This window comes from Penaeus vannamei, chromosome 6 (assembly GCF_042767895.1).
Source record: "Penaeus vannamei isolate JL-2024 chromosome 6, ASM4276789v1, whole genome shotgun sequence".
Taxonomy (NCBI): Eukaryota; Metazoa; Arthropoda; class Malacostraca; order Decapoda; family Penaeidae; genus Penaeus; species Penaeus vannamei.
The window spans coordinates 8,704,576-8,776,664 of record NC_091554.1 but is presented as its reverse complement, the minus strand read 5'-3'; the positions used below and the strand labels follow the sequence as shown (position 1 = coordinate 8,776,664).

The 72,089-nt window shown below is 38.4% G+C and overlaps 9 non-coding genes across 9 annotated transcripts; 2 read left to right on the top strand and 7 right to left on the bottom strand.

Moving 5' to 3' along the window:
* Positions 1 to 9,414: 9,414 nt before the first annotated feature.
* TRNAE-CUC (transfer RNA glutamic acid (anticodon CUC)) lies at positions 9,415 to 9,486 on the bottom strand. The gene has a single exon. It is a non-coding gene; the product is annotated as a tRNA-Glu (tRNA).
* Positions 9,487 to 20,238: 10,752 nt separating this feature from the next.
* TRNAE-CUC (transfer RNA glutamic acid (anticodon CUC)) lies at positions 20,239 to 20,310 on the top strand. The gene has a single exon. It is a non-coding gene; the product is annotated as a tRNA-Glu (tRNA).
* A 13,805-nt stretch (positions 20,311 to 34,115) lies between these two features.
* Positions 34,116 to 34,187, bottom strand: TRNAE-CUC (transfer RNA glutamic acid (anticodon CUC)). Its single transcript has one exon. It is a non-coding gene; the product is annotated as a tRNA-Glu (tRNA).
* Positions 34,188 to 35,820: 1,633 nt separating this feature from the next.
* TRNAE-CUC (transfer RNA glutamic acid (anticodon CUC)) lies at positions 35,821 to 35,892 on the bottom strand. The gene has a single exon. It is a non-coding gene; the product is annotated as a tRNA-Glu (tRNA).
* A 2,023-nt stretch (positions 35,893 to 37,915) lies between these two features.
* TRNAE-CUC (transfer RNA glutamic acid (anticodon CUC)) lies at positions 37,916 to 37,987 on the bottom strand. Its single transcript has one exon. It is a non-coding gene; the product is annotated as a tRNA-Glu (tRNA).
* A 9,989-nt stretch (positions 37,988 to 47,976) lies between these two features.
* TRNAE-CUC (transfer RNA glutamic acid (anticodon CUC)) lies at positions 47,977 to 48,049 on the bottom strand. Its single transcript has one exon. It is a non-coding gene; the product is annotated as a tRNA-Glu (tRNA).
* A 1,805-nt stretch (positions 48,050 to 49,854) lies between these two features.
* Positions 49,855 to 49,926, top strand: TRNAE-CUC (transfer RNA glutamic acid (anticodon CUC)). Its single transcript has one exon. It is a non-coding gene; the product is annotated as a tRNA-Glu (tRNA).
* Positions 49,927 to 60,868: 10,942 nt separating this feature from the next.
* TRNAE-CUC (transfer RNA glutamic acid (anticodon CUC)) lies at positions 60,869 to 60,940 on the bottom strand. Its single transcript has one exon. It is a non-coding gene; the product is annotated as a tRNA-Glu (tRNA).
* Positions 60,941 to 68,980: 8,040 nt separating this feature from the next.
* Positions 68,981 to 69,052, bottom strand: TRNAE-CUC (transfer RNA glutamic acid (anticodon CUC)). Its single transcript has one exon. It is a non-coding gene; the product is annotated as a tRNA-Glu (tRNA).
* Positions 69,053 to 72,089: the final 3,037 nt, after the last annotated feature.

The window sequence follows — 72,089 nt, the reverse complement described above, 5'->3', positions numbered from 1 at the left end:
CTGAGTAGTCGTCTGTCAAATTGTTTATAAGGGTAATGATGCTTTTTGTGTTAATGGCGGACTGCAGACCTCGAATGTCCCAACTAGAGACGTAATTTCTTTCTCTTTTTTCTTGAAAAGGGAAAATATATGCCAACGGAAGGAGCACTTGGAAGCGCAGTTTGCTGTCTCAAAATACCTTTGAAGGATGTAGCATATCTAATTTGACGATAAAATGGGCAAACGAAGGAAGAAATTCCCTGATAAGGATCAATGGTGGAGAGATTTTTGCACCTCCCCCCCTCCCACCTCCCATGCAATACGTCGCGGTATCTCATACCTTTTCTGATCACAGGTTAAAACTTATTATAAGCACAACCTCACCTAACATGAATCCAGTGTGGTCTAGTGGTTAGGATACGTGGCTTTCAGCCGAGTCCCGGGTTCGATTCCCGGCACAGGAAACATGTTAAACATTTTACAATATCTTATACCTAACCTTGATTGGGTTTCTTTTTCCAAGTTTCTTATTCATGTAGATCATTCTAATTCAAAGGATAAAACATAAAGAATTCAAAACAAAACACTGAAAGCCGTGGTAAGATTAGCGTAACGGAAAAGTTTCTGGATGCAACTGCGAGTCTGTGCTTACTTGTGAGACTGTGTGGGTCTCGTATGCTTTTACTTTCTACGTATCAGATGAGAGAGTTTCACGCGTAAATGTGAAGAGAATTGTGAAACATGAGAAAATGCGTGACATGGGATTATTATAACTATTATGTCGCGGGTTAAAACAAGGAATGTCTGTCTGAATTTAGGTATTATGTTAAACATCTTTCTAAAATCCTGAAAAATAAACTCTGTTTCCAAGTTGTCAAAGCATTAGTATGGCTGTAACACTAGAGCCGACAAACATTATTTCCATTCACTACAGCTCTCTTGGCTAGGTCACGTTTCACGCTAAATTCTACAACGTTCTCTCTCTCATTCACTCTTTTTTGCCTCCCCCCCCCCCCACCTTTCTCTCTCTCTCTCTTACTCATTGAGTCATTGCCTCTCTCTCTTCCTGCCTATCTTTCTCTCATATATCAATTCCTATATTGGCTAATTTATCCATTCTGTCATCCACTCTTACTTTTATCCACCCACTCTGTTTATTTAATTTCATTCATTTACCCTCCTTCTTTCATTTCAGTCGACTAATATTAACATCAATTTCTATCTGATCCTTACGGACCTGAAACCCTTCCATGGACCCCAAGGTAAGAGCCCCGGTCTAGAGGCTGGCTCCCCCCCCCCTCAGGATTTATGTGATAGCTCCTCTCTCTTCCTAAAATCTTGTGAGATGATCGTTTTATTAACATCTAAATGGAACACTCCCTCTGAGCAACAACGCACGTAACCGATATCACTGTGATAATACCGTGTTATTTATTCTTTCTACGTCCTCCCTCCCGCACCAGATCGCTCAACACTTAAGCCAAATACCAAATTAATCTAGACATCTGCAAGTCAACGAAATACAAAAACGAAGATATATGCGAAAATTCCTGTATAATTCCTGCATTATATTTAAGTCTCAGTTATATCAAACACTAAAGACATGAAAAACGGTAATATATATATATATATATATATATATATATATATATATATATATATATATATATATATATATATATATATATATATATATATTTATTTATTTATTTATATATATATATATACATGGATAGTTAACTATATTCATTTAATAAGTATTTTTGTAAGCTATGGAATGCAGGTGTTAAGAAGTAAATTAATTGTTACTCAAAATTCAGGCAAATAATAAGATTAATAACGAAATCAAGACCAATTGGGGAAGAATAAAGAGGGTAATGAGGTCCCTACCCCCCCCCCCCCATCTAGAAAAAAAATCTTTATACAATAATTCCTTAGCTATTTGGCGTCGGATTGGCTGAGAACCTCGGGCATTACGAAATGGGGAAATATCGTCAATAGTAGTTGGGGGAGTGGGGGTGCAAGGGGCCAGACCTCGAATTTCCCAACTCCAGATTTCTAATTTGATGATAAAATGGGCAAAGGAAGACATTCTCCGATAAGGATCAATGGTGGAGAGATTATGTGCCCCCCCCCCCATCTAATAAGTCATGGCATCTGATACCATTTCTGTTCACAGGTTAAATTTCTATCTTTAGCACAAGCTCTTCCATTAAATAATCCAGTGTGGTCTAGTGGTTAGGATACGTGGCTCTCAGTCGTGAGTCCTGGATTCGATTCCCGGCACGAGATAAAATCCAGACGCTTTTGTATTATTTTTCATAACTTATATATTTTCATATCATATCCAAGTTGCTTACTCATGTACATCAGTATTGCCTGAAGAATAAAATAAAAAATAAAAAAACTACAAAACAAATCACTGTGAAATCAGTGGTAAGATTAGCATAAACATCTTTCTAAAATCCTGACAAAGACCTCTGTTTCCAAGTTGCCAAAGTATTAGTATGGATGCAACACTAGAGCAGACAAAAACCTTTCCATGGCTGTCAAATGAGTCGTGCTACATCCTTCCAAGCTATTTTGAGACAGCGAACTCCGCTTCCAAATGCTCTTTCTGTCGCTATATTTATTTCCCTCTTCCAGAAATAGGAGAAAGAATTTAGGTCTGTAGTTGGGAAATTCGAGGTCTGCAGCCGGCCATTAACAAAAATAAATAAATAAATAAATAAATAAATTACAAAGCATTATTACCCTCACTATAAGTTTGCCAGATGACTATTCATTTTAAAGAAATCAAATGTAATAATCTACACACATTCAGCGGAAACAGAGTTGCTATTGTAATATCGCCATTCCTCCCTTCTTTATTACCGTCTGGTTCCTCTCGTCGTTCCCTCTCTACCAACTTCATGAATGGGTTAACATCGTTGTGTTCTAACGTTTAGAAAAGTCACCGATGAATTCCTAAATAGAGAGTATTACGTAAATAATTTTACAAATTTTAACGGAGGAGGCAGGTGACCCCCCCCCTCCCCCCTGACTACTCATTGGCTCTATATTCACAATAAATCAAACACAGCCGGTTGCTGGCGCCAGAATCATCGAGAATTTACCAAATATATCTGAGAAAGTAGTGAAGGAAGTTTTTGGTAGTGTTGGTTAGTTTGTTTGTCGGTTGATTGTTTAGCAGAGTAACTCAAAAAGGACTAAGCTAATTTTTTATGCTTTTAAACCTTACTCTTTAGAGATAATACTTCTGCGGATACAAGTTAATCTTAAGAGCAGCATTTACGACATCTGTCTCTACAGTGCCACCGCTACAAAATCATTGGGAATTTCGAGAGAAGCACGGGGAGTCTAGATGACGTCACCAAAGTGCCACGCCTCCCTTGGTTAGACCCCCTTACGCAAAATTCCACAACGTTCTGTCTCCTATTCGTTCTTTTTCTTCTTTCGCCTCCCCCCCCCCCTCCCATCAAAAGAATAGACTTCAGCAAAATGAAAATATAACCTGAATTCCTGTTACTTTTCTCATTCCATGTCACGCATTTTATGAATATGCTTCACAATGCGCTTCACATTCGCGCAAATCACACTCTCATTCAATTCTTATAAAGTAAAAGCATACGAGACCCACACAATCCCACAAGTAAGCACAGACACTCGCAGTTGCATCCAGAAACTTTTCCAAACTATGCTAATCTTACCACTGGTTTCAGAGTATTGCTTTAAAGTCATTTATATTTCATCCTTCGAATAAAACTGATTTCCATGAGTAAGCATCTTGGAAAGAAAGACCTAACCAAGGTAAGTTATAAAATAAAATTTTTCCTACATGGGAATTGAACCCGGGACTCAAGGCTGAGAACCACGAGTCCTATCCACTAGACCACACTGGATTTACTTTTAATGGAAGGTTGTGCTTATCATTTAACCTGTGATCAGAAGTGGTATCAGATCCTACGACTTATTAGATGGGGGGGGGGGAGAGGTGCCATAATCTCTCCACCATTGATCCTTATAGGAAAATTTCTTCCTTCGTTTGCCCATTTTAGCGTCAAACTAGATGTGCTACATCCTTCAAAGCTATTTTCAGACAGCGAACTGCGTTTCATAATGCTCTTTCTCTTAGCATATTTCTTTCCCTCTTCGAGAATTAGCAGAAACAATTTAGAAATCTGCAGTTAGGAAATTCGAGGTCTGGCCTCTGGCACCCCCCCCCCCCACACTACTATTTACCATATTCTGTTTCGTAATGCCCGAGGTTCTCAGCCAATCCGATGCCAAATAGCTAAGAAATTATTGTATATTTCTAGGGCGGGGGATAGGGACCTCATTACTCTTTTTATTCCACCCCAACTGGTCTTGATTTTGTTATTAATATTATTTTCATGAAGTTTGGGTAACAATTAATTTACTTCTTAACGCCTGCACTCCATAGCTTACAAAAATAATTGCCCATTAGATTAATATAATTATTATTCATTTATATTTTTTTACCGTTTTTCATGTCTACGGTGTTTTATATAACAGATCTCGTTTTTGTATTTCATTGATTTGTAAATTACATTAATCTGGTATGAGACAAGCGCACTTCGGGGACAGTGAAACGTTCCGACTGCAGCAAAAAACATTTAGCCATTCGCGGAATATGATGGACTGTTCCAGCGATTGCGTTCTTGTTCTTGTTCTCCTGGAAGATGGAAAAGGAAGTGAGGCAGAGTGCACTGCAGCAAACGATGTGGTTCTCTGTGCAGACGAGGCTTCAATGCTGAACGATCTAGTGGCTGGTGCGGAAGGGAGGATGTAGAAAGAATAAATAGCACGGTATTATCACAGTGTTATCGGTAAGATGTTCTATTTTGATGATTAGAAAACGGTAACCTCGCAATATTTTAGGAAGAGAGGAGGTATTACATATTTTTAAATTATGACATGGTGAGGGGGGGGGGGTGACGCCGCGTATGCAAGCCTCTAGACAAAAGTAACATCAGGATTTTAGGTCGTATTTTCTTTTTGCTTGTCTATTCTTTTGAAAGGAGAGGGAATGAAAGAGGCGGGAGGGGACGAGACATAAAAAAAAATATTCGAAAGAATAGAACATTGTGGTGTGTGGCAACTTTAGTGACAGCTTCAAGACTCCCCGTGCTTCTCCCGAAATTCCGATTGGCTCTGTAGCGGTGGCACTGTAGAGACGGATCTCGTAAATGCTGCTCTTAAGATTAACTTGGATCTGCAGAAGTAATTTCTCTAGAGTAAGGTTTGGTAAAAAGAAGTAAAAAGAAAGTTACTTAGCTCAACCAAGCAACGTTGTTTCCGTGGGGCGTACCGCGGGGTCGATGCTGTGCCTCCTACTGTACTTTCGGCAAATTCTTCCGTAGACATGGAAAAGGTTTGTGTCGGCTCTCGTGTCACATCCATGCTAATGCTTTGACAACATGGAAACAAAGGTCTTTCTCAGGAATTTGGAAAGATGTTTAACATGATAATTAACTTCTGAGACTTTCCTTATTTTAACACGCGATATAATAGTCATAGTAAGTCCATATCACGAATTTATCATAATGTCTCCCAATTTTCACATTTACACAAATTAAACTTTAATCTAATACATTTTTTCTTTCCTTCTTTCTTTCATGTTTCATCCTTCGAATGATAATGATGCAAAAGTAAGCAACTTGGAAATAGAAACACAACCAAGGTAAGATATAAGACACAACATAAAAAAGAATTAGAAGTTTCCCGTGCCGGGAATCGAACCCGGGCCTCGCGGGTGAGACCCGCGTATCCTAGCCACTAGACCATACTGGATATGTTGAAGAAGTAAGATTGTGCTTATAAAAACATGAACATGATCAGGAATGGTATCGGATTACATGATTTGTTAGATGGTGTATGTGCGGGGGGGGGGGGTGCCATAATCTCTCCACCATTGATCCTTATCAGAAAAATTCTTTCCTTTTGCCCATTTGATCGTCAAATTAGATGTGCTACATCCTCCAAAGCTATTTCGAAACAGCGAACTGCGCCTCCAAAGGCTCTTTCTGTTGCCAATTTCTTTCCTCGAGAAATAACAGAAAGAATTTACGTCTGCAGTTGAGAAGTTCGAGGTCTGCATCCCGCCATTAATACAAAAATAAGTTTTGGCAGACTTCATTTACAATAAAGCTGATGCTTTAATCTCTTTTGGCAGACTTCATTTACAATAAAGCTGATGCTTTAATCTTCACACATTCAGCGGAAACAGAGTTGCTATTGTAACCTCGCCATTCCTCCCTTCTTTATTTCGGTGTGGTTCCTCTTGTCGTTCCCTTTCTTCCAAGATTTCCATCTTGCTTGCTCGTTTGGCTCAGCGTTGTTTGCACAATTAATTCCGAATTACTGTTCAGACAAAAACAATCTGAAAAAGGCGGTAAAGTGATCGATCGGCATGGAAAGATAAAGTGTTTGTCTGTGAATGTGTTCGTGTGTTCTTTACTACGTTAATGTGACCCTGTAAATATAATATATGCATCAAAGAAGGAACACTTATGCATTTAGCTTAGATGAAAGAAATGTGGAAACAAAGAATATATGCGAAAGAGATATTTATGAAACATTTACTATATTTTAGTTACATATTAAAACTAATGTCTCTATCTAAAGTGATATGTATGCATTTATCGAAACAGGCTTATCCATTTGGGAAATAGGAACTAAATGCACTCGAAAAAAAATCATAATTTAGAAGAAACGGTAATTCCGACCATGGCAAAATAACCTTAAGGATATAGAAGCTTAGTGAATAATAAACAATAATTGACAGGCTTAGTGAATGATAAGAAATAATTGCAATCCATGGAAAAAAAAGCCGTAAATGTTGCCCTTAAGATTAAATTGGATCTGCTGAAGCAATTTCTCTAAAGAGCAAAGTTTAATAGCATCAAAATTTAGCTTAGACACCTCAGGTAAAATTTGAATAACTTTAGTTATTCTGCCAACCAAACAACCAACCTTTTTACCAAAAGTTTAATAAAGCAAATAGATAAGGAAATAGATTATACTAAAAAAATATATAAAAATAAAGTTACTTGGCAACGTTGTTTCCGTGGGGCGTACCGCGGAGCTGATGCTGTTCCTTCCTGTTGTACTTTCGATAAACTTTACCACTATTCAGCAGACATGCTAAGTTTTTTGTCTGCTCTGGTGTTACATCCATGCTAATGCTTTGACAAGGCGGATGAATAGGTCTGTGTCAGGATTTTGGAAAGATGTTTAACATGATACTCAACTTCTGACAGCCTTTCCCTATTTTAGCACAGGACATAATAGTCATAGTAATCCCATGTCACGCCTTTTATCAAAAGGTTTCACAATTATCTTCACATTTATGCAGGTCAGACTTGTAAACAACTTGGAAATAGAAACCCAACCAAGGTAAGATATAAAATAGATTATAAAACAGATTTCCAAATGTCCCGTGCCGGGAATTGAACCCGGGATTCGCGACTGAGAGCCACGTGTCCTATCCATTAGACCACACTGGATTTACTTATATTTGAAGGTTGTACTTATGATATCATTTAACCTGTGATCAGAAGTGATATCAGATCCCACGACTTGTTAGATGGGGGGGAGGGGGAGAGGTGCCATAATCTCTCCACCATTGATCCTTATCGGAAAATTTCTTCCTTCGTTTGCCCATTTTAGCGTCAAATTAGATGTGCTACATCCTTCAAAGCTATTTTCAGACAGCGAACTGCGTTTCATAATGCTCTTTCTCTGAGCATATTTCCTTCCCTCTTCGAGAATTAGCAGAAACAATTTAGAAATCTCCAGTTGAAAAATTCGAGGTCTGGCCCTGGCATCCCCCCCCCCCAACTACTATTTACCATATTCTGTTTCGTAATGCCCGAGGTTCTCAGCCAATCCGATGCCAAATAGCTAAGAAATTATTGCATATTTCTAGGGCGGAGGATAGGGACCTCATTACTCTTTTTATTCCACCCCAATTGGTCTTGATTTTGTTATTAATATTATTTTCGTTTTGGGTAACAATTAATTTACTTCTTAACGCCTGCACTCCATAGCTTACAAAAATAATTGCCCATTAAATTAATATAGTTAATCATCCATTTATATTTTTTACCATTTTTCATGTCTACAGTGTTTTATATAACTGAGATCTAAACATAATAAATCCTCGATTTTTATGTTTTTGTATTTCATTGGTTTGCAAATGTCTACATTAATCTAGTATGAGACAAGCGCACTTCGGGGACAGTGAAACGTTCCGACTGCAGCAAAAAACGTTTAGCCATTCGCGGAATATGATGGACTGTTCCAGCGATTGCGTTCTTGTTCTTGTTCTCATGGAAGATGGAAAAGGAAGTGAGGCAGAGTGCACTGCAGCAAACGATGTGGTTCTCTGTGCAGACGAGGCTTCAATGCTGAACGATCTAGTGGCTGGTGCGGGAGGGAGGACGTAGAAAGAATAAATAGCACGGTATTATCACAGTGTTATCGGTAAGATGTTCTATTTTGATGATTAGAAAACGGTAACCTCGCAACATTTTAGAAAGAGAGGAGGTATTACACATTTTTAAGTTATGACATGGGGGGAGGGGGAGGTGACGCCGCGTATCCAAGCATATTGACAAAAGTAACATCAGGACTTTCGGTCATATTTTCTTTTTGCTTGTCTATTCTTTTGAAAGGAGAGGGAGTGAAAGAGGCGGGAGGGGGCGAGACATAAAAAAATATATTCGAAAGAATAGAACATTGCGGTGTGTGGCAACTTTGGTGACAGCCTCAAGACTCCCCGTGCTTCTCCCGAAATTCCGATTGGCTCTGTAGCGGTGGCACTGTAGAGACGGATCTCGTAAATGCTGCTCTTAAGATTAACTTGGATCTGCAGAAGTAATTTCTCTAGAGTAAGGTTTGGTAAAAAGAAGTAAATAATAAAGTTACTTAGCTCGACCAAGCAACGTTGTTTCCGTGGTGCGTACCGCGGGGTCGATGCTGTGCCTCCTACTGTACTTTCGGCAAATTCTTCCGTAGACATGGAAAAGGTTTGTGTCGGCTCTAGTGTCACATCCATGCTAATGCTTTGACAACATGGAAACAAAGGTCTTTCTCAGGAATTTAGAAAGGTTTAACATGATAATTAACTTCTGAGACTTTCCTTATTCAAGCACACGATATAATATTCGTAGTAAGTCCATATTACGAATTTATCAAAATGTCTCACTATTTTCTTTACATTTACACAAATCAAACTGTAATATAATACATATCAAGTAAAAGCATGCAAGCTGTGCTAATCTCACCACTGATTACATTTTTTTTTTCTTTGTTTCATCCTTCGAATAATAATGGTGCATAAGTAAGCAACTTGGAAATAGAAACACAACCAAGATAAGATATAAGACATAACAAAAGATAATGGATAATTTCCCGTGCCGGGAATCGAACCCGGGCCTCGCGGGTGAGAGCCGCGTATCTTAGCCACTAGACCACACTGGAGTTCTTAAACAGTTAAGATTGTGCATATGAAAACATAAACATGATCAGTAATGGTATCGGATCACATGATTTGTTAGATCGTGTGTGTCACTGGGGGGGGGGGGGTGCCATAATCTCTCCACCATTGATCCTTGTCAGAAAAAAATCCTTTCCTTTTGCCCATTTGATCGTCAAATTAGATGTGCTACATCCTCCAAAGCTATTTCGAAACAGCGAACTGCGCCTCCAAAGGCTCTTTCTGTTGCCAATTTCTTTCCTCGAGAAATACGAGAAAGAATTTACAAGTCTGCAGTTGAGAAATTCGAGGTCTGCATCCCGCCATTAACACAAAAATAACGTTTGGCATATTTCCTTTTCAATAAAACTGATGCTTTAATCTACACACATTCAGCGGAAACAGAGTTGCTATTGTAAAATCGCCATTCCTCCCTTCTTTATTTCGGTGTGGTTCCTCTTGTCGTTCCCTTTCTTCCAACTTCGTTAACGGGTTAGCATCGTTTGTGTTCTAACGTTCATAAAAGTCACACGCACGCATATGAATGTTTGTCTGACACAAGTACGGGAAACATGTAGATCGATATTAAGATTTAAAGATTATAATTACTGCGGCACCACCTTTTTGCATATGATTAGCATCAATCAGAGACTAAATCTGACACCACTGTTGGACAACACAAGCTGCTTTTCTGGTCAACATATTTAAACCAAATAATAATACTTATTTAAACCAAATAATGACACAGATCCCGTGCGGCCTGGTGGCGAGACCCGCGTTCGATTCCTTGCACGAGAAGCAATTGATTTTATAAATTGCATAATTTCCTTGCTTTGAATAGCCTGGGCTTCATTTGATTTCCATCTTGCTTGCTCGTTTGGCTCAGCGTTGTTTGCACAATTAATTCCGAACTACTGTTCAGACAAAAACAATCTGAAAAAGGCGGTAAAGTGATCGATCGGCATGGAAAGATAAAGTGTTTGTCTGTGACTGTGTTCGTGTGTTCTTTACTACGTTAATGTGACTCTGTAAATATATGCTTTATAGAAGGAAGACTTCTGCATTTAGCTTAGATGAAAGACGTTTGTAAACCATTGAAATACGAAAATGAGGAATAGGTTTAGTGAATAATAAGAAATAATTGCACCAGTTACCATTATTACTAAGGCAATAGGGGTAACTGATGCAATCATAGAAAAAAAATCGATTGGTTTTGCAATCCGTAGAGACGGATGCCGTAAATGCTGCTCTTAAGATAAACTTGGATCTGTTGAAGCAATTTCTTTAAAGAGTAAAGTTCAATAGCATCAAAATTTAGCTTAGATTTTTGGTTATTCTACCAACTAAACAATCAACCTTTTAACCAAAAGTTTGATAAAAAAAAATAATAATAATAATAATAATAATAAATAAATAAATAAATAGAAATAGATTTAAAAAATAATAATAAAAAATAAAGTTGCTTTCCTCCACAAAGCAACATAGATTCCGTGGCGTGTACCGCGGGGTCGATGCTGTACCTTCCTATTGTACTCCTGGAAAATTCTTCAGCAGGCATGGAAAGATTTTTTGTCGGCTTTAAGGTTGCATCCATACTAATGCTTTGACAACTCGGATGAATAGGTCTGTGTCAGGATTTTGGAAAGATGTTTAACATGGTACTCAACTTCTGACAGACTTTCCTTATTTTAGCACAGGACATAATAGTCATAGTAATCCCATGTCACGCCTTTTATCAAAATGTTTCACAATTATCTTCACATTTACGCATGTCAGACGTTCTCATCTAATAGATAGAAAGTAAAAGCATACGAGACCCACACAATTTCACAAGTAAGCACAGACGCAGTTGCATCCAGAAATTTTTCCAAACTATGCTAATCTTACCACTGATTTCAGTCTTTTGTTTTCGTTATTTATGTCTTATCTTACGAATGGTAGTGATCTGCGTGAGTAAACAACTTGGAAATAGAAACCCAACCAAGGTAAGATATAAAATAAATTATAAAACCAATTAGTTTCTGTCCCGTGCCGGGAATTGAACCCGGGATTCGTGGCTGAGAGCCACGTGTCCTATCCACTAGACCACACTGGATTTACTTGCATTTGAAGGTTGTGCTTATCAAATTATTTAACCTGTGATCAGAAGTGATATCAGATCCCGTGACTCGTTAGATGGGGGGGAGGGGGAGAGGTGCCATAATTTCTCCACCATTGATCCTTATCGGAAAATTTCTTCCTTCGATTGCCCATTTTAGCGTCAAATTAGATGTGCTACATCCTTCAAAGCTATTTTCAGACAGCGAACTGCGTTTCATAATGCTCTTTCTCTGAGCATATTTCCTTCCCTCTTCGAGAATTAGGAGAAACAATTTAGAAATCTCCAGTTAGGAAATTCGAGGTCTGGCCCTGGCACCCCCCCCCCCCCATACTACTATTTACCATATTCTGTTTCGTAATGCCCGAGGTTCTCAGCCAATCCGACGCCAAATAGCTAAGGAATTATTGCATATTTCTAGGGCGGGGGATAGGGACCTCATTACTCTTTTTATTCCACCCCAATTGGTCTTGATTTTGTTGTTAATATTATTTTCGTGAAGTTTGGGTAACAATTAATTTACTTCTTAACGCCTGCACTCCATAGCTTACAAAAATAATTGCCCATTAAATTAATATAGTTAATCATCCATTTATATTTTTTACTGTTTTTCATGTCTACAGTGTTTTATGTAACTGAGATCAAAACATGATGTATCCTCGTTTTTGTATTTCATTGATTTGTAAATTACATTAATCTGGTATGAGACAAGCGCACTTCGGGGACAGTGAAACGTTCCGACTGCAGCAAAAAACATTTAGTCATTCGCGGAATATGATGGACTGTTCCAGCGATTGCGTTCTTGTTCTCATGGAAGATGGAAAAGGAAGTGAGGTAGAGTGCACTGCAGCAAACGATGTGGTTCTCTGTGCAGACGAGGCTTCATTGCTGAGCGATCTAGTGGCTGGTGCGGAAGGGAGGATGTAGAAAGAATAAATAGCACGGTATTATCACAGTGATATCGGTAAGATGTTCTATTTTGATGATTAGAAAACGGTAACCTCGCAATATTTTAGGAAGAGAGGAGGTATTACATATTTTTAAGTTATGACATGGGGGGGGGGGTGACGCCGCGTATCCAAGCCTATAGACAAAAGTAACATCAGGATTTTAGGTTCTTTATTTTCTTTTTGCTTGTCTATTCTTTTGAAAGGAGAGGGAGTGAAAGAGGCGGGAGGGGGCGAGACATAAAAAAATATTCGAAAGAATAGAACATTGTGGTGTGTGGCAACTTTAGTGACAGCTTCAAGACTCCCCGTGCTTCTCCCGAAATTCCGATTGGCTCTGTAGCGGTGGCACTGTAGAGACGGATCTCGTAAATGCTGCTCTTAAGATTAACTTGGATCTGCAGAAGTAATTTCTCTAGAGTAAGGTTTGGTAAAAAGAAGTAAAAATAAAGTTACTTAGCTCGACCAAGCAACGTTGTTTCCGTGGGGCGTACCGCGGGGTCGATGCTGTACCTCCTACTGTACTTTCGGCAAATTCTTCTGTTATTCAGTAGACATGGAAAGATCTTTTGCCTGCTCTAGTGTTACATCCATTCTAATGCCTTGTCAACTTGGAAACAGAGGTCTTGGTCAGGGTTTTAGGAAGATGTTTAACATGATACTTCTCTTCTGACAGATTTTCCCTATTTAGCATGCGACATAATAGTCATAGTAATTCCATGTCTCGCATTTTATCAAAATGTTTTACAATTCTCTTCACTTAACACACCCGAAAAAAAAAAAAAAAAAAAAAAAAAAAAAAAAAAAAAAAAACCCTACCAGGCAATACATATAAAGTAAAAGCATACGAGACCCACACAATCTCACAAGTAAGCACAGACACTCACAGTTGCATCCAGAAAGTTTTAAAAACTACGCTAATTTTAACTCTGATTTCACAGTAATTTGTTAAAAGTTAATTATCCTGCGAGCAAAACCGATCTACATGAGTAAGCAGCTTGAATACAGAAACCTAACTAAAGTTAAATTTAAAAAATAAATAAATAAATAAATAAATGAAATAAAAATACTGAAAGTTTCTCGTGCCGGGAATCGAACCCGGGACTCGCGACTGAGAGCCACGTATCCTAACCACTAGACCACACTGGAATTAATAATTAGGCATAGTTCATAAGCTTGTGGCTTTCAGCAGCAAGTCCCGGGTTCGATTCCCGGCACGGGAAACCAACTTTCTTTTTTATTATATTTTATACCTAACCTTGGTTGGGTTTCTCTTTCCAAGTTTCTTATTCATGTAGATCATTCTAATTCAAAGGATCAAACAAAGAATTCAAAACAAAACACTGAAATCCGTGGTAAGATTAGCATAACGAGAAAGTTTCTGGATGCAACTGCGAGTCTGTGCTTACTTGTGAGACTGTGTGGGTCTCGTATGCTTTTACTTTCTACGTATCAGATAAGAGAGTTTGACGCGTAAATGTAAAGAGAATTATGAAACATGAAAAAATGCGTGACATGAGATTATTATAACTATTATGTCGCGGGTTAAAACAAGGAAAGTCTGTCAGAATTTAGGTATTATCTTAAACATTTTTCTAGTCCTGACAAAAACCTCTGTTTCCAAGTTGTCAAAGCATTAGTATGGCTGTAACACTAGAGCCGACAAACATTATTTCCATTCACTACAGCTCTCTTGGCTAGGTCACGTTTCACGCTAAATTCTACAATGTTCTCTTTCATTCACTCTTTTTTTGCCTCCCCCCCCACCCCCCACATCTCTTTCTCTTACTAATTGAGTCATTGCCTTCTCTCTCTCTTCCTGCCTATCTTTCTCTCATATACCAATTCCTATATTGACTCATTTATCCTTCTGTCATCCACTTTTATTTTTATCCACCCACCCTTTTTATTCAGTTTCATTATTTACCCTCCTTCTTTCATTTCAGTCGACTAATATTAATATCAATTTCTATCTGATCCTTACGGACCTGAAACCCTTCCATGGACCCCAAGGTAAGAGCCCCGGTCTAGAGGCTGGCTCCCCCCCCCCCCTCAGGATTTGTGATAGCTCCTCTCTCTTCCTAAAATCTTGTGAGATGATCGTTTTATTAACATCTAAATGGAACACTCCCTCTGAGCAACAACGCACGTAACCGATATCACTGTGATAATACCGTGTTATTTATTCTTTCTACGTCCTCCCTCCCGCACCAGCCACTAGATCGCTCAGCATTTAAGCCTCGTCTGCACAGAGAACCACATCGTTTGCTGCTGTGCACTCTGCCTCACTTCCTTTTCCATCTTCCGTGAGAACAAGAACAAGAACGCAATCGCTGAAACAATCCATCATATACCGCGAAATGTTAAGTGTTTTTTGTTGCAGTCGGAACAACGTTTCACTGTCCCCGAAGTGCGCTTGTCTCATACCAGATTAATGTAGACATTTGCAAGTCAATGAAATACAAAAACGAAGATATATGCGAAAATTCCTGTATAATTCCTGCATTATATTTAGGTCTCAGTTATATCAAACACTATAGACATGAAAAACAGTAAAAAAAATATATATACATGCATAGTTAACTATATTAATTTAATACGCAAGTATTTTTGTAAGCTATGGAATGCAGGTGTTAAGAAGTAAATTAATTGTTTCTCAAAATTCAGGCTAATAATAAGATTATTAACGAAATCAAGAGCAACTGGGGTAGAATAAAGAGGGTAATGAGGTCCCTACCCCCTCCCCTAGAAAAAAATCCTTTATACAATAATTCCTTAGCTATTTGGCGTCGGATTGGCTGAGAACCTCGGGCATTACGAAACGGGGAAATATCGTCAATAGTAGATGGGGGGTGGGGGTGGGGGGTGCAAGGGGCCAGACCCCGAATTTCCCAACTCCAGATTTCTAATTTGATGATAAAATGGGCAAACAAAGGAAGAAATTCTCCGATAAGGATCAATGGTGGAGAGATTATGCGCCCCCCATCTAATAAGTCATGGTATCTGATACCATTTCTGATCACAGGTTAATTTTTATCTTCAGCACAACCTAAATCACTAAATAATCCAGTGTGGTCTAGTGGTTAGGATACGCGGCTCTCAGTCGTGAGTCCCGGGTTCGATTCCCGGCACGGGATAAATTTCAAACGTTTTTGTATTATTTTTCATATCTTACCTTGGTTTGGTTTCTATTTCCAAGTTGCTTACTCATGTACATCAGTATTGCTTGAAGAATAAAAAAAAAAAAACTACGAAATAAATCAGTGGTAAGATTAGCATAAACATCTTTCTAAAATCCTGACAAAGACTTCTGTTTCCAAGTTGCCAAAGTATTAGTATGGATGCAACACTAGAGCAGACAAAAACCTTTCCATGGCTGTCAAATGAGTCGTGCTACGTCCTTCCAAGCTATTTTGAGACAGCGAACTCCGCTTCCAAATGCTCTTTCTGTTGCCATATTTATTTCCCTCTTCCAGAAATAGGAGAAAGAATTTAGGTCTGTAATTGATTTCCCAATTACAGACCTAAATTCTGCAGCCACCAGTAGAAAAAAAAAAAAAAAATGCAAAGCATTATTACCCTTACTATGTTTGACAGATGACTACTCATTTTAAAGAAATCAAATGTAATAATATACACACATTCAGCGGAAACAGAGTTGCTCTTCTAAAATCGCCATTCCTCCCTTCTTTATTTCCGTCTGGTTCCTCTCGTCGTTCCCTCTCTACCAACTTCATAAATGGGTTCGCATCGTTTGTGTTCTAACGCTTACAAATGTCACCAATGAATTGCTAAGTAGAGGGTATTACGTAAAAAATGTTACAAATTTTAACGGAGGAGGCAGGTGACCCCCCCCTTCCCCCCTGACTACTCATTGGCTCTATATTCACGGTAAATTAAACAGCCGGTTGCTGGCGCCAGAATCAACGAGAATTTACCAAATATATCTGAGAAAGTAGTGAAGGAATTTTTTAGTAGTGTTGGTTAGTTTCTTTGTCGGTTGATTGTTTAGCAGAGTAACTCAAAAAAGACTAAGCTAATTTTTGATGCCATTAAACCTTACTCTTTAGAGATATTACTTCTGCGGATACAAATTAATCTTAAGAGCAGCATTTACGACATCCGTCTCTACAGTGCCACCGCTACAAAACCAATGGGAATTTCGAGAGAAGCACGGGGAGTCTAGATGACGTCACTAAAGTGCCACACCTCCCTTGGTTAGACTCCCTTACGCAAAATTCCACAACGTTCTGTCTCTTATTCGTTCGTTCTTTTTCTTCTTTCGTCTCCCCCCCCCCCTCCCATCAAAAGAATAGACCAGCAAAATGAAAATATAACCTGAATTCCTGTTACTTTTCTCTGGAGGCTAAGAAAGCTAGAATTATGTAATACCTCCTGTCTTCCTAAAATCTTGTAAGATTACCTATAGCTATCAAAAATCTAAATGGAACACTGCCTGGCCAATCACACACCTTACTGATATCACTGTGATAATACCGTGTTATTTATTCTTTCTACGTCCTCCCTCCCGCACCAGCCACTAGATCGCTCAGCATTGAAGCCTCGTCTGCACAGAGAACCACATCGTTTGCTGCAGTGCACTCTGCCTCACTTCCTTTTCCATCTTCCATGAGAACAAGAACAAGAACGGCGTCTGTGGCAATCGCTGGAACAATCCATCATATTCCGCGAAATGTTAAGTGTTTTTCGTTGCACTCGAAAGAACGTTTCACTATCCCAGTAATGCACTTGTTTCGTACCAGTTTCACGTAGGCCTACTTCCCTGTGACCTTCCCCACGAAATACTTTAACTCGCTCCGAGCGACTTTTTCTCCATGTCGATGAACATCCTCTTTGTATTTCGATGCAAATGCCTCAGTGCCCGCAGTCCGTCATGCTTCGTGAGTCTAAAGTCCTCCAAATGCACTGTATTACACCGTACACTACTCTGATGACATTTAGAGTATGGAAAAACGACCTATTTTTAGGTTACATTCATACATACACATACGCACGTGTGTGATTAATTGAGGTTAAATCTGGTCCCACAGTTGGGCAACACATATTGTTTTTGTTTTCAACACAATTAAAACATTTTAAAAATCTTATATCGGCTAGTGGCGAGACCCGCGTTCGATTCCTTGCACGCGAAACAACGGATGTTATAAACTGCATTATTTCCTTGCTTTGAAAAATGACCTTGGCTTCATTTGATTTCCATCTTGCTTGCTCGTTTGGCTCAGCCTCAATTGCATATTTACTTCCGAATTACTTTTTTAAACGAAAGGAATCTGAAATAGGTGGTAAAGTGATCAATTTGCATGGGAACATATAGTGTGTATGTCTGTGAATGTGTATGTATGTCTCGTTACTACGTTCATGTGTGCCTATAGGTATAAAGTATGTATTAAAAAAAAATAAGGCTTTTGTGTTAAGCTTAGCTGAGGGGTACATGTGAAAATTCATATAGTATCCCTGCATTATATTTAGATCTCAGTTGCATTAAACACTAAACAATAATAAAAAAATAAAAAAAATCAGATATAAGGTGTATATGAACCATTAAGTATAATTTAGGCTACATATTAGAAGCTTGTGTCTCTATCTAAATTGATAAGTTTGTAATGATCTAAACCCGCTTATCCATATGATAATTAGAAACTAAATACCCACAATTCTTGTGGGTATTTATAATTCTTATAAAGTAAAAGCATATGAGACCTACACAATCCCACAAGTAAGCACAGACACTCGCAGTTGCATCCAGAAACTTTTCCAAACTATGCTAATCTTTCCACTGGTTTCAGAGTATTGCTTTAAAATTTCATCCTTCGAATAAAACTGATTTCCATGAGTAAGCAACTTGGAAAGAGAAACCTAACCAAGGTAAGTTATAAAATATAAGTTATACAATATAAACACATGGCGTATTTCCCGTGCCGGGAATCGAACCCGGGACTCGCGGCTGAGATCCGCGTATCCTAGCCATTAGACCACACTGAATTTCTTTTTTTAAAGAAGTTGTGCTTACAATAACATTTAACCTGTGATCAGAAATGGTATTAGATGCCACTTAGATGGAAGGGGGGGGGAGGGTGCCATAATCTCTCCACCATTGATCCTTATAAGACATTTTTTTCCCTCGTTATATGTGCTACATCCTTTCTCTCTTCCAGAAATATGCGAAACAATTTAGAAGTCTGCAATTGAGAAATTCGAGGTCAGCAGCCGGCAATTAACACACTGAGAACTTACAAAGCATTATCACCCTTATAAACAGATTAGCAGATGACTATTCAATCGAAAGAAATCAAATGTAATAATCTACACACATTCAGCGGAAACAGAGTTGCTATTCTAAAATCGCCATTCCTTCCTTTATTTCCGTCTGGTTCCTCTCGTCGTTCCCTCTCTACCAACTTCGGAAATGGGTTAGCATCGTTTGTTCTGATATCTATAAAAGTCACCGATGAACTGCTAAACAGAGAGTATTAAATCAACAAATCTACAAATCTTAATCGAGGGGGCAGGTGACCCTCCCCCCCTCCCCCCCTCCCCCCGACTACTCAACTGGCTCTTTATTCACAATAAATCAAACACAGCCGGTTGCTGGCGAGAGAATCAGCGAGAATTTACCATATTCCCCCAGCTTCGTAGAGCCCGAGGTTCTCAGCCAATCCGACGCCAAATAGCTGAGCAATTATTGTCTGAAGGAATGTTTTTTCCTTTTTCTAGGGGAAAGGGATCTCATGAACCTCTTCCTTCTAACCCCATTGGTCTTGATTTTGTTACTAATATAATTATTTTCCTGAAGTATGAGTAACAATTACATTTACAACTGAACGCCTGCATATTATAACACACGCAAAAAAGATTGCTTATCAATTTTTTTTTTTATTATTATTATTCACCAAGCTTTTATATTTATAACGTTATTCCGCCATGGTTAGAATTACTGAAGCTAAATATTAAAGTAACTTAGCTCGACCAAGCAACGTTGTTTCCATGTGGCGTACCGCGGGGCCGATGCTGTATCTCCTTTTGTTCTTTCTCTCGGTAAATTCTTCCTGTTTAGTCATCTCTTCCCCCCACCCCTCCGGCTCACACAGAATGAAAATGTTTTTTGTTTCTATATTCATAACATCAACATATTACTGGGATAATAATGTCAAAGAAACCATGTTTTGTGTTTGCTTATTATCTATATTACATTCTTGGAATTCTACACTGTTTAGAATATAACTGCGTATTTTCTATAGACAGCTTCAACCGAAATAGAGTTAATGACATTTCCTTTACATTATATATTTTATTCAATAATGTAACCCTATGATTCCATTTTCTTTTTTGCTTTCGCTCTTATCTCTCACAATTCCCTTTTCACTATAAAGGTATTTCTGAGTATAAGGGTATTAATAGGTTGTTGTTTTTTTTTGTGTGTGTGTGTTAATGGCGGAATGCAGACCTCGAACTTGTCAACTGCAGACCTAATTTTTTTCTATTTTTTGAAGAAATATGGCATCAAAAAGATCCTTTGAGGGCGCAGTTTCTTGTCTCTAAATAGTTTTGAAGGATGAAGCACATCTAATTTGACGATGAAATGGGCAAAAGGTAAGAATTTTTCCAATAAGGATCAATGGGGGAGAGATTATGGCAACTCCTCTCCCATCTAACAAGTGTGATATAATACCACTGCTAACCTCACTAGTAAATCCAGTGTGGTCCAGTGGCTAGGATACGCGGCTCTCACCCGCGAGACCCGGGTTCGATTCCTGGCACGGGACAGTACCATATTTTTGACTTTTACTCCTTGTAAGTTGATATTATATTTCTTCTCTTACCATGGTCGGGTTTTTATTTCCATGTTGCTCACTCATGTAGATCACTATCTTTCGTAGGATAAAATTGTGAAATCAATGGAAGATTAGCATAACTTGGAAAGGGATCTGTGCTTACCTGTGAGGTGTGGGTCTCGTATGCTTTTATTTTAAATGTATTGGATGAGTTTGATTTGCGTAAAGGTAAAGGAACTGTGAAACATTTGGATAAAATGCGTGACATGGAATTACTGACGATTACATCGTGTGCCAGAAGTCTGTCAGAAGTTAAGAATCATGTTAAACTTCTTCCTAAAATCATGGCAGACTAGACCCAACAAAAAATCTTTCCATGTCTGCTGAATAACGGAAGAATTTGTTGAAAGTACAATAGGAAGGTACAGCATCGGCCCCGCGGTACGCCCCACGGACACAACGCTGCTTGGTCGAGCTAAGTAACTTTGAGTTTTATATCTCTTTATCAAGACCTTATTCTTTAGCTTAATTGCTTCAGCAATTTACGACATCCGTCTCTCCAGTGCCACCGCTACAGAACCAATCGGAATTTCGGGAGAAGCACGGGGAGTCCTGATGACGTCACCAAAGGTGCCACGCCTCCCTTGGTTAGACCATCTTACGCAATATACCACAACGTTCTCTCTCCTAACCATTCGCTTTTTTTCTTTGGCTCCCCTCTCTTTCTCACTTTAAAAGAATAGACTTCAGCAAAATGAAAATATGACCTGAAATCCTGATGTAACTTTTGTCAAGAGGCTAGTATATGCCCCCCCACCTCTCCCCTATAGGTATAGCATAGAATTCTGTAATACCTTCTCTCTTCCTAAAATCTTGTATTACCGTTTTTTCTAAACATCTAAGTGGAACACTGCCTCTGAGCAGCAACTCATGTAACCGATATCACTGTGATAATACTGTGTTACTTATTCTTTCTACGTCCTCCCTCCCGCACCAGATCGCTCAGCATTGAAGCCTCGTCTGCGCAGAGAACCACATCGTTTGCTGCAGTGCACTCTGCCTCACTTCCTTTTCCATCTTCCGTGAGAACAAGAACAAGAACGGCGCCTGTGGCAATCGCTGGAACAATCCATCATATTCCGCGAAATGTTAAGTGTTTTTCAGTGTCCCCGCAGTGCACTCCTCTCATACCAGTCGAACGTAGGCCTACCTCTGTGACAATTTTTCTCACGAAATACCATAACGCACCCCGAGGGACACAGTCTTCCTTGCATTTTGTTGCCCACAGTCCGCCATACTTCCGTGGATCTATAGTGCTCCAAATGCACTGTATTACACCGTACTCTTCTCTGGTGACGTATTTAGTGCATAGAAAAATAAAGTCTGGATTCAGGCTATATTCATATATACACACATACGCATGAATATGTTTGTTTACATGACACAATTATGTGAAACGTAGAAGCTTATTAAGTTTTCATGATTCTTATTACTGTGACACGTTTTCTCTCTCTCTCTCTCTCTCTCTCTCTCTCTCTCTCTGTGTGTGTGTGTGTGTGTGTGTGTGTGTGTGATTAACATTGATTAGAGGCTAAATCTGATACCACTGCTGATCAACAAATGTTATTGATGGCGAGACGATTCCTTGCACGGGAAGCAACATATTTTTAAATTGCATTATTTCCTTGAGTGAACAAGCTGTGCTTAATTTATTATCAACACAATCTAATTAATTAAATAAATCTCGTATGGTCTAGTGGCTAGGATACGCGGCTCTCCCTCGCGAGGCCCGGGTTCGATTCCCGGCACGGGATGCATGATGGGTTTTATATTACATTTCCTTTATTATCTTGTTTTCATTTCCATTTCTGTCGCTTACTCGTGTAGATCAGTATTATTCGTTGCATAAAATCTAAATAACTTGAAAAGAAAACACTGTGGTAGGATTAGCACAGCTCGAAAAAGGTTCTGGATGCAACTGCGAGTGTCTGTGTTTAAACGTGTGGTTCTGTGGGTCTCGTATGTTTTTGCTTCGTGCGTATTACATGGGAGAGTTGGTTTGATTTGCGCTTTTGTGAAGGGAAATTTTATAGGATGCGTGAAATAGGATTGCTATGACTATTACATTATTAAGTTTTATGGTAACATTACAGAATTTTAGGATACGTGTTTGAAGCTTTCACACACGCGCGCGCACGCACACACACATATGTGTGTGTGTGTATTGATAGAAAAATGGACGCATGTAGATAAAGAGAGAGAGACACACATGAAAAGACACACATACTTCTTTTCGTAAATATAGACAATACATAAATATTTAATTTATTTATAGAAATGTTTATATTTATATGTATATATGAGGTCCCACTTGTTAGATGAGGGGGGGGGGATGCTATAATTCCACCATTGATCCTTATCTGAAAATTTATTCCTTCTTTTGCCCATTTCATCGTCAAATTTGATGAGTTACATCCTTCAAAGCTATTCGCTTCCAAATGCTCTTTCTGTTTCCTCTCTCTCTCTCTCTCTCTCTCTCTCTCTCTCTCTCTCTCTCTCTCTCTCTCTCTCTCTCTCTCTCTCTCTTGGAGAAATACGAAAAAAATAGGTCTATAGTTGGGAAATTCGAGGTCTCCAGCCCTCCATTACCACACAAAACTTGCAAAACATTTTTACCGTTATAAACAATTCGACAGACTGCTCTGGCTCAATATTCACAATAAATCAAACATAGATATGGCGAGAGAATCAGCGAGCATTTACCATATTCCACCAGTTTCGTAATGTCCGAGGTCCTTTGCTATGAAGCTGAGAAATTATTGTGGGAAGGAATAATTTTCTTCTATTCCTTTTTTTACCTCCGCCATAAAGGTATGTTTTTGGTAGTGATGGTTAGTTTGTTGGTTGTTTCGTTGGTTAGCTGAATAACTCAAAAAGTTATTTGTGTCAAAGCTATATTTTGATGCCATTAAACCTTACTCATTAGAGAAATTGCTTCTGCAGATCCAACTTCATCTTACGAGCAGCATTTACGACATCCGTCTCTACAGTGCCACCGCTACAGAACCAATTGGATAACCACATCGTTTACTACAGTGCACTCTACCTCGCTTCCTTTTCCATTCTCCAAGAGAACAAGAACAAGTTTTTCTCACTGTTCTCGTAGTGCACTCGTCTCATACTAGTTTCACGTAGGCCTACTGCTCTGTGACTCTCTTCCTAACGAAATGCTTGCACACTTTGAGGGATTCTTTTCAATTTAGAGGTTTTTTCCTTCTTTTTTGTTTCTTTCTTTCTTTTTCTTTCTTTTTTTTTCTTCTTTCTTTTTAGCAGTTGTCTCATACTTCCGTGTATCTAAAGTGCTCCAAATACACATTGTTATACCGTACACTTCTCTGATGACAAAATTATTGTTTAGAAAAGCCTGGCTGGATTTCGGGCTATATTTATACACACGCACGCGCGCTTATGAATGGTTGTCTTGACACAAATAAGTGAAATCATGACAGTGGTACCAGCTTTCCAATTATGATTAGCATTAATTAGAGGCTAAATCTGACACCACTGTTGGACAACACAAGCTGCTTTTGTGTTCAACATTTTAAAACCAAATAATGATACTTATTTAAACCAAATAATAATACAGATCCTCATGTGGCCTAGTGGCGAGACCCGCGTTCGATTCCTTGCACGAGAAGCAACTGATTTTAGAAATTGCATCATTTCCTTGCTTTGAATAGCCTGGGCTTCATTTGATTTTCATCTTGCTTGCTCGTTTGGCTCAGCGTTGTTTGCACAATTAATTCCGAATTACTGTTCAGACAAAAACAATCTGAAAAAGGCGGTAAAGTGATCGATCGGCATGGAAAGATAAAGTATTTGTCTGCATGTGTGTATGTGTTTTCTTTACTACGTTAATGTGACTCTATAAATATAATATATGCATCAAAGAAGGAACACTTATGCATTTAGCTTAGATGAAAGAAATGTGGAAACAAAGAATATATGCGAAGAAGATATTTATGAAACATTTACTATATTTTAGTTACATATTAAAGCTAATGTCTCTATCTAAAGTGATATGTATGCATTTATCGAAACAGGCTTATCCATTTGGGAAATAAAAACAATCATAATTTAGAAGAAACGTTGGTAATTCCGACCATGGCAAAATAACCTTAAGGATATAGAAGCTTAGTGAATAATAAACAATAATTGACAGGCTTAGTGAATGATAAGAAATAATTGCAATCCATGGGAAAAAAAAAGCCGTAAATGTTGACCTTAAGATTAAATTGGATCTGCTGAAGCAATTTCTCTAAAGAGCAAAGTTTAATAGCATCAAAATTTAGCTTAGACAACTCAGGTAAAATATGAAAAACTTTAGTTATTCTGCCAACCAAACAACCAACCTTTTTACCAAAAGTTTAATAAAGCAAATAGATAAGGAAATAGATTATGCTAAAAAGTAGAACAAAAATAGTTACTTGGCAACGTTGTTTCCGTGGGGCGTACCGCGGAGCTGATGCTGTACCTTCCTGTTGTACTTTCGATAAACTTTACCACTATTCAGCAGACATGCTAAGTTTTTTGTCTGCTCTGGTGTTACATCCATGCTAATGCTTTGACAAGGCGGATGAATAGGTCTGTGTCAGGATTTTGGAAAGATGTTTAACATGATACTCAACTTCTGACAGCCTTTCCTTATTTTAGCACAGGACATAATAGTCATAGTAATCCCATGTCACGCCTTTTATCAAGACTCGCAGTTGCATCCAGAAATTTTCCAAACTATGCTAATCTTACCACTGATTTCAGTCTTTTGTTTTCGTTATTTATGTTTTATCTTACGAATGGTAGTGATCTGCATGAGTAAACAACTTGGAAATAGAAAGCCAACCAAGGTAAGATATAAAATAAATTATAAAAATATACTCATGTCCCGTGCCGGGAATTGAACCCGGGACTCGCGGCTGAGAGCCACGTGTCCTATCCACTAGACCACACTGGATTAACTTACTTTAGAAGGTTGTGCTTATGATATCATTGAACCTGTGATCAGATGTGGTATCAGATCCCGTGACTCGTTAGATGGGGGGGAGGGGGAGAGGTGCCATAATTTTTCCACCATTGATCCTTATCGGAAAATTTCTTCCTTCGTTTGCCCATTTTATCGTCAAATTAGATGTGCTACATCCTTCAAAGCTATTTTCAGGCAGCGAACTGCGTTTCATAATGCTCTTTCTCTTAGCATATTTCTTTCCCTCTTCGAGAATTAGCAAAACAATTTAGAAATCTGCAGTTGGGAAATTCACCTTTCGTAATGCTCGAGGTTCTCAGCCAATCCGATGCCAAATAGCTAAGAAATTATTGTATATTTTTTTTTCTTGTGGGTATTTAGTTTCTAATCATATGGATTAGCGTGTATAGATACATACACACATCAATTTAGAGATACAAGCCTCTAATATATAGCCTAAAATATAGTAATTATCTAAATATATTTTTTCCTGTTTTTCATGTCTTTAGTGTTTGATATAACTGAGACCTAAATATTATGCAGGAATCATACAACAATTTTCGCATATATCTTCGTTTTTGTATTTCATTGACTTGCAAATGTCAACATTAATCTCGTATGAGACAAGCGCACTTCGGGGACAGTGAAACGTTGTTCCGACTGCAACAAAAAACACTTAACATTTCGCGGAATATGATGGATTGTTCCAGCGATTGCGTTCTTGTTCTTACTCTCATGGAATATGGAAAAGGAAGTGAGGTAGTGTGCACTGCAACAAACGATGTGGTTCTCTGTGCAGACGAGGCTTCAATGCTGAGTGATCTAGTGGCTGGTGCGGGAGGGAGGACGGAAAAAGAATGAATAACACGGTATTATCACAGTGATATCGGCAAGGTGTGTGATTGGCCAGGTAGTGTTCCCTTTATATATTGAGAAAACGGTAATCCAACAAAGTTTTATACAGAGAGAGAAGGTATTGCATAATTCCATGTTATGGCGGTGGGGGGGGGATGTGTTGGGGGGGCTACCCTAGCCTCTAGACAAAAGTAACATCAGGTCATTTTTTCACTATACTGGAGTCTATTCTTTTGAAGGAAGAGGGGGATGGGGAAGCAAAGAATAAAAAGAAATGAATAAGAGAGAGAACGTGGCATTTTCCGTAAGATGGTCTAACCAAGGGAGGTGTGGCCCCTTCGGTGACGTCATCAGGACTCCCCGTGCTTCCCCTGAAATTCCGATTGGTTCTGTAGCGGTGGCACTGTAGAGACTGGTCGTAAATGCTGCTCTTAAGATTAACTTGAATCTGCTGAAGCAATATCTCTAGAGAGTAGGCTTTAATGGCATCAAAATTTAGCTTAGATATTTTTTAGCTATTCTCTTCGCCAACGAATCAAAGAAAACTAACCAACGCTACTAAAAACAAAAAGGAACATACAAAAAAATAAATCCCTTCACATAATAATTTCTCAGATATATGGCTGAGAACCTCGGGCATTACAGAAACTGGGAGAATATGGAAAAATCTGGCTGATTCTCTCGCCAGCGACCGGCTGTGTTTGATTCATTGTGAATAATGTCTATCTGGTAATTCATCAGTGACTTTTAAGACCGTTAGAACATAATCGATGTTAACCCATTCACGAAGTTGGTAGAGAGGGAACGACGAGAGGAACCAGACGGAAATAAAGAAGGGAGGAATGGCGATTTCACAATAGTAACTCTGTTTCCGCTGATTGTTTGTAGAGTAGATTGAGTAGTCGTCTGTCAAATTGTTTAAAAGGGTAATAATGCTTTTTGTGTTAATGGCGGACTGCAGACCTCGAATGTCCCAACTAGAGACGTAATTTCTTTCTCTTTTTTCTTGAAAAGGGAAAATATATGCCAACGGAAGGAGCACTTGGAAGCGCAGTTTGCTGTCTCAAAATACCTTTGAAGGATGTAGCATATCTAATTTGACGATAAAATGGGCAAACGAAGGAAGAAATTCTCTGATAAGGATCAATGGTGGAGAGATTTTGGCACCTCCCCCCCCCCCACCTCCCATACAATACGTCGCAGTATCTCATACCTTTTCTGATCACAGGTTAAATCTTATCATAAGCACAACCTCACCTAACATGAATCCAGTGTGGTCTAGTGGTTAGGATACGTGGCTTTCAGCCGCAAGTCCCGGGTTCGATTCCCGGCACGGGAAATCAATTAAGCATTTTACTGTATTTTATACCTAACCTTGGTTGGGTTTCTCTTTCCAAGTTTCTTATTCATGTAGATCATTCTAACTCAAAGGATAAAACATAAAGAATTCAAAACAAAACACTGAAATCCGTGGTAAGATTAGCGTAACGGAAAAGTTTCTGGATGCAACTGCGAGTCTGTGCTTACTTGTGAGACTGTGTGGGTCTCGTATGCTTTTACTTTCTACGTATCAGATGAGAGAGTTTGACGCGTAAATGTGAAGAGAATTATGAAACATGAAAAAATGCGTGACATGAGATTATTATAACTATTATGTCGCGGGTTAAAACATGGAAAGTCTGTCAGAATTTAGGTATTATGTTAATAATCTTTCTAAAATCCTGAAAAAAACTGTTTCCAAGTTGTCAAAGCATTACTATGGCTGTAACACTAGAGCCGACAAAAGTATTTCCATTTCCTACAGCTCCCTTGGCTAGATCACGTTTTACGGTAAATTCTACAATGTTCTCTCTCATTCACCTTTCTTTTGCCTCCCCCCCCCCCACCTCTCTCTCTCTTACTCATTGAGTCCTTGCCTTCTCTCTCTCTTCCTGCCTATCTTTCTCTCATATACCAATTCCTATATTGGCTAATTTATCCATTCTGCCATCCACTCTTACTTTTATCCACCCACTCTATTTAATTTCATTCATTTACCCTCCTTCTTTAATTTCAGTCGACTAATATTAATATCAATTTCTATCTGATCCTTACGGACCTGAAACCCTTCCATGGACCCCAAGGTAAGAGCCCCGGTCTAGAGGCTGGCTCCCCCCCCCCCCTCAGGATTTATTTGATAGCTCCTCTCTCTTCCTAAAATCTTGTGAGATGATCGTTTTATTAACATCTAAATGGAACACTTCCTCTGAGCAACAACTTACGTAACCGATATCACTGTGATAATACCGTGTTATTTATTCTTTCTACGTCCTCCCTCCCGCACCAGATCGCTCAGCATTTAAGCCTCGTCTGCGCAGAGAACCACGTCGTTTGCTGCAGTGCACTCTACCTCACTTCTATTTCCATCTTCCATGAGAACAAGAACAAGAACGCAATCGCTGGAACAATCCATCATATTCCGCGAAATGTTAAGTGTTTTTTGTTGCAGTCAGAACAACGTTTCACTGTCCCCGAAGTGCGCTTGTCTCATACCAGATTAATGTAGACATTTGCAAGTCAATGAAATACAAAAACGAAGATATATGCGAAAATTCCTGTATAATTTCTGCATAATATTTAGGTCTCAGTTATATCAAACACTATAGACATAAAAAACAGTAAAAAATATATATATATACATGCATAGTTAACTATATTAATTTAATACACAAGTATTTTTGTAAGCTATGGAATGCAGGTGTTAAGAAGTAAATGAATTGTTACTCAAAATTCAGGCAAATAATATTATTAACGAAATCAAGACCAATTGGGGTAGAGTAAAGAGGGTAATGAGGTTCCTCCCGCCCCCCCCCCCCAGAAAAAAAAAATCCTTTATACAATAATTCCTTAGCTATTTGGCGTCGGATTGAGTGAGAACCTCGGGCATTACGAAACGGGGAAATATCGTCAATAGTAGTTGGGGGGGGGGGGTGCAAGGGGCCAGACCTCGAATTTCACAACTCCAGATTTCTAATTTGATGATAAAATGGGCAAAGGAAGAAATTCTCTGACAAGGATCAATGGTGGAGAGATTATGCGCCCCCCCCCCCCCCATCTAATAAGTCATGGTATCTGATACCATTTCTGATCACAGGTTAATATTTTATCTTCAGCACAACGTCAACTTTTAAATAATCCAGTGCAGTCTAGTGGTTAGGATACGCGGATTTCAGTCGTGAGTCCCGGGTTCGATTCCCGGCACGGGATAAAATCCAGGTGCTTTTCATATCTTACCTTGGTTTGGTTTCCATTTCCAAGTTGCTTACTCATGTACATCAGTATTGCTTGAAGAATAAATTAAAAAAAAAAAAATCACTGTGAAATCAGTGGTAAGATTAGCATAAACATCTTTCTAAAATCCTGACAAAGACCTCTGTTTCCAAGTTGCCAAAGTATTAGTATGGATGTAACACGAGAGCAGACAAAAGTCTTTCCATGGCTGTCAAATGAGTCGTGCTACATCCTTCCAAGCTATTTTGAGACAGCGAACTCCGCTTCCAAATGCTCTTTCTGTCGCCATATTTATTTCCCTCTTCCAGAAATAGGAGAAAGAATTTTGTAGTTGGGAAATTCGAGGTCTGCAGCCGGCCATTAACAAAAAAAAAATGAAATAAATAAATAAAAATAAAAATTGCAAAGCATTATTACCCTTACTATAAGTTTGCCAGACGACTATTCATTTTGTTATTGTAAAATCGCCATTCCTCCCTTTATTACCGTCTGGTTCCTCTCGTCGTTCCCTCTCTACCAACTTCATAAATGGGTTCGCATCGTTTGTGTTCTAACGCTTATAAATGTCACCGATGAATTCCAAAATACAGAATTAGTATTACGTAAATAATTTTTAAAAATTTAACGGAAGAGGCAGGTGACCCCCCCCCTCCCCCCTGACTACTCATTGGCTCTATATTCACAATAAATCAAACACAGCCGGTTGCTGGCGACAGAATCAACGAGAATTTACCAAATTTCACCAGTTTCGTTATGCACGAATTTAGCATATATCTGAGAAAGTAGTGAAGGAATTCTTTTCTTTTCTATGCTCCTATTTTACCTTCACCAAGAAGGTCAATTTTGGTAGTGTTGGTTAGTTTGTTTGTCGGTTGATTGTTTGGCAGAATAACTCAAAAAGGACTAAGCTAATTTTTGATGCCATTAAACCTTACTCTTTAGAGATATTACTTTTGCGGATAAAAGTTCATCTTAAGAGCAGCATTTACGACATCCGTAAGACGCAAAATACCACAACGTTCTGTCTCCTATTCGTTTGTTATTTTTCTTCTTTTGCCCCCCTCCCCTCCCTTCAAAAGAATAGACTTCAGCAAAATGAAAATATAACCTGAATTCCTGTTACTTTTCTCTGGAGGCTAAGAAAGCTAGAATTATGTAATACTTCCTGTCTTCCTAAAATCTTGTAAGATTACCTATAGCTATCAAAAATCTAAATGGAACCTGGTGCCTGGCCAATCACACACCTTACTGATATCACTGTGATAATACCGTGTTATTTATTCCTTTTATGTCCTACCTCCCGCACCAGCCACTAGATCGCTCAGCATTTAAGCCTCGTCTGCACAGAGAACCACATCGTTTGCTGCAGTGCACTCTTCCTCACTTCCTTTTCCTTCTTCCATGAGAACAAGAACAAGAACGGCGTCTGTGGCAATCGCTGGAACAATCCATCATATTCCGCGAAATGTTAATTGTTTTTTGTTGCACTCGAAAGAACGTTTCACCATCCCCGTATTGCACTTGTTTCGTACCAGTTTAACGTAGGCCTACTTCCCTGTGACCTTCCCCACGAAATACTTTAACTCGCCCCGAGGGACACAATTTCTTTGTATTTTGATGCAATTTCCTCAGTGCCCGCAGTCCGTCATGCTTCGTGAGTCTAAAAACCTCCAAATGCACTGTATTACACCGTACACTACTCTGATGACATTTAGAGTAAGGAAAACGGCTTGTTTTCTACATACACACGTGCTCACGCAGATGTATGTTTGCCTGACGCAAATACGTGAGACATGTGGAATCTTATTAAGATTTCATTATTCTAATTACTGTGGCACCAAATCTTTTTTGCGTGTGACTAATAGAGGCTAAATCTGATCCCACAGCTGGGCAACACATGCTGCTTTTATTTTCAACATAATTAAAACACAAAAAATCTTATGTCGGCTAGTGGCGAGACCCGCGTTCGATTCCTTGCACGCGAAACAACGGATTTTATAAACTGCATTATTTCCTTCCTTTGAAAAATAACCTTGGCTTCATTTGATTTCCATCTTGCTTGCTCGTTTGGCTCAGCCTCATTTGCATATTTACTTCCGAATTACTTTTTAAACGAAAGGAATCTGAAACAGCTGGTAAAGTGATCGATTTGCATGGAAACATATAGTGTGTATGTCTGTGAATGTGTATGTATGTCTCATTACTACGTTCATGTGTGCCTATAGGTATAAAATATGTATTAAAAAAATAAGGCTTTTGTGTTAAGCTTAGCTGAGGGGTATATGTGAAAATTCATATATTATCCCTGCATTATATTTAGATCTCAGTTGCATTAAACACTAAACAAATAAAAAAAAAAATCAGATAGAAGATGTATATGAACCATTAAGTATAATTAAGGCTACATATTAGAAGCTTGTGTCTCTATCTAAATTGATAAGTTTGTAAGTATCTAAACCCTAAATATCAAATATCCATATGATAATTAGAAACTAAATACCCACAAGAAAAGGTTAGAATACAGGATAAACACTGGTAATTCCGACCATAGCGAAGTAATGTTAAGGATATAAAAGCTTAATGAATAATAAGAATATTTCATGTGCATTTTTTTTTTTTTTTTTTTTTTTTTTTTAATGTTATAGAGTGCAGGCGTTCAGAAGTAAATGGAATTGTTATTCAGGAAAATAGCAAGATAAGTAACAAAATCAAGACCAATGGGGGTAGACGGAAGAGGGTAATGAGATCCCTTTCCCCTAGAAAAAGAAGGAAAAAACAATCCTTCAGAAAATAATTTCCTAGCTATTTGGCGTCGGATTGGCTGAGAACCTCGGGCTCTACGAAGCTGGGGGAATGTGGTAAATTCTCGCTGATTCTCTCGCCAGCAACCGGCCGTGTTTGATTTATTGTGAATAAAGAGCCAGTTGAGTAGTTCAGGGGGCAAGGCGGGTGTCAGAGTCCACTTGCCTAGTTTGTTAAGATTAATATTTCCTGTTTCAAAATAGGGTTGAAGGATGGATGTAGTACATCTAATTTGACGATTAAATCGGCAAACAATGGTAGGAAATTTCCGAAAAGGATCAATGATGGAGAGATTAAGAACCCTCCCCCCCCCTCTCATGTAACAAATGGGATCTGAAACCATTTCTGATCACCGGTTAAACATTCTTAGCACAACGCTGTACATCAAGTAAATCCACTGTGGTCTAGTGGTTAGGATACGTGGTTCTCAGCCGTGAGTCCCGGGTTCGATTCCCGGCATGGAAATGTTTACAGCTTTTATATATTTTATATCTTACCATGGTTGGGCTTCTATTTCCAAGTTGCTTACTCATATATATCAGTATTATGCAAAGGATAGAATATAACCAAAATTTATCAATGAGAAAAAATTAGACATTCCCTGTTTCTCAATCCCCGAGGTTCTCAGCCAATCCGATGCCAAATAGCTAAGAAACTAATGTTTTGAAGGAGTGTTATTTTTTTCTTCTTTTCTTTTTATTAGTGGGGAAGGGGTTCTCATCATTCTCTTTCAGCTACCCCTAATTTCCTTCTCTGTTATTGATCTTAGTAAAGTAAAAAAAAAAAAAAAAAAAGACTAAACAACACGGTATTATCACAGTGATATTGGTAAGGTGTTATTGGACAGGCAGTGTTCCATTCAGATGTTTAGAAAGCGGTAATATCACAAGGTTTTAGGCAGAAAGAGGAGGTATTGCATAATTCTATGCTATGTCATTTGTGAGAGTGGGAGGGGGGTGCCTATCCTAGCCTGTAGACAAAAGTAACATCAGGATTTCAGGTCATATTTTCATTTTGCTAAAGTCTGCTTTTTGAATGGAGAGAGAGGGGGAGGCAACGAATAAAAAAGAGCGAATGAATAAATGAGAGAACGTTGTGGAATTTTGAGTAAGACGGTCTAACCAAGGGAGGTGTGGTACCTTTGGTGACGTCATCAAGACCCCGTGCTTCTCCCGAAATTCCGATTGGTTCTGTAGCGGTGGCACTGTAGAGACTGGTCGTAAATGCTGTTCTTAAGATTGACTTGAATCTGCTAAAGCAATATCTCTGAAAAGTAAGATATTTGTAAGATAAAAAGTAAAAAATAAAGTTACTTAGCTTGACCAAGCAACGTTGTTTCCATGGGGCATACTGTGGGGCCGCTGCTGTAACGTCCTACTGTACTTTCAGCAAATTCTTCCGTTATTCAGTCGGCTCTTGTGTTACATCCATACTAATGCTTTGACAACTTGAAAACAGAGGTCTGACAGGATTTTAGTAAGAAGTTTATCATTATTCATAACTTCTGACAGACTTTCCTTATTTCAACACGGGACAAAATCAGTGATTCCGTGTCACGCATTTTATGAATATGCTTCACAATGCGCTTCACATTCGCGCAAATCAAACTCTCATTTAATTCTTATAAAGTAAAAGCATACGAGACCCACACAATCCCACAAGTAAGCACAGACACTCGCAGTTGCATCCAGAAACTTTACCAAACTATGCTAATCTTTCCACTGGTTTCAGAATATTGCTTTAAAGTCATTTATATTTCATCCTTCGAATAAAACTGATTTCCATGAGTAAGAAACTTGGAAAGAGAAACCCAACCAAGGTAAGTTATAAAATAAAATCTACCCTAGATGTCCCGTGCCGGGAATTGAACCCGGGACTCGTGGCTGAGAGCCACGTGTCCTAACCACTAGACCACACTGGATTTACTTTCAACGGAAGGTTGTGCTTATGATATCATTTAACCTGTGATCAGAAGTGATATCAGATCCCACGACTTGTTAGATGGGGGGGAGGGGGGGAGGGGGAGAGGTGCCATAATTTCTCCACCATTGATCCTTATTAGAAAATTTCTTCCTTCGTTTGCCCATTTTAGCGTCAAACTAGATGTGCTACATCCTTCAAAGCTATTTTCAGACAGCGAACTGCGTTTCATAATGCTCTTTCTCTTAGCATATTTCTTTCCCTCTTCGAGAATTAGCAGAAACAATTTAGAAATCTCCAGTTAGGAAATTCGAGGTCTGGCCCCTGGCACCCCCCCCCCCCAAACTACTATTTACCATATTCTGTTTCGTAATGCCCGAGGTTCTCAGCCAATCCGATGCCAAATAGCTAAGGAATTATTGTATAAAGGATTTTTTTTAGGGGGTAGGGACCTCATTACCCTCTTTATTCTACCCCAATTGGTATTGATTTTGTTATCAATCATTATTTTCCTGAAGTTTGAGTAACAATTAATTTACTTCTTAACGCCTGCACTCCATAGCTGACAAAAATAATTGCCCATTAAATTAATATAGTTATTTATCTATTTATATTTTTTACTGTTTTTCATGTCTACAGTGTTTGAAATAACTGAGATCTAAACATAATGCAGGAATTATACAAGAATTTTCTCATGTATCCTTGTTTTTGTATTTCTTTGACTTGCAAATGTCTACATTAATCTGGTATGAGACAAGCGCACTTCGGGGACAGTGAAACGTTCCGACTGCAGCAAAAAACATTTAGCCATTCGCGGAATATGATGGACTGTTCCAGCGATTGCGTTCTTGTTCTTGTTCTCATGGAAGATGGAAAAGGAAGTGTGGTAGAGTGCACTGCAACAAACGATGTGGTTCTCTGTGCAGACGAGGCTTCAATGCTGAACGATCTAGTGGCTGGTGCGGGAGGGAGGACGTAGAAAGTAAATAGCACGGTATTATCACAGTGTTATCGGTAAGATGTTCTATTTTGATGATTAGAAAATGGTAACCTCGCAATATTTTAGGAAAAGAGGAGGTATTACATATTTCTGTTATAACATGGGGGGGGGGGGGGGTGACGCCGCATATCCAAGCTTATAGACAAAAGTAACATAAGGATTCTAGGTCGTATTTTCTTTTTGCTTGTCTATTTTTTTGAAAGGAGAAGGAGTGAAAGAGGCAAATTCTTCTGGAAAAAAATTGTGTCGGCTCTAGTGTCACATCCATACTAATGCTTTGACAACATGGAAACACAGGTCTTTCTCAGGAATTTAGAAAAATGTTTATGATAATTAACTTCTCAGACTTTCCTTATTTTAGCACACGATATAATAGTCATAAGAAGTCCATATCACGAATTTATCAAAATGTATCACAGTTTTCTTTACATTTACACAAATAAAACTGTAATATAATACATATCAAGTAAAAGCATGCAAGCTGTGCTAATCTCACCACTGATTTTTTTTTTTTTTTTTTTTTTTTTGTTCTTTATGTTTCATCCTTCGCATAATAATGGTGCATAAATAAGCAACTTGGAAATGAAACACAACTAAGATAAGATATAAGACAACATAAAAGATAATGGGTAATATCCCGTGCCGGGAATCGAACCCGGGCCTCGCGGGTGAGACCCGCGTATCCTAGCCACTAGACCACACTGGAGTTCTTAAATTTTGAAGATTGTGCATATAAAAACATAAACATGATCAGTAATGGTATCGGATCACATGATTTGTTAGATCGTGTGTGTGTGTGGGGGGGGGGGGAGTGCCATAATCTCTCCACCATTGATCCTTGTCAGAAAAATTCTTTCCTTTTGCCCATTTGATCGTCAAATTAGATGTGCTACATCCTCCAAAGCTATTTCGAAACAGCGAACTGCGCCTTCAAAGGCTCTTTCTGTTGCCAATTTCTTTCCTCGAGAAATACCAGAAAGAATTTACAAGTCTGCAGTTGAGAAGTTCGAGGTCTGCATCCCGCCATTAACACAAAAATAACTTTTGGCAGACTTCATTTTCAATAAAACTGATGCTTTAATCTACACACATTCAGCGGAAACAGAGTTGCTATTGTAAAATCGCCATTCCTCCCTTCTTTATTTCCGTCTGGTTCCTCTTGTCGTTCCCTTTCTTCCAACTTCGTTAATGGGTTAGCATCGTTTGTGTTCTAACGTTCATAAAAGTCACCGACGAAGTGCTAAACAGAGAGTATTAAATCAACTTTACAAATCTTAACGGAGTGTACAGAAAAACCTGGCTGGGTTACATTTACAGACACGCACGCATATGAATGTTTGTCTGACACAAGTACGGGAAACATGTACAAGCATATTAAGATTTAATTATAATTACTGCGGCACCACCTTTTTGCATATGATTAGCATCAATCAGAGACTAAATCTGACACCACTGTTGGACAACACAAGCTGCTTTTGTGTCCAACATCTTTAAACCAAATAATGATACAGATCCTCATGTGGCCTGGTGGTGAGACCCGCGTTCGATTCCTTGCACGAGAAGCAACTGATTTTAGAAATTGCATCATTTCCTTGCTTTGAATAGCCTGGGCTTCATTTGATTTCCATCTTGCTTGCTCGTTTGGCTCAGCGTTGTTTACACAATTAATTCCGAATTACTGTTCAGACGAAAGCAATCTAAAAAAGGCGGTAAAGTGATCGATCGGCATGGAAAGATAAAGTGTTTGTCTGAATGTTTGTATGTGTGTTCTTTACTACGTTAATGTGACTCTGTAAATATATGCTTTATAGAAGGAAGACCTGCATTTAGCTTAGATGGAAGACGTTTGCAAACCATTGAAATATGAAAACGAGGAAAAGGTTTAGTGAATAATAAGAAATAATTGCACGTTACCATTATTACTAAGGCAATGGGGGTAACTGATGCAATCCTAGAAAAAAAAATCGATTGGTTTTGCAATCTGTAGAGACGGATGCCGTAAATGCTGCTCTTAAGATAAACTTGGATCTGTTGAAGCAATTTCTTTAAAGAGTAAAGTTCAATAGCATCAAAATTTAGCTTAGATTTTTTAAGTTTTTCTACCAACTAAACAATCAACCTTTTAACCAAAAGTTTGATAAAAAAAATAATAATAAATAAATAAATAAATAAATAAATAGAAATAGATAAAAATAGCTACTTTCCACGACCAAGCAACGTAGATTCCGTGGCGTGTACCGCGGGGTCGATGCTGTACCTTCCTATTGTACTCCTGGAAAATTCTTCAGCAGGCATGGAAAGATTTTTTGTCGGCTCTAAGGTTGCATCCATACTAATGCTTTGACAACTCGGATAAATAGGTCTGTGTCAGGATTTTGGAAAGATGTTTAACATGATGCTCAACTTCTGACAGACTTTCCTTATTTTTGAACAGGACATAGTAATCCCATGTCACGCCTTTTATCAAAAGGTTTCCCAATTATCTTCATATTTACGCAGGTCAGACTTTCTCATCAAATAGGTATAAAGTAAATGCATACGAGACCCACACAATTTCACAAGAAAGACTCGCAGTTGCATCCAGAAACTTTTCCAAAGTATGCTAATCTCACTGATTTCATTTTGTTTTCGTTATGTTTTATCTTATGAATGATAGTGATCTGCGTGAGTAAACAACTTGGAAATAGAAACCCAACCAAAGTAAGATAAAAAACAAAAAATTCAATTCTGTCCCGTGCCGGGAATCGAACCCGGGACTCGCGGCTGAGAGCCACGTGTCCTAACCACTAGACCACACTGGATTTACTTACATTTGAAGGTTGTGCTTATTATATCATTTAACCTGTGATCCGAAGTGGTATTAGATCCCCTGATTTGTTATCTTTCCACCATTGATCCTTATCGGAAAATTTCTTCCTTCGTTTGCCCATTTTAGCGTCAAATTAGATGTGCTACATCCTTCAAAGCTATTTTCAGACAGCGAACTGCGTTTCATAATGCTCTTTCTCTTAGCATATTTCTTTCCCTCTTCGAGAATTAGCAGAAACAATTTAGAAATCTCCAGTTCAAAAATTCGAGGTCTGGCCCTGGCACCCCCCCCCCCCACTACTATTTACCATATTTCCTGTTTCGTAATGCCCGAGGTTCTCAGCCAATCCGATGCCAAATAGCTAAGAAATTATTGCATATTTCTAGGGCGGGGGATAGGGACCTCATTACTCTTTTTATTCCACCCCAATTGGTCTTGATTTTGTTATTGATATTATTTTCGTGAAGTTTGGGTAACAATTAATTTACTTCTTAACGCCTGCACTCCATAGCTTACAAAAATATTTGCCCATTAATTTAATATAGTTAATTATCCATTTATATTTTTTACGGTTTTATATAACTGAGATCTAAACATAATAAATCCTCGTTTTTGTATTTCATTGACTTGCAAATGTCTACATTAATCTGGTATGAGACAAGCGCACTTCGGGGACAGTGAAACGTTCCGACTGCAGCAAAAAACATTTAGCCATTCGCGGAATATGATGGACTGTTCCAGCGATTGCGTTCTTGTGCACTGCAGCAAACGACGTGGTTCTCTGTGCAGACGAGGCTTCAATGCTGAACGATCTAGTGGCTGGTGCGGAAGGGAGGATGTAGAAAGAATAAATAGCACGGTATTATCACTAAACCAAATAATAATACTTATTTAAACCAAATAATAATACAGATCCTCATGTGGCCTGGTGGCGAGACCCGCGTTCGATTCCTTGCACGAGAAGCAACTGATTTTAGAAATTGCATAATTTCCTTGCTTTGAATAGCCTGGGCTTCATTTGATTTCCATCTTGCTTGCTCGTTTGGCTCAGCGTTGTTTGCACAATTAATTCCGAATTACTGTTCAGACAAAAGCAATCTGAAAAAGGCGGTAAAGTGATCGATCGGCTTGGAAAGATAAAGTGTTTGTCTGAATGTGTGTATGTGTTTTCTTTACTACGTTAATGTGACTCTGTAAATATATGCTTTATAGAAGGAAGACTTCTGCATTTAGCTTAGATGAAAGACGTTTGTAAACCATTGAAATACGAAAATGAGGAATAGGTTTAGTGAATAATAAGAAATAATTGCACCAGTTACCATTATTACTAAGGCAATTCTAGAAAAAAAATCGATTGGTTTTGCAATCCGTAGAGACGGATGCCGTAAATGCTGCTCTTAAGATAAACTTGGATCTGTTGAAGCAATTTCTCTAAAGAGTAAATTTGAATAGCGTCAAATTTTAGCTTAGTCTTTTTAAGTTATTCTACCAACTAAACAACCAACCTTTTAACCAAAAGTTTGATTAAAAAATGATAATAATAAATAGATAAATAAATAAAAATAGATAAAAAAAAGCTACTTTCCTCGACCAAGCAACGTAGATTCCGTGGCGTGTACCGCGGGGTCGATACTGTACCTTCCTATTGTACTCCTGGAAAATTCTTCAGCAGGCATGGAAAGATTTTTTGTCGGCTCTAAGGTTGCATCCATACTAATGCTTTGACAACTCGGATAAATAAATTTACTTCACATTTACGCAGGTCAGACTTTCTCATCTAATAGGTATAAAATAAAATACGAGACCCACACAATTTCACAAGTAAGCACTGACTCGCAGTTGCATCCTGAAACTTTTCCAAACTATGCTAATCTTACCACTGATTTCATTTTGTTTTCGTTATTTATGTTCTATCGAATGATAGTGAGCTACGTGAGTAAACATCTTGGAAATAGACACCCAACCAAGGTAAGATATAAAATAAATCATAAAAAACATAGAATTATATCCCGTGCCGGGAATCGAACCCGGGACTCGCGGCTGACAGTCACGTATCCTAACCACTAGACCACACTGGATTTACTTGTGAGAGAAGGTTGTGCTTGTTATATCTTTTAACCTGTGATCAGAAGTGATATCAGATCCCCTGATTTGTTATCTTTCCACCATTGATCCTTATCGGAAAATTTCTTCCTTCGTTTGCCAATTTTATCGTCAAATTAGATGTGCTACATCCTTCAAAGCTATTTTCAGACAGCGAACTGCGTTTCATAATGCTCTTTCTCTAAGCATATTTCTTTCCCTCTTCGAGAATTAGGACAATTTAGAATCTCCAGTTGAAAAATTCTAGGTCTGGCCCCTGGCATCCCCCCCCCCCCCTACCTACTATTTACCATATTTCACCTTTCGAGGTTTTCAGCCAATCCGATGCCAAATAGCTAAGAATTTTTGGTATAAAAGATTTTTTTTTTCTAGGGCGGGGGATTGGGACCTCATTACTCTTTTTATTCCACCCCAATTGGTCTTGATTTTGTTATTAATATTATTTTCGTGAAGTTTGGGTAACAATTAATTTACTTCTTAACGCCTGCACTCCATAGCTTACAAAAATGATTGCCTGTTAGATTAATATAGTTAATTATCCATTTATATATATATATTTTACTGTTCTTCATTACATTGTTTGAAATAACTGAGATCTAAACATAATGCAGGAATTATATAAGAATTTTCGCATGTCTCCTTGTTTTTGTATTTCATTTATCTGCAAATGTCAACATTAATCTGGTATGAGACAAGCGCACTTCGGGGACAGTGAAACGTTGTTCTGACTGCAACAAAAACACTTAACATTTCGCGGTATATGATGAATTGTTCCAGATAGAGCTATAGACGCCGTTCTTGTTCTTGTTCTCATGGAAGATGGAAAAGGAAGTGAGGCAGAGTGCACAGCAGCAAACGATGTGGTTCTCTGTGCAGACGAGGCTTCAATGCTGAGCCATCTGGTGCGGGAGGGAGGATGTAGAAAGAATAAATAACACGGTATTATCACAGTGATATCGGTAACCTTTGATGACGTCATCAGGACTCCCCGTGCTTCTCCCGAAATTCCGATTGGTTCTGTAGCGGTGGCACTGTAGAGACGGATGTCGTAAATACGGCTCTTAAGAGTGACTTGAATCTGCTGAAGCAATATCTCTAGAGAGTAGGGTTTAATGGCATCAAAATTTAGCTTAGATTTTTTTTAGCTGTTCTGTTAGCCAACCAATCAAAAAAATAATAATAACCAACGCTACCAAATACTAAAAGGAACATAGAAACAAATAAATCCCTTCACACAATAATTTCTCAGATATGTGGCTGAGAACCTCGGGCATTACGAAACTGGGAGAATATGGGAAAATCTGGCTAATTCTCTCGCCAGCGACCGGCTGTGTTTGATTTTTTTTTTTTTTTTATTATTATTTTTTTTTTTTCTTTTTTTTTATAGAGCCAGTTGAGTAGTCGGGGGGGGGCACACATGCCTCCTCTGTTACGAATTGTAGAATTATTGATTTAATAATGTCTATTTGGCAATTCATCAATGACTTTTAAGACCGTTAGAACACAATCGATGTCAACCCATTCACGAAGTTGGTAGAGAGGGAACGACGAGAGGAACCAGACGGAAATAAAGAAGGGAGGAATGGCGATTTCACAATAGCAACTCTGTTTCCGCTGATTGTTTGTAGAGTAGACTGAGTAGTCGTCTGTCAAATTGTTTAAAAGGGTAATGATGCTTTTTGTGTTAATGGCGGACTGCAGACCTGGAATGTCCCAACTAGAGACGTAATTTCTTTCTCTTTTTTCTTGAAAAGGGAAAATATATGCCAACGGAAGGAGCACTTGGAAGCGCAGTTTGCCGTCTCAAAATACCTTTGAAGGATGTAGCATATCTAATTTGACGATAAAATGGGCAAACGAAGGAAGAAATTCTCTTATAAGGATCAATGGTGGAGAGATTTTTGTACATCCCCCCCCCCCACCAAACATGCAATACGTCGCAGTATCTCATACCTTTTCTGATCACAGGTTAAATCTTATCATAAGCACAACCTTTGTGACATGAATCCAGTGTGGTCTAGTGGTTAGGATACGTGGCTTTCAGCCGAAGGTCCCGGGTTCGATTCCCGGCACTGGAAACCAGTTAAGCATTTTACTATATTTTATACCTAACCTTGAATGGACTTCTCTTTCCAAGTTTCTTATTCATGTAGATCATTCTAATTCAAAGGATAAAACATAAAGAATTCAAAACAAAACACTGAAATCCGTGGTAAGATTAGCGTAACGGAAAAGTTTCTGGATGCAACTGCGAGTCTGTGCTTACTTGTGAGACTGTGTGGGTCTCGTATGCTTTTACTTTCTACGTATCAGATAAGAGAGTTTGACGAGTAAATGTGAAGAGAATTATGAAACATGAGAAAATGCGTGACATGGGATTATTATAACTATTAAGTCGCGGGTTAAAACAAGGAAAGTCTGTCAGAATTTAGGTATTATCTTAAACATCTTTCTAATATCCTGACAAAAACCTCTGTTTCTACGTTGTCAAAGCATTAGTATGGCTGTAACACTAGAGCCGACAAACATTATTTCCATTCACTACAGCTCTCTTGGCTAGGTCACGTTTCACGCTAAATTCTACAACGCTCTCTCTCATTCACGCTTTTTTTGCCTCCCCCCCTCTCTCTCTCTCTTACTCATTGAGTCCTTTCCTTCTCTCTCTCTTCCTGCCTATCTTTCTCTCATATACCAATTCCTATATTGACTCATTTATCCATTCTGCCATCCACTCTTACTTTTATCCACCCACTCTGTTTATTTAATTTCATTCATTTACCCTCCTTCTTTCATTTCAGTCGACTAATATTAACATCAATTTCTATCTGATCCTTACGGACCTGAAACCCTTCCATGGACCCCAAGGTAAGAGCCCCGGTCTAGGGGCTGGCTCCCCCTCCCCTCCGGATTTATGTGATAGCTCCTCTCTCTTCCTAAAATCTTGTATGATCGTTTTATTAACATCTAAATGGAACAAGGGGCCAGACCTCGAATTTCACAACTCCAGATTTCTAATTTGATGATAAAATGGGCAAAGGAAGGAATTCTCCGATAAGGATCAATGGTGGAGAGATTATGCGCCCCCCATCTAATAAGTCATGGTATCTGATACCATTTCTGATCACAGTTTAATTTTTTATCTTCAGCACAACCTCAATCATTAAGTAATCCAGTGCGGTCTAGTGGTTAGGATACGCGGCTCTCAGTCGTGAGTCCCGGGTTCGATTCCCGGCACGGGATAAAATCCAGGTGCTTTTGTATTATTTTTCATATCTTACCTTGGTTTGGTTTCCATTTCCAAGTTGCTTACTCATGTACATCAGTATTGCTTGAAGAATAAATTTAAAAAACAAATCGCTGTGAAATCAGTGGTAAGATTAGCATAAACATCTTTCTAAAATCCTGACAAAGACCTCTGTTTCCAAGTTGCCAAAGTATTAGTATGGATGCAACACGAGAGCAGACAAAAACCTTTCCATGGCTGTCAAATGAGTCGTGCTACATCCTTCCAAGCTATTTTGAGACAGCGAACTCCGCTTCCAAATGCTCTTTCTGTTGCCATATTTATTTCCCTCTTCCAGAAATAGGAGAAAGAATTTAGGTCTGTAGTTGGGAAATTCCAGGTCTGCAGCCGGCCAGTAACAAAGAAAAAAAAAAAAAAAATGCAAAACATTATTACCCTTACTACAAGTTTGCCAGATGACTATTCATTTTAAAGAAATCAAATGTAATAATCTACACACGTTGCTATTGTAATATCACCATTCCTCCCTTCTTTATTTCCGTCTGGTTCCTCTCGTCGTTCCCTCTCTACCAACTTCATGAATGGGTTAACATCGTTGTGTTCTAACGTTTAGAAAAGTCACCGATGAATTCCTAAACAGTGAGTATTACGTAAATAATTTTACAAATTTTAACGGAGGAGGCAGGTGACCCCCCCCCCTCCCCCCTGACTACTCATTGGCTCTATATTCACAATGAATCAAACACAGCCGGTTGCTGGCGCCAGAATCAACGAGAATTTACCAATTCTCACCAGTTTCATAATGCGCGAATTTAGCATATATCTGAGAAAGTAGTAAAGGAATTATCTTTTTCTATGCTCCTATTTTACCTTCACCAAGGAGGTCATTTTTGGTAGTGTTGGTTAGTTTGTTGGTTGGTTGATTGTTTAGCAGAATAAATAAAAAAAAGGACTAAGCTAATTTTTGATGCCATTAAACCTTACTCTTTAGATATATTACTTCTGTGGATACAAGTTAATCTTAAGAGCAGCATTTACGACATCCGTAAGGCGCAAAATACCACAACGTTCTGTCTCCTATTCGTTCGTTAATTTTCTTCTTTTGCCTCCCTCCCCCCTCCCCCTCCCATCAAAAGAATAGACCAGCAAAATGAAAATATAACCTGAATTCCTGTTACTTTTCTAAGGAGGCGAGGAAAGCTAGAATTATGTCATACTTCCTGTCTTCCTAAAATCTTGTAAGATTATCTATAGCTATCAAAAATCTAAATGGAACACTGCCTGGCCAATCACACACCTTACTGATATCACTGTGATAATACTGTGTTATTTATTCTTTTTATGTCCTCCCTCCCGCACCAGTCACTGGATCGCTCAGCATTTAAGCCTCGTCTGCACAGAGAACCACAGCGTCTGCTGCAGTGCACTCTACCTCACTTCCTTTTCCATCTTCCATGAGAACAAGAACAAGAACGGCGTCTGTGGCAATCGCTGGAACAATCCATCATATTCCGCGAAATGTTAAGTGTTTTTGTTGCACTCGGAAGAACGTTTCACTATCCCCGTAATGCACTTGTCTCGTACCAGTTTAACGTAGGCCTACTTCCCTGTGACCTTCCCCACGAAGTACTTTAACTCGCCCCGAGGGACACAATTTCTTTGTATTTCGATGCAAATGCCTCAGTGCCCCAGTCCGTCATGCTTCGTGACTCTAAAGTCCTCCAAATGCACTGTATTACACCGTACACTACTCTGATGACATTTAGAGTATGGAAAAACTGCTTGTTTTCAGGTTACATTCATACATACATATACGCACGTGTGTGATTAATTGAGGTTAAATCTGATCCCACATTTGGACTACACATATTGTTTTTGTTTTCAACGCAATTAAAACATTTAAAAAATCTTATATCGGCTAGTGGCGAGACCCGCGTTCGATTCCTTGCACGGGAAACAACGGATTTTATAAACTGCATTATTTACTTGCTTTGAAAAATGACCTTGGCTTCATTTGATTTCTATCTTGCTTGCTCGTTTGGCTCAGCCTTATTTGCATATTTACTTCCGAATTACTTTTTAAACGAAAGGAATCTGAAACAGATGGTAAAGGGATCGATTTGCATGGAAACATATAATGTGTATGTCTGTGAATGTGTATGTCTCATTACTACGTTCATATGTGCCTATAGGTATAAAATATGTATTCAAAAAATAAAGTTTTTGTTAAGCTTAGCTGAGGGGTGACATTTGTAAACCACTGAAACACAAAAAGACAGGAATATATGCGAAAATTTATGTATTTTCCCTGCATTATATTTAGATCTCAGTTGCATTAAACACTAAGCAAGTAAAGAAAAATAGATATAAGATATATATGAACCATTAAATATATTTTAGGCTACACATTAGAAGCTTGTGTCTCTATCTAAATTAATAAGTTTGTAATTATCTAAACCCGCTTATCCATATGATAATTAGAAACTAAATACCCACAAGGAAAGGTTAGAATACAGGATAAACACTGGTAATTCCGACCATAGCGAAATAATGTTAAGGATATAAAAGCTAAATGAATAATAAGAAAAGAATATTTGATTTTTTTTTATGTTATAGAGTGCAGGCGTTCAGAAGTAAATGTAATTGTTATTCAGGAAAATAGCAAGATAAGTAACAAAATCAAGACCAATGGGGGAAGAAGGAAGAGGGCAATGAGATCCCTTTCCCCTAGAAAAAGAAGGAAAAAACATTCCTTCAGACAATAATTTCCTAGCTATTTGGCGTCGGATTGGCTGAGAACCTCGGGCTCTACGAAGCTGGGGGAATATGGTAAATTCTCGCTGATTCTCTCGCCAGCAACCGGCTGTGTTTGATTTATTGTGAATAAAGAGCCAGTTGAGTAGTTCAGGGGGCAAGGCGGGTGTCAGAGTCCACTTGCCTAGTTTGTTAAGATTAATATTTCCTGTTTCAAAATAGGGTTGAAGGATGGATGTAGTACATCTAATTTGACGATTAAATCGGCAAACAATGGTAGGAAATTTCCGATAAGGATCAATGTTGGAGAGATTAAGAACCCTCCCCCCCCTCCCATCTAACAAGTGGGATATGAAACCATTGCTGATCACCGGTTAAATTTTATTCTTAGCACAACGCCACTCATCAAGTAAATCCATTGTGGTCTAGTGGTTAGGATACGTGGCTCACAGCCGTGAGTCCCGGGTTCGATTCCCGGCATGGAAAAGTGGGGAGATATTTTATATATCTTATATCTTACCATGGTTGGGCTTCTATTTCCAAGTTACTAACTCATGTATATCAATATTATGCGAAGGATAGAATATAAATAACCAAAACAAATCACTGAGAAAAAAATTAAACATTCCCTGTTTCTCAATCCCCGAGGTTCTCAGCCAATCCGATGCCATTTAGCTAAGAAACTAATGTTTTGAAGGAGTGTTATTTTTTTCTTCTTTTCTTTTTATTAGTGGGGAAGGGGTTCTCATCATTCTCTTTCATCTACCCCTAATGTTCTTGTCTGTTATTAATCTTGGGAAAGTAAAAAGAATAAACAACACGGTATTATCGCACTCATATCGGTAAAATGTGTTATTGGCCAGGCAGTGTTCCATTTAGATGTTTAGAAAGCGGTAATATCACAAGGTTTTAGGCAGAAAGAGGAGGTATTGCATTATTCTATGCTACGTCATGTGTGGGAGTGGGGGGGGGTGCCTATCCTAGCCTCTAGACAAAAGTAACATCAGGATTTCAGCTCATATTTTCATTTTACTGGTCTATTTTTTGAATGGAGAGAGATGGGGAGGCAAAGAATAAAAAAGAGAGAATGAATAAATGAGAGAACGTTGTGGAATTTTGAGTAAGACGGTCTAACCAAGGGAGGTGTGGCACCTTCGGTGACGTCATCAAGACTCCCCGTGCTTCTCCCGAAATTCCGATTGGTTCTGTAGCGGTGGCACTGTAGAGACTGGTCGTAAATGCTGTTCTTAAGATTAACTTGAATCTACTGAAGCAATATCTCTGAAAAGTAAGATATTTGTAAGATAAAAAGTAAAAAATAGTTACTTAGCTTGACCAAGCAACGTTGTTTCCATGGGGCATTTTGTGGGGCCGCTGCTGTAACGTCCTACTGTCGACCGAACAGCAAATTCTTCCGTTATTCAGTCGGCTCTTGTGTTACATCCATACTAATGCTTTGACAACTTGGAAACATAGGTCTCTGAAAGTATTTTAGTAAGATGTTTATCATTATACATAACCTGACAAACTTTCCTTATTTCAACACGGGACAAAATAGTCAGTGATTCCATGTCACGCATTTTATGAATATGCTTCACAATGCGCTTCACATTCGCGCAAATCAAACTCTCATTTAATTCTTATAAAGTAAAAGCATACGAGACCCACACAATCCCACAAGTAAGCACAGACACTCGCAGTTGCATCCAGAAACTTTTCCAAACTATGCTAATCTTACCACTGGTTTCAGAGTATTGCTTTAAAGTCATTTATATTTCATCCTTCGAATAAAACTGATTTCCATGAGTAAGCAACTTGGAAAGAAAGACCTAACCAAGGTAAGTTAAAAAATAAAAGATATAATATAAAGAGATGGAATATTTCCCGTGCCGGGAATCGAACCCGGGTCTCGCGGGTGAGAGCCGCGTATCCTAGCCACTAGACCACACTGAATTTATTTCCGATATGAAGTTGCGCTTAGAGTGATTTTTAACCTGTGATCAGAAATGGTATTAGATGCCACTTAGATGGAAGGGGGGGGGAGGGTGCCATAATCTCTCCACCATTAATCCTTAAAAGAAAAAAATTTCCCTCGTTATATGTGCTACATCCTTCAATTCCATTCGGAAACAGTAAAGTACGCTCCAAAATTCTCTTTCTGTTGCCATATTTCTTTCTCTCTTCCAGAAATATGCGAAACAATTTAGGTCTGCAATTGCGAAATTCGAGGTCAGCAGCCGGCCATTAACACACACAGAACTTACAAAGCATTATCACCCTTATGAACAGTTTACCAGATGACTATTCAATCGAAAGAAATCAAATGGAATAATCTACACACATTCACCGGAAACAGTTGCTATTCTAAAATCGCCATTCCTTCCTTTATTTCCGTCTGGTTCCTCTCGTCGTTCCCTTTCTACCAACTTCGGAAATGGGTTAGCATCGTTTGTTCTGATATCTATAAAAGTCACCGATGAACTGCTAAATAGAGAGTATTAAATCAACAAATCTACAAATCTTAATCGAGGAGGCAGGTGACCTTCCCCCCTCCCCCCCTCCCCCCGCCTACCCAACTGGCTCTTTATTCACAATAAATCAAACACAGCCGGTTGCTGGCGAGAGAATCAACGAGAATTTACCATATTCCCCCAGCTTCGTAGAGCCCGAGGTTCTCAGCCAATCCGACGCCAAATAGCTAGGAAATTATTGTCTGAAGGAATGTTTTTTCCTTCTTTTTCTAGGGGAAAGGATCTCATTACCCTCTTCCTTCTACCCCCATTGGTCTTGATTCTGTTACTAATATAATTATTTTCCTGAAGTATGAGTAACAATTACATTTACAACTGAACGCTTGCATATTATAACACACACAAAAAGAATTGCTTATCAAATAAAGCTTTTATATTTTTAACGTTATTCCGCCATGGTTAGAATTACTGAAGCAATCTCTCTAAGTAAATATTAAAGTAACTTAGCTCGACCAAGCAACGTTGTTTCCATGTGGCGTACCGCGGGACCGATGCTGTATCTCCTTCTGTTCTTTCTCTCGGTAAATTCTTCCTGTTTAGTCATCTCTTCCCCCCACCCCTACGGCTCACACAGAATGAAAATGTTTTTTGTTTCTATATTCATAACATCAACGTATTACTGAGATAGTAATGTCAAAGAAACCATGTTTTGTGTTTGCTGATTATCTATTTTACATTCTTGCAATTCTACGCTGTTTAGAATATAACTGCGTATTTTCTATAGACAGCTTCAACCGAAATTGAGTTAATGACATTTCCTTTACATTATATATTATATTCAATAATGTAAACCTATGATTCCATTTTCTTTCTCTTTTGCTTTCGCTCTCATCTCACAATTCTCTTTCCACTATAAAGGTATTTCCGCTGAATGTGTTTATATTATAGCATCAGTTTTCTTTAAAATGAATCGTCTGCCAAACTGAGTATAAGGGTATTAATAGGTTACTTTTGTGTTAATGGCGGAATGCAGACCTTGAACTTGTCAACTGCAGACTTCTAAATTCTTTCTCCAATTTTTTGAAGAAATATGGCATCAAAAAGATCCTTTGAGGGCGCAGTTTCTTGTCTCTAAATAGTTTTGAAGGGTGAAGCACGTCTAATTTGACGATGAAATGGGCAAAAGGTAAGAATTTTTCCAATAAGGTTCAATGGGGGAGAGATTATGGCAACTCCTCTCCCATCTAACAGGTCTGATATGATACCACTGCTAATCTAAATAGTAAATCCAGTGTGGTCCAGTGGCTAGGATACGCGGCTCTCACCCGCGAGACCCGGGTTCGATTCCTGGCACGGGACAGCGCCATCGTTTTGACTTTTACTCATTGTAAGTTGATAATATATTTCTTCTCTTACCGTGGTCGGGTTTTTATTTCCATGTTGCTCACTCATGTAGATCACTATCTTTCGTAGGATAGAATATAAATGTGAAATCAATGGAAGATTAGCATAACTTGGAAAGGGATCTGTGCTTACCTGTGAGGTTGTGTGGGTCTCGTATGCTTTTACTTTATACGTATTAGATGAGTTTGATTTGCGTAAAGGTAAAGGAACTGTGAAACATTTGGATAAAATGCGTGACATGGAATTACTGACGATTACATCGTGTGCCAGAAGTCTGTCAGAAGTTAAGAATCATGTTAAACTTCTTCCTAAAATCATGACAGAGACTAGACCCAACAAAAAATCATTCCATGTCTGCTGAATAACAGAAGAATTTATTGTAAGTACAATAGGAAGGTACAGCACCGGCCCCGCGGTACACCCCACGGAAACAACGCTGCTTGGTCGAGCTAAGTAACTTTGATTTTTATATCTCTTTATCAAGACCTTATTCTTTAGCTTAATTGCTTCAGCAATTTACGACATCCGTCTCTACAGTGCCACCGCTACAGAGCCAATCGGAATTTCGGGAGAAGCACGGGGAGTCTTGATGACGTCACCAAAGGTGCCACACCTCCCTTGGTTAGACCATCTTACGCAAAATACCACAACGTTCTCTCTCCTATTCATTCGCTTTTTTTTTTTTTTTCTTTCTTTGCCTGCCCTCTCTTTCTCACTTTAAAAGAATAGACTTCAGCAAAATGAAAATATGACCTGAAATCCTGATGTAACTTTGGTCAAGAGGCTAGTATATGCCTCCCCCCTCTCCCCTATAGGTATAGCATAGAATTCTGTAATACCTTCTCTCTTCCTAAAATCTTGTGATATTACCGTTTTTTCTAAACATCTAAATGGAACACTACCTCTGAGCAGCAACTCGTGTAACCGATATCACTGTGATAATATTGTGTTACTTATTCTTTCTGCGTCCTCCCTCCCGCACCAGATGGCTCAGCATTTAAGCCTCGTCTGCGCAGAGAACCACATCGTTTGCTGCAGTGCACTCTACCTCACTTCCTTTTCCATCTTCCATGAGAACAAGAACAAGAACGGCGCCTGTGGCAATCGCTGGAACAATCCATCATATTCCGCGAAATGTTAAGTGTTTTTCAGTGTCCCCGCAGTGCACTCCTCTCATACCAGTCTAACGTAGGCCTACCTCTGTGACATTTTTCCTCACGAAATACCATAACGCTCCCCGAGGGACACAGTCTTCCTTGCATTTTGTTGCCCACAGTCCGCCATACTTCCGTGGATCTATAGTGCTCCAAATGCACTGTATTACACCGTACTCTTCTTTGGTGACGTATTTAGTGCATAGAAAAATAAAGGCTGGATTTAGGCTACATTCATATATGCACACGCATGCATGGATATGTATGTTTATAGGACACAATTATGTGAAACATGTAGAAGTTTATTAAGATTTCATGGTTCTTATTACTGTGGCACGATTTTTTTTTTTTTTTTTTGTGATAAATCTGGCTAAATCTGATACCACTGCTGAGCAACAAATGTTATTGATGGCGAGACGATTCCTTGCACAGGAAGCAACATATTTTTAAATTGCATTATTTCCTTGAGTGAACAAGCTGTGCTTAATTTATTATCAACACAATATAGTTAATCAAATAATTCTCGTATGGTCTAGTGGCTAGGATACGCGGCTCTCCCTCGCGAGGCCCGGGTTCGATTCCCGGCGCGGGATACGTCATGATTTTATATCATATTTCCTTTATTATCTTGTTTTCATTTCCATTTCTGTCGCTTACTCGTGTAGATGAGTATTATTCGTCGCATAAATTCTAAATAACTTGAAAACAAAACACTGTGGTAGGATTAGCATAGCTCGAGAAAGGTTCTGGATGCAACTGCGAGTGTCTGTGTTTAAACGTGTGGTTCTGTGGGTCTCGTATGTTTTTGCTTCGTGCGTATTACATGGGAGAGTTGGTTTGCTTTGCGCTTTTGTGAAGGGAAATTTTACAGGATGCGGGAAATAGGATTACTATGACTATTACATTATCAAGTATTATGGTAACAACATTACAGAATTTTAGGATACGTGTTTGAAGCTTTCACACACGCGCGCGCACACATACATATATGTGTATGTGTGTATTGATAGAAAAATAGACATGTAGATAAAGAGAGAGAGAGAGACATAAAAAGACACACATACTTATTTTCGTAAATATAGACATACATAAATATATAATTTATTTATTTATAGAAATGTTTATATCTATATATGAGGTCCCACTTGTTAGATGAGAGAGGGATGCTATAATTCCACCATTGATCCTTATCTGAAAATTTATTCCTTCCTTTGCCCATTTCATCGTCAAATTTGATGAGTTACATCCTTCAAAGTTATTCGCTTCCAAATGCTCTTTCTGTTTCATTTCTCTCTCTCTCTCTCTCTCTCTCTCTCTTGGAGAAATACGAAAAAATAGGTCTATAGTTGGGAAATTCGAGGTCTCCAGCCCTCCATTACCACACAAAACTTGCAAAACATTTTTACCGTTATAAACAATTCGCCAGACTGCTCTGGCTCAATATTCACAATAAATCAAACATAGATATGGCGAGAGAATCAGCGAGCATTTACCATATTCCACCAGTTTCGTAATGTCCGAGGTCCTTTGCTATGAATCTAAGAAATTATTGTGGGAAGGAGGTCTATTTTCTTCTGTTCCTTTTTTACCTCCGCCATAAAGGTATGTTTTTGGTAGTGATGGTTAGTTTGTTGGTTGTTTGGTTGGTTAGCTGAATAACTCAAAAAGTTATTTGTGTCAAAGCTATATTTTGATGCCATTAAACCTTACTCATTAGAGAAATTGCTTCTGCAGATCCAACTTCATCTTACGAGCAGCATTTACGACATCCGTCTCTACAGTGCCACCGCTACAGAACCAATTGGATAACCACATCGTTTACTACAGTGCGCTCTACCTCGCTTCCTTTTCCATCCTCCAAGAGAACAAGAACAAGAACAAGTTTTTCTCACTGTTCTCGTAGTGCACTCGTCTCATACTAGTTTCACGTAGGCCTACTGCTCTGTGACTCTCTTCCTTACAAAATGCTTGCACACTACGAGGGTTTTTTTCAATTTAGAGGGTTTTTCTTCTTTCTTACTTTTTTTCTTTCTTTTTTTTTTCTTTTTTTCTTTTTTTTTCCTTTCTTTCTTTTTTTCTTTCTTTTTTTCTTCTTTCTTTTTAGCAGTTGTCTCATACTTCCGTGTATCTAAAGTGCTCCAAATACACATTATTATACCGTACACTTTTCTGATGACAAAATTATTGTATAGAAAAGCCTAGCTGGATTTCGGGCTATATTTATACACACGCACGCGCTTATGCATGGTTGTCTTGACACAAATAAGTGAAATCATTACAGTGGTACCAGCTTTCCAATTATGATTAGCATTAATTAGAGGCTAAATCTGACACCACTGCTGGACAACACAAGCTGCTTTTGTGGTCAACATTTTAAAACCAAATAATGATACAGATCCCGTGCGGCCTGGTGGCGAGACCCGCGTTCGATTCCTTGCACGAGAAGCAACGGATTTTAGAAATTGCATTATTTCCTTTGAATAGCCTGGGCTTCATTTGATTTCCATCTTGCTTGCTCGTTTGGCTCAGCGTTGTTTGCACAATTAATTCCGAATTACTGTTCAGACAAAGACAATCTGAAAAAGGCGGTAAAGTGATCGATCGGCATGGAAAGATAAAGTGTTTGTCTGAATGTGTGTAAGTGTTTTCTTTACTACGTTAATGTGACTCTGTAAATATATGCTTTATAGAATGAAGACTTCTGCATTTAGCTTAGATGAAAGACGTTTGTAAACCATTGAAATATGAAAACGAGGAATAGGTTTAGTGAATGATAAGAAATAATTGCACCAGTTACCATTATTACTAAGGCAATAGGGGTAACTGATGCAATCCTAGAAAAAAATCGATTGGTTTTGCAATCCGTAGAGACGGATGCCGTAAATGCTGCTCTTAAGATAAACTTGGATCTGTTGAAGCAATTTCTCTAAAGAGTAAATTTGAATAGCGTCAAATTTTAGCTTAGTCTTTTTAAGTTATTCTACCAACTAAACAACCAACCTTTTAATCAAAAGTTTTATTTAAAAATGATAATAATAAATAAATAAATAAATAAAAATAGATAAAAATAAAGTTACTTTCCTCGACCAAGCAACGTAGATTCCGTGGCGTGTACCGCGGGGTCGATGCTGTACCTTCCTATTGTACTCCTGGAAAATTCTTCAGCAGGCATGGAAAGATTTTTTGTCGGCTCTAATTTTGCATCCATACTAATGCTTTGACAACTCGGATAAATAAATTTACTTCTATTTACTATTTCAAATAAAATACGAGACCCACACAATTTCACAAGTAAGCACAGACTCGCAGTTGCATCCAGAAACTTTTCCAAACTATGCTAATCTTACCACTGATTTCATTTTGTTTTCGTTATTTATGTTCTATCGAATGATAGTGAGCTACGTGAGTAAACATCTTGGAAATAGACACCCAACCAAGGTAAGATATAAAATAAATTATAAAAAACATAGAATTATATCCCGTGCCGGGAATCGAACCCGAGACTCGCGGCTGACAGCCTCGTATCCTATCCACTAGACCACACTGGATTTACTTGTGAGAGAAGGTTGTGCTTGTCATATCTTTTAACCTGTGATCAGAAGTGATATCAGATCCCCTGATTTGTTATCTTTCCACCATTGATCCTTATCGGAAAATTTCTTCCTTCGTTTGCCCATTTTAGCGTCAAATTAGATGTGCTACATCCTTCAAAGCTATTTTCAGACAGCGAACTGCGTTTCATAATGCTCTTTCTCTCAGCATATTTCCTTCCCTCTTCGAGAATTAGGAGAAACAATTTACAAATCTCCAGTTAGGAAATTCGAGGTCTGGCCCCTGGCACCTCCTCCCCCCCCCAAAAAAAAATACTATTTACCATATTTCCTGTTTCGTAATGCCCGAGGTTCTCAGCCAATCCGATGCCAAATAGCTAAGAAAGTATGGCATATTTCTAGGGCGGGGGATAGGGACCTCATTACTCTTTTTATTCCACCCCAATTGGTCTTGATTTTGTTATTAATATTATTTTCGTGAAGTTTGGGTAACAATTAATTTACTTCTTAACGCCTGCACTCCATAGCTTACAAAAATAATTGCCCATTAAATTAATATAGTTAATCATCCATTTATATTTTTTACCGTTTTTCATGTCTACAGTGTTTTATATAACTGAGATCTAAACATAATAAATCCTCGTTTTTTATGTTTTTGTATTTCATTGGTTTGCAAATGTCTACATTAATCTGGTATGAGACAAGCGCACTTCGGGGACAGTGAAACGTTCCGACTGCAGCAAAAAACATTTAGCCATTCGCGGAATATGATGGACTGTTCCAGCGATTGCGTTCTTGTTCTCGTTCTCCTGGAAGATGGAAAAGGAAGTGAGGCAGAGTGCACTGCAGCAAACGATGTGGTTCTCTGCTCAGACGAGGCTTCAATGCTGAGCGATCTAGTGGCTGGTGCGGGAGGGAGGATGTAGGAAGAATAAATAGCACGGTATTATCACAGTGTTACCGGTAAGATGTTCTATTTTGATGATTAGAAAACGGTAACCTCGCAATATTTTAGGAGGAGAGGAGGTATTACATATGTTTAAGTTATGACATGGGGGGGGGGTGACGCCGCGTATCCAAGCCTCTAGACAAAAGTAACATCAGGAGTTTAGGTTCTTTATTTTCTTTTTGCTTGTCTATTCTTTTGAAAGGAGAGGGAGGGGGCGAGACATAAAATTATTCGAAAGACTAGAACATTGTGGTGTGTGGCAACTTTCGTGACAGCTTCAAGACTCCCCGTGCTTCTCCCGAAATTCCGATTGGCTCTGTAGCGGTGGCACTGTAGAGACGGATCTCGTAAATGCTGCTCTTAAGATTAACTTGGATCTGCAGAAGTAATTTCTCTAGAGTAAGGTTTGGTAAAAAGAAGTAGAAAATAAAGTTACTTAGCTCGACCAAGCAACGTTGTTTCCGTGGGGCGTACCGCGGGGTCGATGCTGTGCCTCCTACTGTACTTTCGGCAAATTCTTCCGTAGACATGGAAAAGGTTTGTGTCGGCTCTAGTGTCACATCCATGCTAATGCTTTGACAACATGGAAACAAAGGTCTTTCTCAGGAATTTAGAAAGATGTTTAACATGATAATTAACTTTTAGCATAATTAAATTTTAGCACACGATATCATAGTTGTAGTAAATCCAAATTACGAATTTATCAAAATTCACATTTACACAAATCAAACTCTGTAATATAATACATATTAAGTAAAAGCATGCAATGCAAGCTGTGCTAATCTCACCACTGACCAATTTTTTTCTTTTTTTCTTTTTTTTTTTTTTTTTTTTGTTCTTTGTTTCATCCTTCGAATAATAATGATGCATAAGTAAGCAACTTGGAAATAGAAACACAACCAAGGTAAGATATAAAACATAACATAAAAGAGAATGAGGTATTTCCCGTGCCGGGAGTCGAACCCGGGCCTCGCGGGTGAGCCCCGCGTATCCTAGCCACTGGACCACACTGGATTTCTTAAAGAAATAAGATTGTGCTTGTAAAAACATAAACATGATCAGTAATGGTATCGGATCACATGATTTGTTCGATGGTGTGTGTGGGGGGGGGGAGTGCCATAATCTCTCCACCGTTGATCCTTGTCAGAAAAATTCTTTCCTCTTGCCCATTTGATCGTCAAATTAGATGTGCTACATCTTTCAAAGCTATTTCGAAACAGCGAACTGCGCCTCCAAAGGCTCTTTCTGTTGCCAATTTCTTTCCGCGAGAAATACGAGAAAGAATTTACAAGTCTGCAGTTGAGAAGTTCGAGGTCTGCATCCCGCCATTAACACAAAAATAACTTTTGGCAGACTTCATTTTCAATAAAACTGATGCTTTAATCTACACACATTCAGCGGAAACAGAGTTGCTATTCTAAAATCGCCCTTCCTCCCTTCTTTACTTCGGTGTGGTTCCTCTCGTCGTTCCCTTTCTTCCAACTTCGTTAATGGGTTAGCATCGTTTGTGTTCTAACGTTCATAAAAGTCACCGACGAAGTGCTAAACAGAGTATTAAATCAACTTTACAAATCTTAACGGAGTGTACAGAAAACCTGGCTGGATTTAGGGTTACATTTACAGACACGCACGCATATGAATGTTTGTCTGACACAAGTATGGGAAACGTGTAGATCGATATTAAGATTTAATGATTATAATTACTGCGGCACCACCTTTTTGCGTATGATTAGCATCAATCAGAGACTAAATCTGACACCACTGTTGGACAACACAAGCTGCTTTAAACCAAATAATAATACTTATTTAAACCAAATAATAATACTTATTTAAACCTAATAATAATACAGATCCCGTGCGGCCAGGTGGCGAGACCCGCGTTCGATTCCTTGCACGAGAAGCAACGGATTTTAGAAATTGCATAATTTCCTTGCTTTGAATAGTCTGGGCTTCATTTGATTTCCATCTTGCTTGCTCGTTTGGCTCAGCGTTGTTTGCACAATTAATTCCGAATTACTATTCAGACAAAAACAATCTGAAAAAGGCGGTAAAGTGATCGATCGGCATGGAAAGATAAAGTGTTTGTCTGAATGTGTGTATGTGTGTTGTTTACTACGTTAATGTGACCCTGTAAATATAATATATGCATCAAAGAAGGAACACTTATGCATTTAGCTTAGATGAAAGAAATGAAACAAAGAATATATGCGAAAGAGATATTTATGAAACATTTACTATATTTTAGTTACATATTAAAACTAATGTCTCTATCTAAAGTGATATGTATGCATTTATCGAAACAGGCTTATCCATTTGGGAAATAGAAACTAAATGCACACGAAAAAAAATCATAATTTAGAAGAAACGTTGGTAATTCCGACCATGGCAAAATAACCTTAAGGATATAGAAGCTTAGTGAATAATAAACAATAATTGACAGGCTTAGTGAATGATAAGAAATAATTGCAATCCTTGGGGGGAAAAATAAGCAATTTCTCTAAAGAGCAAAGTTTAATAGAATCAAAATTTAGCTTAGACACCTCAGGTAAAATTTGAATAACTTTAGTTATTCTGCCAACCAAACAACCAACCGTTTTACCAAAAGTTTAATAAAGCAAGTAGATAAGTAAATAGATTATACTAAAAAGTAGAACAAAAATAAAGTTACTTGGCAACGTTGTTTCCGTGGGGCGTACCGCGGAGCTGATGCTGTACCTTCCTGTTGTACTTTCGATAAACTTTACCACTATTCAGCAGACATGCTAAGTTTTTTGTCTGCTCTGGTGTTACATCCATGCTAATGCTTTGACAAGGCGGATGAATAGGTCTGTGTCAGGATTTTGGAAAGATGTTTAACATGATACTCAACTTCTGACAGACTTTCCTTATTTTAGCACAGGACATAATAGTCATAGTAATCCCATGTCACGCCTTTTATCAAAAGGTTTCACAATTATCTTCACATTTACGCAGGTCAGACTTTCTCATCTAATAGATATAAAGTAAATGCATACGAGACCCACACAATTTCACAAGTAAGCACAGACTCGCAGTTGCATCCAGAAACTTTTCCAAACTATGCTAATCTTACCACTGATTTCAGTCTTTTGTTTTCGTTATTTATGTTTTATCTTTCGAATGATAGTGAGCTACGTGAGTAAACAACTTGGAAATAGAAACCCAACCAAGGTAAGATATAAAATAGATTATAAAACAGATTTCCAAATGTCCCGTGCCGGGAATTGAACCCGGGATTTGTGGCTGAGAGCCACGTGTCCTATCCATTAGACCACACTGGATTTACTTACATGAGAAGGTTGTGCTTTTGATATCATTTAACCTGTGATCAGAAGTGGTATCAGATCCCACGACTTGTTAGATGGGGGGGAGGGGGAGAGGTGCCATAATCTCTCCACCATTGATCCTTATCGGAAAATTTCTTCCTTCGTTTGCCCATTTTAGCGTCAAATTAGATGTGCTACATCCTTCAAAGCTATTTTCAGACAGCGAACTGCGTTTCATAATGCTCTTTCTCTGAGCATATTTCCTTCCCTCTTCGAGAATTAGGAGAAACAATTTACAAATCTCCAGTTAGGAAATTCGAGGTCTGGCCTCTGGCACCCCCCCCCCCCCAAAAAAAAACAAAAAAACTACTATTTACCATATTCTGTTTCGTAATGCCCGAGGTTCTCAGCCAATCTGATGCCAAATAGCTAAGGAATTATTGTATATTTCTAGGGCGGGGAATAGGGACCTCATTACTCTTTTTATTCCACCCCAATTGGTCTTGATTTTGTTATTAATATTATTTTCGTGAAGTTTGGATAACAATTAATTTACTTCTTAACGCCTGCACTCCATAGCTTACAAAAATAATTGCCCATTAAATTAATATAGTTAATCATCCATTTATATTTTTTACCGTTTTTCATGTCTACAGTGTTTTATGTAACTGAGATCTAAACTTAATAAATCCTCGTTTTTTATGTTTTTGTATTTCATTGGTTTGCAAATGTCTACATTAATCTGGTATGAGACAAGCGCACTTCGGGGACAGTGAAACGTTCCGACTGCAGCAAAAAACATTTAGCCATTCGCGGAATATGATGGACCGTTCCAGCGATTGCGTTCTTGTTCTTGTTCTCATGGAGGATGGAAAAGGAAGTGAGGTAGAGTGCACTGGAACAATCGATGTGGTTCTCTGTGCAGACGAGGCTTCAATGCTGAGCGATCTAGTGGCTGGTGCGGGAGGGAGGACGTAGAAAGAATAAATAGCACGGTATTATCACAGTGATATCGGTAAGATGTTCTATTTTGATGATTAGAAAACGGTAACCTCGCAATATTTTAGGAAGAGAGGAGGTATTACATATTTTTAAGTTATGAAATGGGGGGGGGGTGACGCCGCGTATCCAAGCCTCCAAACAAAAGTAACATCAGGATTTTAGGTCGTATTTTCTTTTTGCTTGTCTATTCTTTTGAAAGGAGAGAGAGTGAAAGAGGCGGGAGGGGGCGAGACATAAAAAAAATATTCGAAAAAATAGAACATTGTGGTGTGTGGCAACTTTAGTGACAGCCTCAAGACTTCCCGTGCTTCTCCCGAAATTCCGATTGGCTCTGTAGCGGTGGCACTGTAGAGACGGATCTCGTAAATGCTGCTCTTAAGATTAACTTGGATCTGCAGAAGTAATTTCTCTAGAGTAAGGTTTGGTAAAAAGAAGTAAATAATAAAGTTACTTAGCTCGACCAAGCAGCGTTGTTTCCGTGGGGCGTACCGCGGGGTCGATGCTGTGCCTCCTACTGTACTTTCGGCAAATTCTTCCGTAGACATGGAAAAGGTTTGTGTCGGCTCTAGTGTCACATCCATGCTAATGCTTTGACAACATGGAAACAAAGGTCTTTCTCAGGAATTTAGAAAGGTTTAACATGATAATTAACTTTAGCATAATTAAATTTTAGCACACGATATAATAGTCGTAGTAAGTCCATATTACGAATTTATCAAAACGTTTCACAATTTTCTTCACATTTACACAAATCAAACTCTGTAATATAATACATATTAAGTAAAAGCATGCAATACAAGCTGTGCTAATCTCACTACTGATTTCATTTTTTGTTTTTTGTTTTGTTTTGTTCTTTGTTTCATCCTTTGAATAACAATGATGCATAAGTAAGCAACTTGCAAATAGAAACACAACCAAGATAAGATATAAGACATAACATAAAAGAAAATGAGGTATTTTCCGTGCCGGGAATCGAACCCGGGCCTCGCGGGTGAGAGCCGCGTATCCTAGCCACTAGACCACACTGGATTTCTTAAGATAAATAAGATTGTGTATATAAAAACATAAACATCATCAGTAATGGTATCGGATCACATAATTTGTTAGATGGTGTGTGTGTGGGGGGGGGAGTGCCATAATCTCTCCACCATTGATCCTTGTCAGAAAAATTCTTTCCTTTTGCCCATTTGATCGTCAAATTAAATGTGCTACATCCTCCAAAGCTATTTCGAAACAGCGACCTGCGCCTCCAAAGGCTCTTTCTGTTGCCAATTTCTTTCCGCGAGAAATACGAGAAAGAATTTACAAGTCTGCAGTTGAGAAGTTCGAGGTCTGCATCCCGCCATTAACACAAAAATAACTTTTGGCAGACTTCATTTTCAATAAAACTGATGCTTTAATCTACACACATTCAGCGGAAACAGAGTTGCTATTGTAAAATCGCCATTCCTCCCTTCTTTATTTCGGTGTGGTTCCTCTTGTCGTTCCCTTTCTTCCAACTTCGTTAATGGGTTAGCATCGTTTGTGTTCTAACGTTCATAAAAGTCACCGACGAAGTGCTAAACAGAGAGTATTAAATCAACTTTACAAATCTTAACGGAGTGTACAGAAAAACCTGGCTGGATTTAGGGTTACATTTACAGACACGCACGCATATGAATGTTTGTCTGACACAAGTACGGGAAACATGTAGATCGATATTAAGATTTAATTATAATTACTGCGGCACCACCTTTTTGCGTATGATTAGCATCAATCAGAGACTAAATCTGACACCACTGCTGGACAACACAAGCTGCTTTTGTGGTTAACATATTTAAACCAAATAATAATACTTATTTAAACCAAATAATAATACTTATTTAAACCAAATAATAATACTTATTTAAACCAAATAATAATACTTATTTAAACCAAATAATAATACTTATTTAAACCAAATAATAATACTTATTTAAACCAAATAATAATACTTATTTAAACCAAATAATAATACTTATTTAAACCAAATAATAATACTTATTTGAACCAAATAATAATACTTATTTAAACCAAATAATAATACTTATTTAAACCAAATAATAATACTTATTTAAACCAAATAATAATACTTATTTAAACCAAATAATAATACAGATCCTCATGTGGCCTGGTGGCGAGACCCGCGTTCGATTCCTTGCACGAGAAGCAACAGATTTTATAAATTGCATAATTTCCTTGCTTTGAATAGCCTGGGCTTCATTTGATTTCCATCTTGCTTGCTCGTTTGGCTCAGCGTTGTTTGCACAATTAATTCCGAATTACTGTTCAGACAAAAACAATCTGAAAAAGGCGGTAAAGTGATCGATCGGCATGGAAAGATAAAGTGTTTGTCTGAATATGTGTATGCGTTTTCTTTACTACGTTAATGTGACCCTGTAAATATATGCTTTATAGAATGAAGACCTGCATTTAGCTTAGATGAAAGACGTTTGTAAACCATTGAAATACGAAAATGTGGAATAGGTTTAGTGAATAATAAGAAATAATTGCACCAGTTACCATTATTACTAAGGCAATGGGGGTAACTGATGTAATCATAGTAAAAAAATCGATTGGTTTTGCAATCCGTAGAGACGGATGCCGTAAATGCTGCTCTTAAGATAAACTTGGATCTGTTGTAGCAATTTCTCTAAAGAGTAAATTTGAATAGCGTCAAATTTTAGCATAGTCCTTTTAAGTTATTCTACCAACTAAACAACCAACCTTTTAACCAAAAGATTGATTTTAATATGATAATAATAAATAGATAAATAAATAATAATAAATAAAAATAAAGTTACTTTCCTCGACCAAGCAACGTAGATTCCGTGGCGTGTACCGCGGGGTCGATGCTGTACCTTCCTATTGTACTCCTGGAAAATTCTTCAGCAGGCATGGAAAGATTTTTTGTCGGCTCTAAGGTTGCATCCATACTAATGCTTTGACAACTCGGATGAATAGGTCTGTGTCAGGATTTTGGAAAGATGTCTAACATGATACTCAACTTCTGACAGACTTTCCTCTTTTTGCACAGGACATAATAGTCATAGTAATCCCATGTCACGTCTTTTATCAAAAGGTTTCACAATTATCTTCACATTTACGCAGGTCAAACTTTCTCATCTAATAGATATAAAGTAAATGCATATGAGACCCACACAATTTCACAAGTATGACTCGCAGTTGCATCCAGAAACTTTTCCAAACTATGCTAATCTTACCACTGATTTCAGTCTTTTGTTTTCGTTATTTATGTTTTATCTTACGAATGGTAGTGATCTGCATGAGTAAACAACTTGGAAATAGAAACCCAACCAAAGTAAGATATAAAATAGATTATAAAAATATTATATTTTTGTCCCGTGCCGGGAATTGAACCCGGGACTCAAGGCTGAGAGCCACGTGCCCTAACCACAAGACCACACTGGATTTACTTTCAATGGAAGGTTGTGCTTATCATATCATTTAACCTGTGATCAGAAGTGATATCAGATCCCACGACTTGTTAGATGGGGGGGAGGGGGAGAGGTGCCATAATCTCTCCACCACTGATCCTTATCGGAAAATTTCTTCCTTCGTTTCCCCATTTTAGTGTCAAATTATGTGCTACATCCTTCAAAGCTATTTCCAGACAGCGAACTGCGTTTCATAATGCTCTTTCTCTTAGCATATTCCCTTCCCTCTTCGAGAATTAGCAGAAACAATTTAGAAATCTCCAGTTGAAAAATTCGAGGTCTGGCCCTTGGCACCCCCCCCCCCCCAACTACTATTTACCATATTTCACCTTTCGAGGTTTTCAGCCAATCCGATGCCAAATAGCTAAGAATTTTTTTGTATAAAAGATTTTTTTTTCTAAGGCGGGGGATTGGGACCTCATTACTCTTTTTATTCCACCCCAATTGGTCTTGATTTTGTTATTAATATTATTTTCCTGAAGTTTGGGTAACAATTACTTTACTTCTTAACGCCTGCACTCCATAGCTTACAAAAATAATTGCCCATTAAATTAATATAGTTATTTATCTATTTATATTTTTTACTGTTTTTCATGTCTGCAGTGTTTGAAATAACTGAGATCTAAACATAATGCAGAAATTAAACAAGATTTTTCTCATGTATCCTTGTTTTTGTATTTCATTGTCTTGCAAATGTCTACATTAATCTGGTATGAGACAAGCGCACTTCGGGGACAGTGAAACGTTCCGACTGCAGCAAAAAACATTTAGCCATTCGCGGAATATGATGGACTGTTCCAGCGATTGCGTTCTTGTTCTTGTTCTCATGGAGGATGGAAAAGGAAGTGAGGCAGAGTGCACTGCAGCAAACGATGTGGTTCTCTGTGCAGACGAGGCTTCAATGCCGAACGATCTAGTGGCTGGTGCGGAAGGGAGGACGTAGAAAGAATAAATAACACGGTATTATCACAGTGTTACCGGTAAGATGTTCTATTTTGATGATTAGAAAACGGTAACCTTGCAATATTTTAGGAAAAGAGGAGGTATTACATATTTCTAAGTTATAACATGGGGGGGGGGGTGACGCCGCGTATCCAAGCCTCTAGACAAAAGTAACATCAGGATTTTAGGTCATATTTTCTTTTTGCTTGTCTATTCTTTTGAAAGGAGAGGGAATGAAAGAGGCGGGAGGGGGCGAGACATAAAAAAAATATTCGAAAGAATAGAACATTGTGGTGTGTGGCACCTTTAGTGACAGCTTCAAGACTCCCCGTGCTTCTCCCGAAATTCCGATTGGCTCTGTAGCGGTGGCACTGTAGAGACGGATCTCGTAAATGCTGCTCTTAAGATTAACTTGGATCTGCAGAAGTAATTTCTCTAGAGTAATAATAATAAAGTTACTTTGCTCGACCAAGCAACGTTGTTTCCGTGGGGCGTACCGCGGGGTCGAGGCTGTACCTCCTACTGTACTTTCGGCAAATTCTTCCGTAGACATGGAAGAGGTTTGTGTCGGCTCTCGTGTCACATCCATGCTAATGCTTCGACAACATGGAAACAAAGGTCTTTCTCAGGAATTTAGAAAGATGTTTAACATGATAATTAACTTCTGAGACTTTCCTTATTCAAGCACACGATATAATATTCGTAGTAAGTCCATATTACGAATTTATCAAAATGTTTCACTATTTTCTTTACATTTACACAAATCAAACTGTAATATAATACATATCAAGTAAAAGCAATTAATACAAGTTGTGCTAATCTCACCACTGATTTTTTTTTTTTTTTTTTTTTTTTTTTGTTCTTTATGTTTCATCCTTCGAATAATAATGGTGCATAAGTAAGCAACTTGGAAATAGAAACACAACCAAGATAAGATATAAGACAACATAAAAGATAATGGGTAGTATCCCGCGCCGGGAATCGAACCCGGGCCTCGCGGGTGAGACCCGCGTATCCTAGCCACTAGACCATACTGGAGTTCTTAAACATTGAAGATTGTGCATATGAAAACATAAACATGATCAGTAATGGTATCGGATCACATGATTTGTTAGATGGTGTGTGTGGGGGGGGGGGGAGTGCCATAATCTCTCCACCATTGATCCTTGTCAGAAAAATTCTTTCCTTTTGCCCATTTGATCGTCAAATTAAATGTGCTACATCTTTCAAAGCTATTTCGAAACAGCGAACTGCGCCTCCAAAGGATCTTTCTGTTGCCAATTTCTTTCCTCGAGAAATACCAGAAAGAATTTACAAGTCTGCAGTTGAGAAATTCGAGACACATTCAGCGGAAACAGAGTTGCTATTGTAAAATCGCCATTCCTCCCTTCTTTATTTCCGTCTGGTTCCTCTCGTCGTTCCCTCTCTACCAACTTCGTAAATGGGTTAGCATCGTTTGTGTTCTAACGTTCATATAAGTCACCGACGAAGTGCTAAACAGAGAGTATTAAATCAATGTTTACAAATCTTTACAGACACGCACGCATATGAATGTTTGTCTGACACAAACACGGGAAACATGTAGATCGATATTAAGATTTAATGATTATAATTACTGCGGCACCACCTTTTTGCGTATGATTAGCATCAATCAGAGACTAAATCTGACACCACTGTTGGACAACACAAGCTGCTTTAAAACAAATAATAATACTTATTTAAACCAAATAATAATACAGATCCGGATGTGGCCTGGTGGCGAGACCCGCGTTCGATTCCTTGCACGAGAAGCAACAGATTTTAGAAATTGCATCATTTCCTTGCTTTGAATAGCCTGGGCTTCATTTGATTTCCATCTTGCTTGTTCGTTTGGCTCAGCGTTGTTTGCACAATTAATTCCGAATTACTGTTCAGACGAAAACAATCTGAAAAAGGCGGTAAAGTGATCGATCGGCATGGAAAGATAAAGTGTTTGTCTGTGAATGTGTTCGTGTGTTCTTTACTACGTTAATGTGACTCTGTAAATATATGCTTTATAGAATGAAGACTTCTGCATTTAGCTTAGATGAAAGACGTTTGTAAACCATTGAAATACGAAAATGAGGAATAGGTTTAGTGAATAATAAGAAATAATTGCACCAGTTACTATTATTACTAAGGCAATAGGGGTAACTGATGCAATCATAGAAAAAAAATTGATTGGTTTTGCAATCCGTAGAGACGGATGCCGTAAATGCTGCTCTTAAGATAAACTTGGATCTGTTGAAGCAATTTCTCTAAAGAGTAAAGTTGAACAGCATCAAAATTTAGCTTAGATTTTTGAAGTTATTCTACCAACTAAACAACCAACCTTTTAAACAAAAGTTTGATTAAAAAATGATAATGATAAATAGATAAATAAATAAAAATAGATAAAAATAAAGATACTTTCCTCGACCAAGCAACGTAGATTCCGTGGCGTGTACCGCGGGGTCGATGCTGTACCTTCCTATTGTACTCCTGGAAAATTCTTCAGCAGGCATGGAAAGATTTTTTGTCGGCTCTAAGGTTGCATCCATACTAATGCTTTGACAACTCGGATAAATAAATTTACTTCTATTTACTATTTAAAATAAAATACGAGACCCACACAATTTCACAAGTAAGCACAGACTCGCAGTTGCATCCAGAAACTTTTCCAAACTATGCTAATCTTACCACTGATTTCATTTTGTTTTCGTTATTTATGTTCTATCGAATGATAGTGAGCTACGTGAGTAAACATCTTGGAAATAGAAACCCAACCAAGGTAAGATAAAAAATAAATTATAAAAGTGTACCTTGAATGTCCCGTGCCGGGAATCGAACCCGGGACTCGCGGCTGAGAGCCACGTATCCTAACCACTAGACCACACTGGATTTACTTACTTTAGAAGGTTGTGCTTGTTATATCTTTTAACCTGTGATCAGAAGTGATATCAGATCCCCTGATTTGTTATCTTTCCACCATTGATCCTTATCGGAAAATTTCTTCCTTCGTTTGCCCATTTTAGCGTCAAATTAGATGTGCTACATCCTTCAAAGCTATTTTCAGACAGCGAACAATTTAGAAATCTCCAGTTGAAAAATTCGAGGTCTGGCCCCTGGCACCCCCCCCCCCATACTACTATTTACAATATTCTGTTTCGTAATGCCCGAGGTTCTCAGCCAATCTGATGCCAAATAGCTAAGAAAATATTGTATATTTCTAGGGCGGGGGATAGGGACCTCATTACTCTTTTTATTCCACCCCAATTGGTCTTGATTTTGTTATTGATATTATTTTCGTGAAGTTTGAGTAACAATTAATTTACTTCTTAACGCCTACACTACATAGCTTACAAAAATATTTGCCCATTAATTTAATATAGTTAATTATCCATTTATATTTTTTACGGTTTTATATAACTGAGATCTAAACATAATAAATCCTCGTTTTTGTATTTCATTGACTTGCAAATGTCTACATTAATCTGGTATGAGACAAGCGCACTACGGTGACAGTGAAACGTTCCGACTGCAGCAAAAAACATTTAGCCATTCGCGGAATATGATGGACTGTTCCAGCGATTGCGTTCTTGTTCTTGTTCTCATGGAAGATGGAAAAGGAAGTGAGGCAGAGTGCACTGCAGCAAACGACGTGGTTCTCTGTGCAGACGAGGCTTCAATGCTGAACGATCTAGTGGCTGGTGCGGAAGGGAGGACGTAGAAAGAATAAATAGCACGGTATTATCACAGTGATATCGGTAAGATGTTCTATTTTGATGATTAGAAAACGGTAACCTCTCAATATTTTAGGAAGAGAGGAGGTATTACATATGTTTAAGTTATGACATGGGGGGGGGGGGTGACGCCGCATATCCAAGCTTATAGACAAAAGTAACATAAGGATTCTAGGTCGTATTTTCTTTTTGCTTGTCTATTTTTTTGAAAGGAGAGGGAGGGGGCGAGACATAAAATTATTCGAAAGAATAGAACATTGTGGTGTGTGGCAACTTTAGTGACAGCTTCAAGACTCCCCGTGCTTCTCCCGAAATTCCGATTGGCTCTGTAGCGGTGGCACTGTAGAGACGGATCTCGTAAATGCTGCTCTTAAGATTAACTTGGATCTGCAGAAGTCATTTCTCTAGAGTAAGGTTTGGTAAAAAGAAGTAGAAAATAAAGTTACTTAGCTCGACCAAGCAACGTTGTTTCCGTGGGGCGTACCGCGGGGTCGATGCTGTGCCTCCTACTGTACTTTCGGCAAATTCTTCCGTAGACATGGAAAAGGTTTGTGTCGGCTTTAGTGTCACATCCATACTAATGCTTTGACAACATGGAAACAAAGGTCTTTTTCAGTAATTTAGAAAGATATTTAACATGATACTTAACTTCTGAGACTTTCCTTATTTTAACATGCGATATGTCATAGTACACGCGATATAATAGTCATAGTAAGTCCATATCACGAATTTTTCAAAATGTATCACAATTTTCTTCACATTTACACAAATCAAATTTTGATCTAATACATTTTTTTTCTTTCTTTCTTCATGTTTCATCCTTCGAATAACAATGATGCACAAGTAAGCAACTTGGAAATAGAAACACAACCAAGGTAAGATAGAAGACATAACATAAAAAAGTTATTGATATCCCGCGCCAGGAATCGAACCCGGGCCTCGCGGGTGAGAGCCGCGTATCCTAGCCACTAGACCACACTGGATTTCTTGAAGAAGTAAGATTGTGCTTATAAAAACATAAACTTGTGATCAGTAATGGTATCAGATCACATGATTTGTTAGATGGTGGGGAGGGGGGAAGTGCCATAATCTCTCCACCATTGATCCTTGTCAGAAAAATTCTTTCCTTTTGCCCATTTGATCGTCAAATTAGATGTGCTACATCCTCCAAAGCTATTTCGAAACAGCGAACTGCGCCTCCAAAGGCTCTTTCTGTTGCCAATTTCTTTCCTCGAGAAATACCAGAAAGAATTTACAAGTCTGCAGTTGAGAAATTCGAGGTCTGCATCCCGCCATTAACACAAAAATAACTTTTGGCAGACTTCATTTTCAATAAAACTGATGCTTTAATCTACACACATTCAGCGGAAACAGAGTTGCTATTGTAAAATCGCCATTCCTCCCTTTTTTATTTCCGTCTGGTTCCTCTTGTCGTTCCCTTTCTTCCAACTTCGTTAATGGGTTAGCATCGTTTGTGTTCTAACGTTCATAAAAGTCACCGACAAATCTTAACGGAGTGTACAGAAAAACCTGGCTGGATTTAGGGTTACATTTACAGACACGCACGCATATGAATGTTTGTCTGACACAAGTACGGGAAACATGTAGATCGATATTAAGATTTAATTATTATAATTACTGCGGCACCACCTTTTTGCGTATGATTAGCATCAATCAGAGACTAAATCTGACACCACTGTTGGACAACACAAGCTGCTTTTGTGGTTAACATATTTAAACCAAATAATAATACTTATTTAAACCAAATAATAATACAGATCCTCATGTGGCCTGGTGGCGAGACCCGCGTTCGATTCCTTGCACGAGAAGCAACTGGTTTTAGAAATTGCATAATTTCCTTTGAATAGCCTAGGCTTCATTTGATTTCCATCTTGCTTGCTCGTTTGGCTCAGCGTTGTTTGCACAATTAATTCCGAATTACTTTTCAGACAAAAACAATCTGAAAAAGGCGGTAAAGGTAAAGGCATTTAGCTTAGATGAAAGACGTTTGTAAACCATTGAAATACGAAAATGAGGAATAGGTTTAGTGAATAATAAGAAATAATTGCACCAGTTACCATTATTATTAAGGCAATAGGGGTAACTGATGCAATCATAGAAAAAAAATCGATTGGTTTTGCAATCCGTAGAGACGGATGCCGTAAATGCTGCTCTTAAGATAAACTTGGATCTGTTGAAGCAATTTCTCTAAAGAGTTAAGTTGAATAGCATCAAAATTTAGCTTAGATTTTTGAAATTCTACCAACTAAACAGCCAACCTTTTAACCAAAAGTTTGATAAAATAATAGTAATAAATAAATAAATAAATAAATAAATAAATGAAAATAGATAAAAATAGCTGCTTTCCTCGACCAAGCAACGTAGATTCCGTGGCGTGTACCGCGGGGTCGATGCTGTACCTTCCTATTGTACTCCTGGAAAATTCTTCAGCAGGCATGGAAAGATTTTTTGTCGGCTCTAAGGTTGCATCCATACTAATGCTTTGACAACTCGGATGAATAGGTCTGTGTCAGGATTTTGGAAAGATGTTTAGCATGATACTCAACTTCTGACAGACTTTCCTTATTTTAGCACAGGACATAATAGTCATAGTAATCCCATGTCACGCCTTTTATCAAAAGGTTTCACAATTATCTTCACATTTACGCAGGTCAAACTTTCTCATCTAAAAGGTATTAAATAGAACCATACGAGACCCACACAATTTCACAAGTAAGCACAGACTCGCAGTTGCATCCAGAAACTTTTCCAAACTGTTAATCTTACCACTGATTTCATTTTGTTTTCGTTATTTATGTTCTATCTTTCGAATGATAGTGAGCTACGTGAGTAAACAACTTGGAAATAGAAACCCAACCAAGGTAAGATATAAAATAGATTATAAAACAGATTTCCAAATGTCCCGTGCCGGGAATTGAACCCGAGATTCGCGGCTGAGAGCCACGTGTCCTATCCACTAGACCACACTGGATTTACTTACATTTGAAGGTTGTGCTTATTATATTATTTAACCAGTGATCAGAAGTGGTATCAGATCCCACTTGTTAGATGGGAAGGGGAAGCGGTGCCATAATCTCTCCACCATTGATCCTTATCGGAAAATTTCTTCCTTCGTTTGAGTTTTGTTCATCAGAAAATGCTTGAGAATGATTGAGAATGCAATAACAAGAGAGAGAGAAAGGGGTAAATGGATGAATAAATAGGGAGGGTGGATGAAAGTAAGAGTGGATGACAGAATTAACATGAGAGCGAAAGATGGGCAGGAAGAGAGAGATCACAGAAGGCAAGGACAGAGCAACTCAATGAGTGAGGGAGGGAGGTGGAGAAAAAAATAAATAAAAAAATAAAAAGCGACCGAGAGATTTTTGTAGAATTTTGTGTAGAACGTGATCTAACCAGGGGAGCTATAGCACGACTTTTGGTGACGTCATCAGGACTCCCCGTGCTTCTCCCGAAATTACGGTGGCACTGTAGAGACGGATGTTGTAAATGCTGCTCTTAAAATAAAGTTAGATCTGCTGAAGCAATTTATCTCTAAAGAGTAAGGTTTGGTAAAAAGAAGAGAAAAAATATAAGCAGACTTGGGAATCGAACCCGAAACCCCGTGGGTGAGAACCGCGCATCCTATCCGTTGGACCACATGGGATATACTAACAATGTAAGGCTGTCCGTAGTATAGCATTTAACTTGTGATCAGAAATGGTATCAGATCCCATGATTTGGTAGATGGGAGTGGTGCTGTCATAACCTCCACACAAGATTCATTCCTTCCTTTGCCCATTTTATCGTCAAATTAGATGTGCTACATCCTTCAAAGCAATTAGGAGACAGCGAACTGCGCTTCCAAATGCTCTCTTTCCTGAATATATTTCTTTCCCGCTTCCAGAAATAGGAGAAACAATTTAAAAATCAGCACTTGGGAACTTCGAAGTCTGCAGCCCGCCATTAACACAAAGAGAACTTGCAAAGCATTATTACCCTTATAAACAGTCTGCCAGA